A 71,906-nucleotide genomic window follows, 5' to 3' on the forward strand; every position below is an offset into this window, starting at 1 on the left:
CAAGTAAAAAGGCTGTACAAGTTTTACAAGTTATCAGCCCAAACTTCATTAACACGTGCATTAACTCATTTTGAATGGAGCGTAACTACACGCGCCCCACTCAAACGGTTCCTCTTCGTCTTCTTCTTCTTCTTCTTCTCCTCCTCTTCTTCTTCGTCTTCGTCTTCGTCTTCTTCTTCTTCCTCTTCCTCTTCCTCTTCGTTTTTTTTCTATTTTCATGGTTTCTGAAATTCTTCTTCTTCTTCTTGCTGCACGTTCTTCTTCCTCTTACTCTTCTTCTTCTCCTTTTCTTTCGTTTCTGCACGTTCTTCTTCCTCGTTTTCCTCTTCTTCTTCTTCTTCTTCATTTACGTCTTTTCTCTCTGTTTTCTCTTTTTTTCGATTTTTCATGGTAAAATCGTTTTTGAAGAAGAAGAAGCAGCAGAAGATGAGGAGGAGAAAGAGAAAGAGTTCTGAATTTTCTTAAATCCTTTGGGTGTATTCCTATAATCGTTTGGGTGAATTCTTGTAACCGTTTGAGTGTATTTTCTGTAATCCTTTGGGTGTATTTCTGTAATTATTTGGGTATATTTGAGTGATATCTGACTGATATCTATGGGTGTATCTGACTCATATCTATGGGTGTATCTTACTGATATCTATGGGTGTATTTTTTATTTCAGAAAAAATGACAAGTATTACAGAAATACACCCAAACGATTACATAAAATACACCCAAGAGATTACAGAAATACACCCAAACGGTTACAGGAATTCACCCAAACGATTATAGAAATACACCCAAAAGATTACAGAAAATACACTCAAAGGATTTAAGAAATACACCCAAAATCATGCATAATTCAGAACTCTTTCTCTTTCTCCTCCTCATCTTCTGCTACTTCTTCTTCTTCAAAAACGATTTCAGAGCTTGATGTCAAAAAACAATAGAAATCGAGAATAACGAAAAAAGAAGAAGAAGAAGAAGAAGAAGGTGCAGCAAGAAGAAGAAAAAGAAAGAAGAAGAACGTGCAGAAGAAGAAGAAGAAAAAGAAAAGAAGGTGCAATGAAGAAGAAGAAGAAGAAAAGAAGAAGAAGAAGAGGAAGAGGAAGAAGAAGAGGAAGAGGAAGAAGAACGTGCAGCAAGAAGAAGAATAAGGTGCAATGAAAACGTGCCGTAACAGTATGTGGAGGAACTAACGTCAACGACGAAGAACAAACCAGTGAGAAAGGGAGAGAAAAGAACGATCGAAAAAGAAGGAGAAGAAGAAGGGATGTAGCGCGTGTAAGGAATGTAGCACTTGCAGCAAATTTTGGGGATTAGAGTTTAATTGACTTGTAATACTTACAAGCCCTAATCGCTTGTACGCAGAGTTTTTCTCTAAAACTAATTGCAGAATTATTTATTTTTTATTTTTTATAAGTATCGATATAAGAACCTAATTAAATTGGAAGCTTACCATATCATTATTCACTTATCTTTTAACCGAATTATAACTTATTTTATTTTTTAAACTTAGCCTAATTCATATGATCGATATGCAAAGTTTTGGGATTGTGATCTGTTACTTTATAACTCGGTCTTTATTGTGCATTATGAGGCATAATTCGACTTTATTTAACGGAGAGCTTAATAACTATTATTCTGACTTATTGACCAACAGTCATAACATCAATTCTATTTATCAATTCTATATCTATAAAAGACATTTATTTTTATATCTCAAGACGAAAGGATTATAGAATAAGTTTTATAAGTTCTATTTTATGTCTAACCTTCTATATTTATAGAATTCTTATACCTCTTAAACACTTGCTGATTTGAACGTTAAGTATCTTTTATAAATATCCACCAATCATATTTTTAGTGTCCGAATTATACTCACTCCATAAAAAAAAATACATATTATAACAATACAAAACATACATAAACTATACCTTAAAAGTTCATCCACTTATATAATTACTGTAACTATCATATCATAATGGCATAATTATACTAAAATTCACTTAATATAAAACCTTTCGATTCTACTATAACAAATTTTATTATTCTTTTATGATAGATTTAATTATTTTAGTAACAATTTTTTTATTTAAAAGAGTGTATGAAATTATACCTATAAATATATAAATACATATTATTTAGTGATTAACTTTTTATATTTATAAAATATTTTTTAGTTTTTTTTATGACTAAATATTTTTTAGTTTAATAGAGGCAATATCTAAAAAATTTAATAACGAATAAACAATATTTGAAAGATTGTTTTGACTATTCAGTCGATGTCATATTCCGGGGTAGATCCTTAGATGCTAAGAAAATAATACTTTTCTTCCTTAGTTGTGTGAAAAACTCATCCCGTTAACCTGTATCGAATTTACAATGCTTAAGAATTAAGGAAAGGATATATTCGAATGAGAAATCAAATTCAAAACAATATGGAGAAATTGTTATCCACTACACACAGTCCACATTAATTTCAACAAAATAAAGGTCAACCCATACCCGAGAATCCAATTTACAATGGAAAATATAAAAAAATATTTTTTATTGTTAATATTAATTAATTATTAAAAATTATAAATTCGTATTAATTCTGCGACAAAAGTCAACAAACTATAATTCAAATGACATATTTTTTTTTACTTAAAAATTTGAATTTTTTTTATTTAAATTAAATAAATATAATATTTACCAAAATAAATAAACGTGAAAGAAATTATCAAAATACATCTTCAATTAGATCTTAGATATAAAAAATTAGTCTCTAAAATAACTATAACTCGAGTACACTGATCCTGTGTTGTAATAAGATGTTTGTAAACCATATCTTGAATGCAACCGTGATATGAACATAAGCATATCTCGGATACACTGTACTCGAAATACGCGCGTTTTCTGATTTGGGACCGTGTATTCGAAATAAAAAGAAAAAAAACGCTATTTCTAATTCTATACTATATCTCACACTGACCTTAAATCAGAAAATACGCGTATTTCGAGTGCAATGTATGCGAATGATACTTACGCGCAAATACCCTACACAACCTTAGGTAAGTGCACAAAAAATATAGTCATTTTGAAAATTGACCCTCTCTACTCGAAAATGTGACTAAAAATATATTCTGATAATTTCTTTCACATTTATTTATTTTAGTAAATATTATATTTATTTAATTTAAATAAAAAAAAATCCCTAAAAATTTTGAGGTCTAGGCTCACTAATAACTTAACAAAAAAAATGTGCAGCAGAACCGATGCTCAATGTTGTTGGGGCCCACAGCCAGATCCAAATAAAAAGAGAAGCCCAAGGCACTCTCTCAATTCACAAACAAAGCAGAGAGAAAGAAGCGTAATGGCAGCAGTGGGTGCACCTCGCGAAGTAGCCGGAAACGAGAACAGCCTCGAGATCGATAGTCTTGCTCGCTTTGCTGTCGATGAACACAACAAGAAACAGGTTTCTTTCTCTCTCTACCGATCATCGCTTTGGCTCTGGTTTTGGTTCGTTTTGTATGATTGATCATGATTAGTGTTCGATTTTGATTTAATTTTAAAATAATTTGGGTGGTTGTTTTGGATTTTTATCTAATGTGACGAATTAAATTGGGAATGATGATGCAGAATGGCCTTCTCGAGTTTAAGAGGGTTATAAGTGCTAAGCAGCAAGTTGTTGCTGGGACTTTGCACCACATCACTTTGGAGGCAGCAAGTGGTGATAGTAAGAATGTTTATGAAGCCAAGGTGTGGGAAAAGCCATGGATGAACTTCAAGGAGGTTCAGGAGTTCAAGCTTGCTGGTGATGGCTCCAATGCTTAACCAGGTATTTTATTGCACTACATGATTCCTCCTGCCTGCAATTTTCTTTTCAAAGTAACAATTAAAAGTGCTTATTATTATGTTTGCAATTAGTTTGGAAACAAAGTTTGGAATGAAATAAAGGGCGAGCACGGGTCGGTTTGGTTCGGGTTTACGGTAAAATTAGAATCGAACTGATCAAAATATAATTGGTTTGGTTTGATTTGGATTTGTATTTTTTTGTACATGTATCCGAACCAAATCAAACCGATTAAGAACGAATTAGTTCGGTTCGAGTAATTAGGTACCCGCTTTGAAATTCATAAAAAAAACCAAATTTTTATCTTAAAAATTCAATAAGTACAATAAACATGTAACATCAAACTCATTAAAATACAAACATATTAATAATGAATAATCATTGTCTAATGAAAAAGCCATATATATTTTTTTATTTTTTTTACTTAATTAATATATGATCGGGTTCGCGGGTTGGTTCGGATTCTGCACCCCTAAAACCGACACCCAAACCAATTACTAACAAAAGCTATCGGTTTGGTTCGAGTTGGACCTGATTACTCGTTGGTTTTAGAACTAATTTAATTGGTTTGGTTTGGATTCGGACAAGTAATCGGGTACCCGCTACCCGTGCTCACCCCTAATGAAATGGAAAGAATCAGAGAGACAACGATGTTAAGTTTACAATTAGTTTCTGGTCGAATACAGGGCTTTATCATGTCATTAATTGTAATGCTTCTGCTATTGATGGATTCCATCATATTGCTGCCTTAAAATCTGAACTAGTTAGAGTGTGAGTTTAATTACTTTCTAGTTGGAGGAAAATGGGGTTGTTGTGCTTTATGCCAAGTAAAGGTTCCTTTGATCCATAAGATTAAACTCTCATTGTCATTTTAATATGAGAAAGTATGAGGAGCAAATGAAATATTTGTACAATGTGTACAATGGAGGTTTAGGGAGTATTAGAGATATAATCATTAGTGTTACCTTTTCCCATCAGCTTTTTGGGATGAGTGGTATCATGACATGGTATAAGAACTCTAGATCCGAAAGGTTAAGAGTTTGATCCTTGGTGAACCCGAAAATCAGTTTAAGCTTTTGGGAAGACATTTATTATCCCTAGTACTCAGATAGTTATTCTAGATAGTATGAGGGATGTTCATTTTGTAACTCATATAGCCCATTGTACACGGGACTCTTTTAATATTCATTATGAATTTGCTGACATAGTCATGATGCATTAGTAGATCCATCTAATAGCAAGACTAAAATAGCTTACAAAGTGAACAACTTTTGAAATCTTCAGAGACCCACGTGATGGTGCTTATAAACTCAAGTATCAAAGTGAAACTTTACTCAACTTGAGCCTTTTGATGTAGAGCTCCTTAAGATAGGGCGATTCAGAGCCTCGACCCACGACTCTAAGGTCCAAAACATCTATAATAATGTGCTTTGAGAAAAGAGGTATTACCTTGTGAGAGTATGAGTTCATGTGCAAAGACATCACAGCCAAGCTTACTCCCTCTCAAAATATCTCACCAATTTTTTTTTTCTTTTATTTTCATTTTTCTTTAAGGGGGAAAAGAGAAAATGTTGCCTCACTATTGGGATTTTTTTAAATAAATAAGATTTTTTTTTATTTATAGATATGTTTATGGATCTTACTTAGTCCAGCAAGTTTTTGACTTTATCAGTGGTTAGCTTTAGCAGTCAGTTAAACTTGCATTGTGTTTTCAAATCTCCCTCAAATGAATGAGACAATTTCAAATCTAGTTTTATACTTAGGTTGTAGCTGGCTGGCTTACCTGGGGTTTTTAAATTTCTTCCTTGAATTTTCAGGTTATTGAAGATGGTGACTACCTTGGCTACAAGTTGAAAATATCAAGATATCAAAGCGTGTTATGTATAAAATAAATGATACACATTGACAACTATTTTACCTCGATGTAATATTTGAAGTCATAATTCATAACAGTGAGCGCGGTGTATGCATTTGGCAGCTTATGATTACCTGCTAGAACTTTTATGTAATATTTTGATATGAAACAAATAACCTTACGCAAAGTCCACGAAATTTGACTTTCTATGCGAAAATTGTAAGCGATACATTTACTGGCCAAAAGTTTATTCGAATATGTTACGTGTATACCAAAATTTAGTCACTAAAGTCAGTTATTAGTACATATAAATAAATTAAATCATACATATATTTATACACAAATATATTAGTGGTTGATTTTAACGTATGAATAACAATTTTGAAATGGCATTACCTCACCCAAAGGAAAGGCGAGAGAACAGAGGGGGAGATAGTATTATGAAATTGAATTCATCTAAGTCCCTTGCTATTCCGTTTAATGCTTAGTTTAAAAACGTGTAGCATTGGAAAGTATAACATCTCAAAATTTTAGAAACTTAATCCTAATTAATTTAGTGTTATTTTTTATTAAATTAAGGATAATTATATTATACCATTGATTGTTGACAATAATTAAGTTCAGTTTATTTTAAATTAAATTTAAATTTAATTAGTGGCGTATAATTTATGGTTAATTTTTATATGAAACGTGAAAATAATTAATTTAAAACAACGATTAGTATCTAAGTTTTCTAATTCTATTGTATTTCTTTATTGTTTACATAATTTAAGGGCCAAAACGAGCCATTTATGCTATTTATTGAAATAATAATTCAAGTATATAACTAATCTTTTCCATTCTGATTTAAATATTTAAAGGAAAAGTGTAGGAAACCAGCAATTTTATTAAATTTTGACCAGCATGTAACAAGTAAAAGAAAAGTGAGTAATCCCACATCATTAGATGAAATCTCACCCCATTAAAAATATCATTGATGATGGCTACAAATTACAAAAATTACTGGCTCCTAACGCTCCTCATATCTAAAATTATCAAACTACCTCCTGCCCCTTATGTATACATGATCACCTCACCCCTCATTCCCTTCTACCCAATCTCTCTTTCTCGCACACAATCACGCTTAAAAAAAACACACACACACAAACTCCTAAAACTGCATTTGAAAAGAAGATTGAAATTGAGACTAAATTAAGGAAGACTGAAACTGAGACTAAATTAAATCTCTGTAGTATGTTTGGTGTAAAATATATATTATTGAATTATATCTCACTAAAATATTTAATTTAAGATAAATATTGAGATTGAAAGGTAAATTTAGAATTTAAAAAATTAAATGAAAATATTTTATAAAAATATTATAACATAAACATGTGTTTCACGTATTTAAAAGACATACAAAAAGAAATCTATTGCAAACCATTAATAGCAAATACAAATTCATTCCTCAAGATGTATTCCTCTGAAAGTCTGAAGCGTTACTACTGTGTAAATATCAGACATACTTTTCAAATCTTCTTCTTAATTAACTCGTAATTCCTAAGCAAGGTAATCAAATGCATTTATTATCTTAATCTCCATAAAAATGTAATCAAAGTTTTCCATGTTCAGAACTTAGGAGAATGTTTAAAATGATAGTTTATGTTAGGTTTTAACTTACATCACCATTATAACGTCAATTATGGTGTAAATTTCTTCGAATACCTTGGAACATATAGCCAATGAATGACCCAATTTCTAAGTATAGTCATATCAAAGTACATGAGCAAGTGTTACAATCTCTCCTTGAAGGCTGGAACAACATACAATAGAACTGAATAAATATTCTATTTTAGAATAAAAAGAAGAAATATAAATATTCCAGAAATATTATTTCGAGCACCCTAGGATACGATTGATTAATTAATGTTTCAAAATTTAATGTCGGTTCATTAGAACTATATAAACCGATATCTAGAATTTTAATCCACGGAGGGTGGCCTAAGATCAGGCCGAAAGGCGTAGTCGATGGACAACAGGTAAATATTCCTATACTACCCCCTGTCTGTAAAAAATATTGTAACTTGAAATAATTAGCAAAAGTATAGAGATTGGTGACAACATAATGAATCAGGCAAAAGAGAAATAATAATTCTCTTATGTTCAGTTCAACCACAAAAGGCGCAAATCCCATATATAAACCAAAATAGTTAAGAAGAAGAAATATATAGAAATGGGAAAGGAAAGAGTTCATATCCAAGACATTGGTTGACAACCACAACATGACTGAGGGAATCAAAAATCAAATAAGATGTTAAATTGTCATCCTAAACTAGATGCTAAATTGATCAAATTCCTTCAACATATAATTTATTTTTTCACATCCTAAATATCAATCAATAATTAGTATAACACGGTGCAAATCCCAAGACCAAACCAAGAAATAAAATTGGAAGACAGGGGAGTGAGAAGTAAAAAAGAAATAGCAAATTCAACCTTGGGCACTGGAAGAACTAATACATTTTTAGTAATAACTAATCTCCTTCACTAACACGCCTATAGTAATATCTTAAACTAAGCCTTCAAACATATAGGTAAATTGAATATTTATAAATAACATGGAAAATAAAAAATCAGAATATATATTTTAATGTTTTACTTAGTTGTTGCCTAACATTTGGTGAAGGGTGAGGATTATCTCCTCCTCTTGTTTGCTGAACAGACCCCTATTCAATCCTGGCCTTAGATAGTTTATCCACCACAGACTGCAACTTTTTTCCGCTCCTTTGTAAACTTGTATGCACATGTATTTGTACTTGAAGGTTTCATAGTGACTTGAGAAGGAGGTTGAATCAAAGAAATACAAATTATAACAACTTTTTACTGATTATACATAATCCAGAAAACAGGAGATTATTTCATGATTATCTCATAACGAAAATGCATAGAAGAGAAGGGTAAAAAGAATGACACCACAATATATCATGCTTCAATTTTGAAGTACAATGAAACCTATGTCCAGTCTTCACCACAAACTACATGAAATTTCCACTATAATCAGTCTTGATTACAATCACCAATTACAAGAGTTTAACCCAACTCTTTCACACCTAAACTCTACCTAGCTTAGAACGCGTCTAAGTGCTCACCTAATTTAGAAAAAAGGGGAACCATATGAACTTTAATCCCAGCTCATACTTTATAACAAACAACACTCAATCAAAAGTAAATATTGCTTTTGTGAAATCTAACTCTTGTGTTTTGACAATCTCAATAAGAATAAAACTAGGCAATAGAGAATATAGAAATCACTCAAGAACAAGGAATAAAACTCGAGCTTCAATGGTTAACCACTTCAATCCGTTTTCTTGCTTTCTTCCTTGGACGAAATCTTCGTATGTAAGAATGTTGATATCTTCTTCATGGAGGAATAATTTCCCCTTAGGAAAAGTCTAGGGGACCAGCAACTTCATTGAATTCTGGCCAGCATATAACCAACAAAGAAAAGTGAGCCATTGGATGAAATCTCACACCAATCTCACACCATTAAAATCATCATTGATGGTTGTTTGATGGCTATAAATCACAAAAGTTGCTGGCCCCCTAACACTTCTCTTTCCCCTTATTAAAATAGTTGTTGCACATATCTTGGTTAAGACCGTTAGTATTGAATAAGAAATTTTTTTCTTCTTTTGCTTGATAATTAGTGCAGCAACTTTTTTGTGCTTGCTGGTTGATTGTCTTTTATTGATTTTCAAATAAGACCAACAATGCTTACAATAGGAAGTTAGTTATAATAGGCAAATTTAATATGTTTGTCATCACTAAGGTTAATATACAATTCTTAACATAACAGTACTCTATAACGATATATATGTTTCTTGATTACATAGAAAATTATGATGAGTTCCAATCGAAGAAAGAAAATATTCAGAACAATTTGATTTTCAATATCTATTAAGGTGATTTAATGTACTATTAAAGAGATAGTCCGTGTAAATTTGTTAATCGGATATATACAGAACATTGAACGATGTTCAAATAAGTGATGATCATTTACTAAAATGAAAACAAAATAACAAATATAAAAAGTAAAATCAGAGAAAGACATAATTTATCAGATTTGACATTGACATAGGAAAGGAGCAAATTTACCTAAGGATGATTTGCCAGCATGGCTTGGAAAACCTAACTTTTTCACTTTGGTTCTACCTCCCTCACCAAGCATTTGGAGCACATTGTTGGATTCAACAATAAAATTTAAAACATATTATATTGTTGGATTCAACAAAAGTATAAAATATATTTTAATAAATATTATATTTTTTAAAAATTGATTAAAATATATACAAATTACTATTAAATTAGATGTATTTAAGTCACCAAAAAAAAAATTAGATATATTTTTTATTTAAAAAAAATTATAATACAACATTTTTTATATTGAAATTGTACAAAACTACATCTTCATTTATTTTTTAATTTTTTTATTATTTTAATTGATGAATTTAGTCTTTTTATGTGGTGTTTGTTCTTTTTTTTTTTATTTTCGATTGTTGTTAGACTTATTTTTTTTATATGTTCTTGTGAAGATATGTTCTTTCTAAACGGTTAACTTGTATACATTTTCTATTGTCTTTTTCGTTCCATCTTTGTATGTGTATTCTTCATTTGAACATGTGCCTTGGATTCATTTATTTTTCTTTCTCCTTAATCTCTTGAAGTTTATTCCTATAATAAAAAAAATATAAATGAGTAATATAAATAATATTTTAAATAAATAAAATTTTTGTAGTATTACCTATTAGATTTGTTGTAATAAGGGTTGAGTTTAGTATTTTTTGTTGGGATAAATATCTTAGTAATAGTATATTGTTGAGAGCCTTTTTTTTCTTCTATTAGATAATGTCTTGAGTGATACAAACTCAAATAGTATTGAAAAATAATTAAATTGATTCTTTAATTTAAATAACATATTAAAATAAGTATAGTTAAAAGGATCTTAAAATATAATTATATGTAAAGTATTACAAAAACTTTTAAAACATTATAAATAGTAAAAGTAATAAGAGTTTTTTTTTTTTTTGTAAATTTGTTTTAAAAATATAATAAATATTTTTATTTTGTAAATATTTTTCATAGGTGAATTACGAATTGTAAAATGAAGTGATTGTGTTAAAAGTCTTATGTATGATATATAAGTAGGTCAAATAGGACGGAATTTAAATATTTTGTAACTTAAAATTTATTCTGATAATATTATTATCATTATGATACTTCTAATGTAGATATTTATTACATTTAATTAATGCTTTATATTTTTATTGAATAATAATGTAATAAATTAATTAATTAATTAATTAATTATGCATGGGAGTTATGGTTTTAATTTTTTTTAATATTTTATTAAAAGTTGATTGGTTAATTTCTAAAGTTTTGCCAAGTAATCAAAATTGATGATATGGCATCATTAAAAAAAGAAACATAGCTTAAATCTAATGTACAAAAAATTGGTATCAACTTTTATATAATAAGAATATATGTTCCAGAAAATGTACACATGAGCAATCATACATGGTAAAGACAAACCAATGAATTTATTCTTGTTAAATGGGTGTGGAAAAACTGATTACATACTAGAGGAGTGTTAGGAACCAGTAAATTTTGTGATTTATAGCTATCAATTAATCATATCATTGGTATTTTTAATGGTGTGAGATTTCATCTAGTGGTATGGATTATTCACTTTTCTTTAGCTTGTTGAGTGCTAACCAAATTTTAATAAAAGTGTTGGTCCCCTAAATTTTACATTAAAATCTAGTTAAAAGCCTATTTTTTAAATAACACGAAATACACTAATAAAAAATAGACGGAAAAATATGAGGCCGACACTTTTATATATATATATATATATATATATATATGTTGTGGCAAAGTCCTACATTGTATATGTTAAAGTATCACCCTGTTTATATATTATAGAGATTTTAACGTAAATTGCTAAGCTTTGGTGACGCTGGCTTGTGACTCGAGTGAGGACATTAAAGTAGTAGAACTTTGTATTTGCCTATCTCGACCAAAGTGTGCTTGTGATCTTTCACAAGTTGGCTCGCCAATGTAGTGTGTCTCCCTAATAATGGGCCCCTGCCTGGGCAAACAAGCAAAATTCAGCTCAAGTTATTGTTCACACGCACACGCTACTAACGCTAGTCAATGATAGTCTAACTGGACAATGGACCACCATTTTTTTTTTAATTTTAAACTAGTGCATTACCTCGTGCAAGGCACAACAAGGGTATGTGATTTTCAAAAATCAGTCAAGAATCAATTTTTTGAAAATTAATACAACTGAGGTAGTTGTTGCTTTACATGTGATAGTCTAGAACAATATGAATTTCGTCCGTTATTATGTAGATTGGATTATCACGAAGAAGACATGTTATGGTAGATATTGACTGTGATAATATAATCTTCTGACCAATATACTCTAACATGTATGTGAATAATCATTGTTATGACTGGTTAATTAATATTTTCAAACACTTTCCTATAGACAACATTAATGGTTGAAGTTGTCACCGTGCAACCATTGTTCTGAATTAACATTTTGAGTCCATTCTTTGACTTTACTCTTGATAGCACAATATATAGTTGATTGTGTCGCAAAACTGGCCTTGGCAAGTACAACCCAACTATGGCCTTGGTTGCTAGGAATCATGTTAATGCGCGATATTATGACAACTTGACCAACCTTGTTTCCCGTTAATGTCATGCATTCAATGACATGATTCCCTAGTTTTCGCACTTGTAATCTTGTCCCGTTACATAGACATTGGATTGGACAATGTTGCACAATAGCATGATTGGCACACCTACTTTTATAGTAAATTGATGCGGTGGCAAACCAGAGCAACTAATAGCATTAAGAACATCTGGTGTAATCATGTCTGAGTTTGACTCCATCCTTCCTCAACGCACAAACTATTAGAGCTTAAATATATTTTTCTCCCCTTCCAGACGATTCATTATTAGTGTATTCACATCATTAACCACTTCCAATGTAGGACCAAGGATGAATTAGTCTTTAAAGTACGATGGCTGCTTAGTATTATCCAACAAGTTAGGGTATACAAAATCAACCATATGGTCAAAGGGATCAACTGAATCATTTATCAAGATGTCTGGATGAATATGTATCTTTGACTCCCTGTCCATAGAATTCCCAGCCAAGCCATCCTCAGTCTCCAATAACCATTTTGAAAACTGAGCAATATCATCCATAGCTCCAGCAGTTGCTCCAATTGTTAAGCGCATATTCATTGTCATCGTTAACACAATACAATGTTGCCATAGATACCAAGCATTGATGGATGAATGTACAATATTCTGATGTGAGTTCATTGGAATCATTGGAAGAATCTACTAAAGTCACCTCCTAGTACCACCACCTTACCTCTAGAATGTCACGTAAGCATTTGTCGAGTGCTTTATATCAAAGTTTGTTGAGCATCGGTGCCTCATTCCATATAATAAGTTTGGATTTGCAAACCAACTTGGTCAAAGACGTGCCTTGCTTAATGCAACACACTAAGTCCTCATTCAAGTCCAGTGGTATCTTAAACTTTGAATGAGTTGTGCGTCCATTTGGAAGAAATAGAAGCAATCCCACTGGATGCAACATTTAGGACAATGTCCCTTTTGCTTTGAATTGCAGCTAATAAAGTATTGTATAGATACGTTTTACCGGTACCACCATAACCATACACAAAGAAGAATCCTCTAGGATTACCATTAACTGCAATTATAATGACGTCAAATGCTCTCCTTTTATATGTATTCATATTAGATAGGTTGTTGTTGATCTCCTCTGTTAGAACTTCAACATCAAAATTAAGCTCATCTACTAGAAGACGATCCTCTAAGCTGTCAACGATATCCAAACTTGGGTAAGGCATCTTGTCAAACTCTTTAAGGGATCTTCCATTGGATTGAAGTTTGTCCTCAATCTTTGCAAGAGTCATGTTCATAATTTGTTCCTGAGAAAGTTTTAATTCCACCAAAAAGAATGAACAACAATATCCATTAGTTACATTTAGAGATTTGAAAATACGTACAACGTTTTGGCCGTAGAAATCATGCTAATGATGACCACACCTACTCACTGCATGCTTCTTCTATGAGTGAATAAAATGACCTCAGACAATATATGGTAACACTGCTCCCAAACAATCTCTGGTCTTACAATGTTATTAGGCAGTAAGAAGATGACGAATAGGTCACGAATGTAGTTCCCAGAGGCCCATCCACTTTCTTCCATTATAGCATCAATGAATTCCTTATCATCTTGTATCAACCCTAAGGCTTAACATGCTTCCTTGAAGGTATTGTACACAACCCCGTTGACTATACGCAAATGTACAAAGCTAAGGCACCCCCTTTTATATGTTAAGCAGTAGTCGTGGGTAATAATCTTCAACATTCCCCCGAGAAACATGCGAAAGCCTACCAATGGAGAATCCTTGTTTCCTTGGCATCCACATTGAAATGTCATCCTTCCATACAAAGTTGTTAAGAAATTGGCTGTATGTAAGTGTACGACCATAGAGAAATAACCTATTTGCAAGCATCCACGTCAATAACTTTGTTAGCTTGCCATCAACCCTATCTATTACATCAACTATGTTTTCATAATCTACAAATACAATAGGGTGTTCATTGGGCAAATGGAAAGGTAGCCTAATGACCGAAGGTTCCTTTTGTTGGATGTCATAACCAAAAATACGCGAAGATGCGTCACACGCTAAGATATATCGACAATCATAATAGTTGTGTATTACATCAACTACTTGTTCAGACTCACTGTCTACATTGGTTTGGTAAAAAGAAGCAGTTACCCGGTCTTTCCCTTATGCACGTACTTAAACAAATACTTTATTGCAGAGGTTTGGCAGGTGTGCTCACCATTGATATGGCAGACATATTTTAGCAATAGTGTCGGGTTATAGGGTACAATGTATGAATTATCAAGCATCGTATTATTCTTTATTATTATCCAACCATTATCTATTCTCTTGTACTTGGGGAACCCGCCATCATTGATTATTGTCCTTGATATAAAGGGCTTTGGATAAAACTTTGAGCACCGACCATTTGTCATGTAGGGGATTTCATTATTATACTTGCCACAAGGACCATGGACCATATACTTTTCAACTTCTACATAGAATTTGGGCCTCTTGAGCTTGTCTGGAATCTCAGCTGAGATTAGATTGTCACTATCATCCGGTGACTTGGGCTTGTATAGAGGATGCATAAGTAGTAGTATGTGTGCATGTGGAAGTCCTCACTTTTGGAATTCTACAATGCAGACATTTATAAAGACTGAATGATTGTTAGGCATTAATACTTACACAATTGTAATTTAACAAATTTCAGTAAACTTACACGTTGTTATCTTACTAAAGAATCGATCATGCTTAAAGTCAGCTATCAACTCACTAAGCTTGATGTTAAAAATCCTTGAAACAATGTCAAGATGGTATTGTGCTTTTAACCCAGTGTCTTTGAACAAATGTTTTATCTCGTCCCATTTAGGATTGCATGTAATTGTTATAAAGCTAGGATAACCTACATATTTGCAAATTGTAAAACCATCATTGCAGTTGTTAAACATGTACCAAGAACCGTCTGTGAAGCTACTCGGCAGTATAATCCTCTAGCCAGTTGCAATAGCACTTGCTTCTCCTCTAACCAATGACTCATGGGGTGCACTGTACTTGTCCACCCTTAGTTTGGGTAAGTTATTTCTAATGAAACTAAGGCATTCAAACTCAACCATAGTGCAGTGCATCAACAAAAGATTGTTAGAATAGTCTCCTAGATTCTAACATGATTGGGGGCTCATTGTATCTCATCTGAATACAGTATGAAAGAACTCTCTTATACTTGTCATCTTATGTTTCTTTGTACCATTTAGACCATATCGAGTAGACGTCTCCATACCTATTCTAAATTCATCCTCGCCATATGGAAATACCAGGGGATACCAAAGATCCAAGTACAGTGGGTGGAGAACATCTATTCTTTACAACTTGTTTGATGTTGATTGAATAATGATATCTCTATCAAGGATTGAATCGTCAATGTCACCTACTATTAGGATGGCAACCTCAATTGCAATGGGTAAGTTATATACTCTTCCATCCTTTTCCAACTTCCTAATCAACCTCATTTTGACTTTTGAAGGTTCCTTATCATCGAACCTGTCTCGTGCAAAGAAAAAGCTTTTGGCAAGAGGGTTGCAGATGTCCAGCATCTTCGTGAGCTCGGACACGATTTCAATTTCAAGTTTGCTGATTATTTCACCAGATCTAGAATGGTTGGAAACATTCAGTGTGTTATACAGTTAAAACACTTAATAAGTATGTATAGTCATATGAATATTAAATGGATTGCAAGTCATAATCTATTGTGTATGTCAGTTTGAATGGTGTATCTCACGGCAAATGTCCTATTAGACACTTCATTCTCTGTGTCATAAATATATAATTGTGCAAGCCTTGGCCTTTTGTTGTTAGTAGAGATCAAGCTTCAGATTGAATGATAGTTCTAACCACTAATTGAGAAAGTTAGTGGAGTCGTGCCATTGTTAATTCTACGATTAAATTTTTCAGCCATTGACATAAACGCAAACATGGAATTAAACTTTTGGATATTCTTCTTGAAGTACCTTCCCATGTTGTGGTCTCCATGATAGAGGTCTTGTAGACTTATAGGGACCTGCGTAAGGAAGGGCAGTTGTACTTTTCCATCTAGGAAGCAAAAATCAAATCGAGGAATTCAACTCCTCTTTCTTTTAGCCAACTTTTCCCCTTCTCACATGCATGGATTGCATGAACTATATCACCAGCATCCTAAGTTTCTGAAATTCAACTGACGCTTGTCATGTTTTAAGCGAGAAAATTAAGTGCCAAATGATTTATTTTGAAAATCTAACATGCAAGGTTTTTAAGAGATGTATGTAACTTTCCTCATGAATCAATTCTTCCGATCCGACCAGAGAAAATTAGTGTGGATCTATTCAGAAAGGCCCACCAAAGTTTATATCAACAAATGAAGTTGTTTGTTGTTAGGATCAGATTAAGTAATTCATGAATTCCAAAATACTACCTTGGTGGTCATCTGTGTTGGAGTTATCTACGTAGTCAGAGTCTATTTCAATATCATTAAATGCATGTATGACTACATTAATTTGAAGTTACCATTAGTTTACTAATAAAGTGCATGTTTTGACATGGACAATATCTAAAACAATAACTGGGGTAGGTATTTTGAATCGATTAGGAATAGACATAATACATAATCCATGGTTCCAAATAAATGGTTGTTAAGTTCACTAAGCATCGTTAGTTAATAGTTGGGTTTAGGAGCAAACCTTCAAAACCTTTCAGAGATCGTGATTTATTCGATTAAAATGAGCTATGTCCAATGACGATGGTTCTCCAAAGGAAAGTTCTGAGTTCTGATTCCTCACCATGCCAGTTGCATAGTTTAGGTTTGTTTTATTGTGTCGATGGCTTTCTTTGTAATAGATTGTATTGTTAATTGAGCTTTTAGGCCTATGTGATTAAATTTGGATGACATGGGAGTCCCGAATTAGCTATATGCGAGGTATCTTTGAATATTTCATGATTGTATGTTAATATAAAGTTTTGATTTATCATCAAGACTTACCCACGTCGTCCCCTGGCTGGAGTGGGTAATTGCCTACCATTATTTCCTGAAAGGTTGTTAATGTATTGACCTGATAAGACTTTTTCCTTCATGTAATTACTCGTATTTTTTGAATTACTGTTGTCCATGGTTAGCACAGTACGATTGAGGCCAACCTTGTCCATTATGGTAGACTAAATAGGATAAAATACATATGAAAAATATAGCAAGTCAAGCTAAACAATGCAGTGGTATACTGTACTTTTATATACTTGTAATAAGAAGAGAATGTTACCATTGGTTATGTTTGAGAGTTGGCTCTTTTGTGATTTGTGAATAAGCTATGCTTGCAGGTCTTTTTCGAGCCACCAATTGATAGTTTTGACACGAGCAAAGTGTTTGGTGACGTCTGAGTTGGTGGGTCTATCCATAGCCTAGGATGATGATGGCAATTGTTCGACTGTGCTAGAACTACTCTTAAGAGGGAGTAGTGGTATCAAGTTTGGACCTAATTAATGTTTTGCATTGACTACAATGAGTATATGATATACACACAACTTCTGGACTTAACCAAACAAATATGCATGTTAATACGATGAGTTAAAGAAACTCACCGTGTGGGATTATCCTTTCAGATGATGGTCCTCGTTGTACCGCTCTTCTCTGATCTAAGATGAATCTCCTATGCAACCTAGCTATTTTTGGGCTGAGCATGAAATCACTATAGTCCATTATATCGCAATGGCCGATGCAATGGCATACATATGAAATATACCTATTAGTCTTCGAGCTGAATTATATAATGACCATTATTTTGGTTAATAGCGGGCTCTATCAATCATCATGTTATGATTCTTTAAGGATGTATAAATGCATGATTATCGGTGATAATGGAGTTGTTATAAACAAAATGAGTTGTTGCACGCTCGAGCCGATGTCTACAAGTAAATAGTCGAATTATTATAATTAAATTTGCTTTTAGAGACAGAGAATGAGAATCACCAACCAGCCAACCCCAACCATTACCAGCTACCACCAACAACAGAGGAGGACTACAGAGGTTGAGAAAAAGAGAGATTGAGGGAGAGAGGCAATTAAAACATATGCTTCAGAAAATGTACACAGGAGCAATCATACCTGGCAAAGACAAACCAGTGAATTTAATATTGTTAAATGGCTGTGGAAAAACCGATTACATACTATACAGAGATGCAGTTAATATTCTGGCACATTAATATGGTTGAGCACCAAAGGACATAAATGGTGGAGGATAATACATGTTACATTAAAAGCTAGTTAAAAGCCCATTTTTAAAATAACACGAAATACACCAATAAAAAATAGACGAAAAAATGAGGCTAACACTTAAAATTCTCATAACCAGATTGTATAATATTAGTATAGATATAAATATATAGATCCTATATCTGTTATGGCAAGGTCCCACATCGTATCTGTCAAGGATATCATCGATGTTTATATATTATAGAGATCTTAACTTAAATTGCTGAGCTTTGGTGACGCTGGCTTGTAACCCAAGTGGGAGCAATAAAGTGGTGGAACTTTGTATTTGCCTATCTCGACCAGAATGTGCTTGTGATCTTTGAGTTGGCTCGCCAATAGGTGTGCCCCATGCCCGATGTGCCTTATCAGAGCACTGCTCAAGTTATAGTTCACACGTACACGATGGTCAGCGATAGTCTAACTGGATAATGAACCACCATTTTTTAATTTTAAATTATTCTGACATCATTCTTGTGTCTCATAATCTTTAAACATTTTCAAGCTTTACTATCTTTGTTGCATGCTGTTTAACCATAACAAATTAAGTGAAAAATGCACCCCATGTTTTAATCTCAAACCAACACCATCTTTGTACTAATTATATTTAAGAGTAAAGTAATAAATTAATTCCTTACGTTTAGACATAATCCTATTTTGATCCTTAAGATTTAAAGTGTCTTATTTGAATCCAAAAAAGTTTCATTTACCTTCAATGTAGTTCTATCATGAGATCAAAGTTAAATAATTAACGAAATGTCCTACATGACAGCAGTACAAAAACAAAGTCGATAATTTGAATAACAAGTACAAGCTCTAAAGGCACAAAATCAACCGTGTATGTATCAATATATTTATTTATCAGTCTCTTTACAATTTAAATGAAATATTTTCTACAGAACTGAGAAGAATGATAAATAAATGTATTGATACATCTATTGTTGATTTTGTACCTCTGAAACTTGTACTTAATCTTTAGATTATCAACCTTATTCTTGCATTGCTGTCACGTAAGACATTTCGTTAATTACTTAACTTTGACCTCATAGTGAAACTACATTAAAGCTAAATGAAACTGTTTTGAATTCAAATAGCACACTTTAAACCTTAAAGATCAAAACATAATTACACCCAAACGTAGGAGATCAATTTAGTACTTTACCCTTATATTTATAGAAAACATTTCAAGTACACCGGGAGTACCGGTGCACCACTTGTTTTAACCGTTGATCTGAGTTATAAAAAATATATATAATATATATTAATTGATGGTTAAAACAACTGGTACACCGGTACTCCCTGGTGCACTTGAAATGTTTCCATATTTACATACTCACTAACTTTATTAGCTACTCGTCTTCTTAGTAGAGATCTATTTTAGTGAGCGCCTTAGCCTGACTGGGCTACAGAACAATTTCTGGTATGCACAGTATAATAGCTGACCTCAGTTTTCCTTTTTCGGTTATCATGTAATTAACCATCAGATTATACAGGGCATGGGTGCTTATTCGGCTAATTATTCAATACATTTATTCACGACCGGGGCTCCAACCTTTGCTTATGCTCTTCTGACGATGAGTTCACCTCAGCTCGTGAATGACAATTCTCCCTTTTGTTCTCAAATCTGAACACGTGAACATTTTCACTTCAATTTCCGCACAAACACACTAAGCCAAATTGGTCACTGCATCTCATCGAGTACAGAATAAGAGGGGAGACAGCAGCATTCCGTAACTTTAAAACAGAAGTTCGTAGGTTAATTTAACAACTTTTCACGGGAGGATTCAAAGATGACGCAAGCAAGGAAGTCGTCGTGCCTTGGTTCTGTTACCTTCAGTGCAATATTTCATTGGCAATGGGAAAGGTTGGAGCTACGTCAACAGGTACCTGGGTTACAAAGCAGAATAAACCTGTTAGTCGTATGCGAAAACATTTCCTTTGGGGATGACATCTATCCTCATGGATATGAGTTGTGCACATGTGAGGCAAAATAGCATGCGAAGAATGAGTATGTAAGCATGTGTCTACAATAAGTATTATCAGAAAAGTCATTTGCCATAGAAATCACAAACATTTATGTTCTTAGAGAGACACCTGTAGCATGCATGGAATACAGTGATTTCCGTTTTCTTTGGTGTTACAAGAATGACAGCGACTTAATTTGTAATGACAGCGTTGGAATAGAAAAAGTTGCTATAACACAGTAAGAAAACTGTGATCTGTGCCTTTAGCATCTTCTACTTAGAAATGTGCCACATAAAGAAGTCATCATCAGAAGCGCAGTGTGCCAGTGTATCAACAATACTTGAATCAAAATTTTGGATTCAACGTATAGACGCCATAATCTTAACCACTGATTTTGTATAGGGATTGAAAGTATGGGCCTTACAATGCAAGATCAATGGCTAAGATTGTGGTATCTATATCTTAAACCCTAAAGTTTGGGTTTAGTATCTTTGTTGAGATTATATCATATTGACAAATTCAACATTTGGTGTCCTACAATTCAAAATGATGTTCAACTGAAATACCAAAATGTACAAGGTACATACTTTATGACTTTTGGTAGCATAAGCAATGCTTGATGCCAAAATACTTTTCAGAGTTTCAAGGTGAATAATAATAATAATAATAAACCTATGCTCAACAGGTAGCTCATCATCTTACTGGTTCCCACAAACAAAATTCGCAGGATATTATGCTTAGAGTATACCTGAACATTTTCCAACGTTTTCAGCGCAATTTTTAGTGGTTCTGTCATCACACTGTATTTCTGGAGAAGTAAACCAGCAGCCTCTTTATCACCTTTGGCTTGTATGGTGAGTATCTCTCTGCTTAGGCTTTCAACCGCACCTTCAATCTTCACAACGAAAATTGTGATCAACATCATTCATCATAATCAAGATGGATAGATGGAGAGATTTTGAAGCAATACCTTGGAAAAATCAACAGACACTTTGTTGTCTGAATGCAAGATAAATGCTCCTTTCTCATATAACCAGTTGAACTGCAATGCTTGCCCTTTTCTAACAGTATTAAGTAGCATCAGTAGCTATATATAACCACAATAAAATACCAGACAAAAGAAAAACTGAATAGCTAGCAGCATACCCATGAGCTTCCTCTAAACCAAAACGTACTGAGCGGAAGCATCCAGCAAGAAAAGAAACATACATGGACTTCAATAAACTTTCAGAAAGCAAATCCTGGTAAAATTAGTGTTAGGGTACCATTAGTAGCAGTTGGTGATACTTAGCATGTTAGGGATTAGTATAATATATGGAATAAGATAGAGGGACTGAGAGGACTTTTGTCATTTTAGTGTCTTTTAAGTGTGACTAAGGACTCTGATTTCCTCAGTTAAAGAGAACACTCTTGAATCCAATTACAGTTGTTGTGACATTCAAGAAATCACAATTCAATAACAAGTCTCTTCAATTCATTCCTTGTTGATACCAATTCTAACAGTTTGTCCTCTGAAGTTCCAGCGTGGAAGTTTTCTTGTTCTCACTGCTTCAATTCTACTGGTTATGAATGCTTTAGGGAAAGGATAGGGTATACTATGAACTGTTATGCGCTTGTGTTCTTGATGCTGTTTTATGCAATCATCGACAGCCTAAGGGGATTTGTTAGGTAATTATGAACCAGGTCATATATTCATGGACTGGGGTTTCTCTCAGTTCATTTTACACAAAAAGGCAGTGTTTCATATTTTTATGTGTTGATAGGATCAAGGAACTAGCAAAATTAGGGGATTTTATTGATGAACTAGGGATTGTAAATCACAATCCCTTATTAGAGTACACTATTGAATCTAAACAACTCCAGAGAATTTCCCTCTCCTGAACTAACAAACTGAACAGAATTTTTCTAACAAACTAAACTAATTAACCCCTAGTATTTATAGCTAGGCTTAGCACTATTGCTCCTAAACCTTCTAAACTAGCTTAAAGGGACAGAAAATAATCTTAATGTTACAAAGATGAGGATGTTGCATTGGATGAGGGGTCAACTAACCAAGACTGGATTAGGAATGAATGAATATGTTATAAGAAAGTTGGGATAACACCTATTGTGAAAATGATGTAAGAATCTAGCCTTAGGTGGGTTCATGTATATGATATATAATGAAGAGACTCCAATAAGAAAAGGATATTAGAAGAAAAGTCTAATACATAGGTAGAGGGAGACCTAGAAAATCTACAGATGAAACAATTAAAAAGGATTTAAATCTTATTAGTTAGTATGCAAATAAGATACATAAATAAGTACAATGACTAACCTGGGAGATTAAGAACCTCAATGCCCAGAGACCAACTATATCAGCTTTTGCTTCTTCCAGAGCTGAGTGAAACTCTTTCAATTCCTGTATCAAAGAGTAAGCTGCTATTAATGTTAAATACAAAATAAAATGACAAAAAAATCTATATAATTTTTTTTTCCTTTAATTTCAAGTTGCTCTTGTATCATGATTAATAGCATCCAAAGGTATTATAAAATGCAAGATTTGACATCAAATACTAGTACAGTCGTGCCAATTGAGAACGTAATTGCTGTATGCTAGACAGTTCGGAAGTATGTTACTGATAAAGTAGCAAAGCTAAATTGAAAAGTTAATTGCATTCCTCATCTATGTCCTCAATCATACTTAACAGATTTCTCAAGGCTACACTACTTTCAAACGCTTGCTCTCCTTTTTAGTAGGTGATGGGTCTCATTTCAACTTTTGAAAAAACCATTGGATAGACGATACCGTTTTAAACCTATCCTTTCCTCATCACTACCATTTATATTCCTTGCATAATTCTCCTATTAGGTCCTTTTAGATTACACAAGGTTCCTCCTTCTATTGGGACTTCCATTTCTTTCATAACCTTAGTGATAGAGAATCCTTTGAACTTTTGGTCCTCTTAGGTCTCCTTGATGGCTTTTCTGACAAAAGGATATGGTACCTTGACTCCTCCATAATTTTAGTTGTAAATCCTTCTTCCAATTTCTTATTCATTCTTCCAACACAACTTTCGATTTAGACAAACCAATTTGGAAGTCCAAATTTACTTTTAGAGTCAAATCTCTTATATGAACAGTTATCCTTAACAGAATTTATACCAATGACTTGCAGGTTCAAAGGCCTCATAAGGCTATCTCCCCTGATGTGTGTGTGATGTCTGGGCAAATTCAGAGTCAAACTCACTCGTTTTTGCATTGTCTGATGGCTTTTTTTTAATAAAACAATTTGTTTGCATCTTGGATGTATGTTGAGTGTGCCCTGCAACCCTAGCCCAATTTCTATTGATGGGGTTTACTTGGTTTGGTACTGGAGAAGAGGCAAAAGTTGTGTGACTCTGCAGCTATAACCACTACCTGGACTACTTGGTTAAAGTGCAATACACACCTTCAATGACAGATTTTTCTGACAAGCAAATTTTATGGATAGGATTAGACGCCTAACATCTATTTGGTGTAAAGCTCATGATATTTATAGGGGAATTTCCCTATTGGACATGTTGAGAGATGGGAAATCTATGCTTTATAGATAAATCTTTTGTTTTGTTTAGGGGATCCCTTATCCCTGTTTTCTATTATCCTTCTCCTAATCTTAAGGATATTCTATTTTGTTTTGTGTTTTGAAAAAAGAAAAAATTCTTAACATAGATTGCTTTGTCGAAGTCCTTGTTTTTGGCCCTACTTATAGCATTTAGCAAGCATATAAATACTTCTTCCCCGATTTTCATACCTCAGTTATCAAATACTTTGATACTTGCTCTATCATTGCACTCTTAGTATTATTCTTTTGTACACTTAATCTCCCCCCAATCAAGTACCAAACTTTGTAACACCCTATTAATCTTGGCCATATTTTGCACGCTTAATCGCCCGCCACTAAGATTCTTTACAATCTAAGTCCAGAACCTCATTCTTCATCGAATAGTTCTATAGTTGATTCCTAATCTACTTAATTATCTTGTTGCACATACCACTAGAACTTTCCTTGTGTCCCTACTAACTTCATTCAAAATCCTCTTCTAAAAGCTCATTCATATTTCACCCTTTCCTTGTAACCACCCAATCATGGTCACCTTCACTTCAACAGATTTATCCCTAACCAAAAGCCAGTGCTAATTATCAAGCTCTCTCCAGATGTTACTTTGCATAGTACTATTTGATTTCCATGAGAGAGAGAGAGAGAGAGAGAGAGAGAGAGAGAGAGAGAGAGAGAGAGAGAGGATCAATGGTCTTCCTGCTTCCTAAAACTACCATTACAATAACATTGGAAACAGATCAAAGGGAATATAAATCCAAAACAATACCCTCTACATTTCATTCCTTCAAACCCTAATGCTAGTTCATTAAATGACAATAGGGAACTTCCACGTAATGTCACTAAGATAAACTGGTGAAGCTTGGCAGCACTTATGCAAGAAAGGATAAAAGTGGAAACAAAACAATAACCAACAACCTAACATTAACATTGTTGATGTTTTGGACCAAGTTAAGTGCATTAAGAACAAAAGTGATGGGATTTTGGTCATAGATGAGAGTATTGATGAAAGATGGAAGATCTACTTTCACCAGTTATTCAATGAGGGCCAGGAGACTCTTTTTGTACTCTGATTGGTTACACACAAGGGAAAGAGACCAAAATTTCAATTCTTGAAGAAATGTAAGATTTTGAAGTAAAGGAGACCCTAAAGCGGATGAAGAATGGCAGGGAAGTAGGCCCATACAGTCTTCCCATTAAGGTTTAGGAGGGAACGAATCGGTTGGTTAACCAAACTGTTCAATGAGATTTTATAGTATTTAAGATGCAACACAAGAAAAGTAAGAGCATTTCGGTCCCTATTTAGAAAAAACAAATATACAAAATTGTGGAAACTACTGAAAAATCAAGCTCAAGTAACACACCATGAAGTTCGGCAGTGTTTGCTTAGTAACTTTCAGACATAAATACAAATACATAAAAGACACGACACAAAGATACACAAATCTTTTATTATGTTTTGTTATCATGCACAAGATGCAATAGTCTATACCAAATGTTAGTTTTACCCTCCACACTATAACCACTACACCACAGTACCACACCACCACCATTGCTTTCCACCATAGATTTTTCAACCTCAACCCAAATTACTACCATCAGCAACTCTAATTCAATGATCAATGCAACAATTACTTTAAAAAAAAAAAAGAAATGAAGGTGAAAGGAAGGACGTGAGGACTAAGCAATCAGAGAGGTTGATGCGGCGAAGTGGAGGCAGCACAGATATGGAAGCGTGATGGCAGTCATAGTTCCTATCCCCGGCCAGTCACATCCAAAGAATTCACTCGAGAGTGCTTTTAAGAGAGGGGGACCCCAGATCAGTCACGGAGTACACAATTCTTTTGGAGAGAGGTCGGTTTAGGCTAAAGCTATTAATAAAATTCGTAAATGCACGAAGTAATCCTGCTCTATGATGACGATAGGATGAGGCACCTCTTTTTTTAGTATCTAGATGGACTTAACAGGTTATGGTGGAGTCAATGTGGAGGCGACACAGAACTGAACAAAGACACTGACTACGAAGTAGGAGGGCAACACTAAGAGGAAGAGAGGTAGGCGAAGACACAGGTGGAGGTGAGGCATACAACGATGATAACAATATTGAGAGGGAGGCACAATGAAAAGGAGGAAGAGAGGCATGACAAAGATAGGGAGGGAAGGAGGGAGGGATGAAGGAACAGAGAGAAGAAGAGGCGGAAGAGAGGAGGTGAGGTGGATAGAGGAGGGATGTTGTGGCGGTGGCGGCGATGGCGGAGGGAGAAGGCAGTGGCAGAGGGAGGAGGTAGGAGGGCAGAAGGAGGGACAAAGAAAGGGGTAAAGAGAGAAGGGGGTTATGAGGGATACAGGTTAGGGAAAGAGACAAAGCTGGAAGTTCAAAAATAATCAGACAGAAGTTGAAAAAATCATGTATCATAAGTTGTGACTTAGCGTCATAGCTTTAAACTGGAAAAATTTGTATCACATCATAATATAATTATTTGACAATATTATTCATTCACTCTTTATTATGTCTTTTCTTACTCCTCAACCTAAAACCATAAAATCCCATTAATGCAAAATTTTTAAAATAAAATAAAGTCTCAATGATACATATTATGCAACTGACCAATCTCACAGTAGACTTCTGACCATCTGGAAGAGTTATGGTATGAGGTCCAATTCCATGGCAGCATTCGTGGCAAATTGTATGAGTAAAAAATGATTCAAAATCTACAAATTCTTGTTGTTCCACAGCAACACAGGCAGCAGCTATAGGAAGAAGAATATGCTTGAACCTGTTAAGAATTGGCAGGTTTCCCTGATATTAACTATCCATTCAGAAAAATAACAGAGGAGGATCACTAACAAGATGCAACTTGAGCAAGCTAGACTTTTCAGGGTTTGAATTTTACTTAGCCTCTGAAACATTCTTAAGCATGACCATTGATGTTCCCCTGTCATTTACAATACGTTCATCATTGGGTAGATTGAAAGCAAGAGTCTGCGGCCCCTTGACATCCTGAAATAATTTATTATCGCAAAATTTCCAGTTAAATAGTTTTAAGCACAAGATACTGTATTACATACACGACTCCTTTTGAAGTTTGTAAGGACGCATGGAATTTAGTGATTGCACATAACAGCTTTTTCTTTATTAGAAAGCCTTAGCTCTTTTATCACAGTAACAATACCATTCTTTAGTCATAAAACTTTTCTTTTCTTCCCTATCTAATATGTTTTCCTGTGCAGCTAAGAGTCCAACCCATTTATAACATGTTTTATACCAGATTTTGAATAGAAGATTAGTTGGCAAATGAACAGCAGAGGAAACATTGTCATCATAATATTATATATACACCCAAATTTCAAAAGGTCTGAACACTCACCCCAGCATTATAGATAAGTTGTATAACTCGTATAGGAGCTGCATTCACATCTTTTGATTTGTATGCACTATCCATTGGGAGATTTTCTTCCAGAAGCTTCAGTAGAAAATTATTTCGCAAATCAGTGACAATATGTAGGAGATAAAAGAAATAAATACAGTTATTCACAATGAAATGCTCCAGGTATTGAACCTTCAGATTATCACCAAAGAGTTTCAATTGAGCTGTTGCTTCATCGTCCCTGATTCCAATATACGCTTCAAAGGTAGCCTGAGGGAATAGCAATGCAACACTAAGTTCAAAGATAATGATGATTCTTTTTCAAGCGAGTGCATATTGACAAGTTTTCAATGAATTTATATTTATTTAATCATGATATCACAAAGACTAAAGACTTATAGCAATTAGCTTGACAACATGGCACTCATACACAATGGATGATGCAACAGATATTAGTACATTGCTAAGAGACTCTACACACCTATTCTCAAGAACGGCTACACAATCTTTGCAAATGACACTTTGTCAAATATACAAGTGAAAGAAATATGAAACTGAGAAGTCCAAAAAACACATTGTGGGGTAGGTATCTTGGACTACCAAGGAGCACATGCGAATACAAAAACAGGGCAATTGTCGACAATAAATACTAACATTCTCGGCACTGCATGGACAATTGTTGACAATAGGCCAATAACATTATTTCCAGATCCAAGATTTACGATATTATATTAAAGAAACTTGGTTTTCTCATTCATCTATTGCCAATATTTTTGTAGATTAGCTGGCAAATGGCTGAAACTGATGCCACAATTTTGTTAAATGTAAATATTTTCTAATTGAGAAGATAATAATTTAAAATGACTTTGGTTTGGAGACTTTTATTGCTAATGTTGGAAAGTGGGTGTGCATGGATTGCAGCATCTGGTGCCATGTGTGTGCAATAGAACATGACTGTCCACATTTTAGGGAGGAGGATGGCAGGGAACAATAGGTGGAGAAGCGGAGGGACTCCAAACACCCTCCTGGAACCTTGCAAAAGCAAAATTGTTGAAAATCACCTTATATCCAAAAAGCTTGTCCTCATAAGTTTCATATGGCCCAATTGTAACATCTAACTTAGAGTCCTGCACCCAAAAAGAAAATAAATAAACAAAAGAAAAATTAAAGTAAGTAAAAACTACATGATCAGAAATTTCTCAGAAAACATGTTATAGTAAGAATGTGTTTGCAGGAAGTTGAAATAATGAATATTTAAATTAGGTATGTTTTAAATTCCGTAATCAAATGATTGATAAAAGAATATTTCTTAACAATTTGGTTTTTCTTTTTATATTTTACCGTCTAAAATGCTAAAAGTTTTTGTCATTTTTAAAACGCTAATTTTTTAAAACATCGTATAAATAAATAATAAAAATTATTTACAGGTAAATAGCCTTTCCTTTGTATTTGTTAATAGATATTTTATGCATAACAAAAAAAAATATATTTTTATTTTAACTTTTTCTTTTTATTGGAATCTCATGATTAAAAAAATGTATTCTTTAATATAAAAAAACATTTCATTCAATGCATACCTGATACTCCAAAGTATTTAAGCTGGAGTTAATACTATTTGGCATGCCAAAAGGAGCATAATATTTGCTAACTCAAATGATCAATTAGCATGTATCTTTACCAAGACTTTGAACATGAATAAGTTATCCTCCATATCTTGTATATATTGCACAATATCTATATCTATAACCTCTGCCATGTAGTTGAGAAACATGGAAGATACTTCCGCTCTCCTTTCTCACAACACTAACAATTTTAGTTTACAATCTGATGGTTAATCCCCCCCCCCCCTCCTCTCTCTCTCTCTGAGAAGAGAAGATATATTTTATGAGATGAAATAGAATCACAAGATAAAATTGATAAGGAAACTTGTGAACATAAACATGAGAGAGAGCGAGAGAGAGAGAGAAACATGGTAAAAGAGAAGGATCAACGTGACAAATCTCTCCAACTTCAAAACATATCACTTAGAGAACAATCACTTAGTGGCAAATACACTGTTAAATCTTATCCTGAATCCAGTAATATATCAAAAAAACCTCCATAAAGATATGGGACTACTGCTCTAGCATTTACACTATCTTGAAGTATAAAGTGTATATTGTTAGAATATGAGTGAATAAATTAGTTAGGATACTATAAGATCCATTATGAATTTATGATACGGTACTCAATTGTATATATCTTGTAATTATGTCTAGAATCCCTTATTCAGGTTATATAAACTAGTCTCCGATGTGTAACACGGAATTCTTATGTCTCTCTCCTTCTCACATTCAACATGATGTCTAGAGCCTAGAGAGAAACAATTATTCAGTGCGTACACAAAGAGGACCCACTGTCCTCTCGAGAAAAAAATTTCCCGCCTACACCGTGGGACTCATGCTCACGTGCGCTGTTCAGCCCCTTAAATGGAGCTGTTCAGCCCCTTAAATGGAACTGTCGTCTGCCTTCCGATGCACCTCCATGGGCTGTCTGATCTCACCGCTGCCCACCCACTGCTGCATCTTCCACCTGCACATCCGCCACCATACCCACCGCTGTGCTCGCCTCACTCCACCAATCCCCTCATTATCCATCCTCACTTTCCATGCTCAATAGCCTTTCCACCTAATATAGTTTGTCTTGTGAATCATGTCAATTTGGGAAACTGTTCCAGACTTGGCTATTATGGGGTGTCCAAAGTGCCACATAAGGTAGTATGGGATGTTTGGTGTTGTATTTAAGGAGTAGTTCTTTCCCCTTAACAGCTAGCTTTTAAGGTGTGGTTTTTCACTTTCCTTAGGTACTTAACAATGGTATCAGAGCCTGATTGCCAATGGACATGGAAAGGGCTACCGATAGACTGGATTAAGATGAATATCGAATACTGTTAGCCCGTAGCGAAGAGGCTATCGCTGGGTCAGTGTTGATAGAGTGAAGCCGCCGTGGACATCGGCTCTCCAAGGGTGGTATATTGTTAGGGGCTTAGGTATTATGGGGTGCCCAAAGTCGCACATTGGTTAGTATGGAATGCCTGATTTGTATTAAGGAGTGGTTCTTCCCCCTTTACAGCTAGCTTTTAAGTTATGGTTTTCCACTTTCCTTAGGTACTTAATAGAAACACACCCAGAGTTCTTTTAATAGTGTCAGTATTCGTGCTTGGTCTTTTCTTTTAGTTCTTTCTGATACTTGAGATCGTAGACATACTAAGTCTACTTTAAGAATTAAATATTTTGTTACTTTAATAGATGATTTTTTTCTCGTTGTACATGGCTTCTCATGTTGTCCATCAAACCTCTTGTGCTCACAACTGTTAACAAAATGGGATTGCAGAGTGGAGAAATCATCATTTGGTTGAAACTTCCAGGATCCTTCTACATTCTCATGTTCCTTCTCGTTTTTGGGGAGATGTTGTCCTTTCCACATGTTACCTCATTAATCGTATGCCTCCTATTTTGGGTCAAAAGTCAACCACTCAGTGTTGTTTCCTCACACAACGATTGACTCTTTAACCACTCATGTCTTTGGGTCTACCTATTTTGTCCACAACCTTACCCTAAATATTGACAAACTTTCTGCTTGTTCCCTTAATGTCGTTTTCTTGGGTATGCTAGGTCTGAGAAGGGTTATCGTTGTTTCTATATAGGACTTGACTGATGACTTACCCCTACCTCCTTTACCTATGGCTTCCGTCCCTACCTTAGCACCTCTGCCTCCGCATCACCCACCTTATGATCATTTTCATCACCAACAACCCAACCTTCCACTACCTCCTCATGTTGCCACAGAGCCTTAATCATCTCCAGTTGGGTGCACCCTCTAGAAATCGTTCTAGTTGCTATAGACTCATCTCCACCAAGGCCTCCTTTACCAATTTTGGGCCGACCACTCGAGTTTGACCTTCCTATTGCCCTTTGTAAAGGTATACGCTTTATCCATAACCCTTCTCCTCATTATGTTGCTTTATCCTACCATCGCTTGTCTCCAGGACATTATTCTTATGTGCCATCTCCAGCTTCTGTGTCTATTCCTAAAACACCAACTGAAGCTTTATATCATCCTGGGTGGAGACATGCTCTTCTTGATAGGATGTGTGCGCTTCAGAGAAGGGACACTTGGGTTGCCAAGGGTTTTACTCAGATTTTTTGCTTGATTTATGGCGACATTTTTCTCTCTCAGCCAAGATGACCTCTTTTGTCTCTTTCTTGCCATGGCCCCCATGCATTATGGGCTTCTACATCAACTGCACATAAAAAATGGTTTCCATCATGATAACTTGAAACAATATATATGGAGGAATCTACTTGGTTTTCGCCTTGTTTGTCGGCTCCACAAATCACCTCATGATCTTAAGGATTCTCCTCGAGTCCACTTTGATAGATTTTCCTCTATGGTTCAACAATTTGGCATGATCTGGAGAGAAAACGGCTACTCTGTGGATGATATTGTCATAACTTAGAACGATAATGATGGTATAACTTGCCTTCAACAACATCTATGTCACCACTTTCAGATTAAAGACCTGGTATTGAAGCTGCATCACCTAAAGATTATTGTTCTCTCTAAGAAAATATGCTATCTACATCATAAAAGAAGTTGGCTTGCTTGGTGCCAAACCCGTTGATTCTCCTATGGATCCCAATGTCAATCACCTGCCAAATCAAGGGAAACCCTTATCTAACTGACCCAGGAAAATACAGGTGGTTACTCGAGAAACTGAATTGAATCTCACTCATACCCGTCTTGACATCTCCTATGTAGTAAGTCTAGCCAATCAATTTTTGCATTCACCGTGTGAAGATCATTAGGATATTTTGATATGCATTTTAAAAGTATGTCTCCTGGGGTAAGGGTCTTCTCTATGAGGATAAGGGTCACTAAGAGATAGTTGGATATTGTGATGCTGATTGGGCAGGTTGTTCAATTGATAACGTACCCAATCTAGCTATTATGTACTCATTGGTGGCAATATTATTTCTTGGAAAAGTCAAATGCATGATGTGTTTACAAGGTCTAGTGATGGAGTAGAATATTGTGCCACAGCATAGCCTCATGAGCTTCTGGCTGAAACAACTTTCAGAACTACAATTTGGGATAATCAAACCTATGACATTTGTATGTGACAACCAGGCAGCTGTGCATATCATTTCTAATCCAATCTTTTATGAGAGGACCAAACACATTGAGATTGATTTTCAATACAATAAACACAAGATCCTCTCTGAAGACCACTACAAGCTATGTCAATTCAAATAAATAGTTGGAAGATCTCTTAACTAAAGCCTCAACAGGTCCTAGAATAAGATATCTATGTAACAAGCTTGGTGCATACAGTCTATATGCTCAAGCTTAGAGGAGAGTGTTAGAATATCTATGAATAAATGAGTTAAGAGTATTATAGGATCCGTTGTGATACACTAGTTAATTGTGACTGTGGATATCCTGTAATTATGTAAGAATCCCTTTTTCAAGCTATATAAACTAGTTTCCACTATGTAACTAAAACAACGGAATTCTTATCTCACATTCAACAATTGCCAGAAAACTAGACTCATCACTCTTCCAAATCCATTGAAGCAAACCCTCACAATGATTATATCAATGTTTTAGGTAGAATATATACCATATATAATGATTATATCAATGTTTTCTCTAAAATACCCTTATTGATATATATAGCCATGAAAATCATTTTGAACTCAGATTTGAACCTGAAAACATTTACTAAGAAAACAAAATACTTACTATCTTGATTAATCTTACATTTGTTATTGCACACATTTAATAAATAAAATGGTAAACTGACATTGTTAGTGCCTTTTAATCAACTACACTTTACAATATGCCAGATCCCAACCAATGGGACAGATCTTAGGTAGTGTTTGGTGGGGAGACAGAGACTAAGAGACAGAGACTGAAATAAATCTCAGTATTCTGTTTGGTGCAAAGTGGAAAATAGAAATTGAAACAAGAATAAAGCTCTAATTTAATTTGCACAAAAGAAAAAATTGAAATTAACTAATTGAAATGAGAGTATTTTAGATATAAAGTTATTAAAGTTTCAGTCTCCGTCTCTAAAAATTTCAGTCCCCTGTGTCCCTACTTATTGGAGGTACTGAAATGCTGAAATTTTGGGGACAGAGACAGAAATTTTAGTACCAATGTCTGAGCCAACAAACATGATACTGAGTCTCAGTCTCTCAGTCTCTGTCCCAATACTTCGAAACAAACGCTACCTTAGTGATTCTTGTTATTGTCGTCTTCCCATAATAGAATATTATATATTAAAGAAAATCAGATACTGTTCACATGACTTCTACCAGGCTTGAGATCAAATTTAAAATTATCGTGGCACAAAAGTAAATGAGAGAATTCAACAAACCAATTCCATCCATGCTATATCTGAGTCATAATAGTCGTTTGACAGAAAAGCATCAGCCTTGCTATGTAGCAGCCTCTTCAAACTACACTTCGAAAGAATGAGTCAACCAACAACTGTAAGTAAAACAATATTTAGCATGAAACTGAGCTACAATTACTTCTTAATGATGATAATATAGATAAGGGCAATACCTTGGTGAGTTAGTAGTGTTCCCAGCTTTATGCAATAAATCAGCAGCCTTTGTAAGGAGAGCCTTGTATTCTTCAGAGTAAGGAACTATATATAGATCATGAGTAGCACTAGTTTTGTTACCATGTGGATGAGAATTTAAAATAGATTCGCTGTGCCTTTTAATAACAGTGAAAAAGCCTGTTGCCTCCTTCTGTTGGTCCTTTTTTAGACTGTCCTTCCATATTTCAAACTCCTGCAAGATAGAAGCTTTTAACAGCTTTTCTTAATTGCAAGTTCTCAATTGTTCTGACAGTACATGCTTATCATGATGGTACCATTTTGTCCATGTCTGGAGGGTAGAAATTAGCACCGGGAGGTTTTGACATGGGAAATGCTGCCCTGTATTCCAGACCCCTCCAGTTGTTTACTTTCCCATTTTCTTCAGAAAGCAACCTAATTGCCGAATCTGCAGTTGTCAAAAATGCCTCATCTTCATCAAGGCAAGACCTGCCAACAGCAAATAGATTACAAAAAATATAATCAAGTTCACGAGTTAAGCAATTACAAACACCAGCCAAAAAAAAAAAAAATTTGACAGTTTGAAATAGTTACAAACTGAAATAATTTTATTGCACACCCCTGCTCCTCACCAAACTCCACTCAAAAATCTAGCTAATCCCTTCATTACTCATACCACTCACTCTAAAAGTAGGTGGTAATTATAAGAAATCAGAAAATAAATCTTAAAAATAGGTGGTGTCCTGCCTCAGTTCCTGACACAATTACAGGACCAATGAGCTGGTTTTGGATAGTAAAGGTCCCATTTGTTTAAGGACCAATGAGGCAAATTCCAGGGTTTACAGGACTCAAACATAAAACTATGAATGCTCAAGAAAAAAAGCAGAGCAATGGGATTTGTTCTAACTGCAAGTAGATTTTTCTCGCATACAAAATTCACCAACCTCTATTTAATGTAAGAGCAAATATATACCACTTAATGGCTACAGAACTGTCAAGGACTTACCAAGGGCTCTTGTTAATCAGATAATAAGACCATTTCAACTTATTTAACTCCGATGTACCAGCATGCTCCTTCAACCAATCTCTAAGAACTGGATTACTGTACCAGGACTGATAAGAAAATAAACAACCTTTAGTAATACACACTGCCATAAACTTCACTCTACCAACCAATGACAGACATAAGATGAGATAGGTATGATGGAGAAGGGAATAAATTTCCAATCAAATTTTACCATATGCTTAAATATATCTTTTGGTCCCTAAAATTATATTTTATTTTTGTCTCTCTGTAATATATATATACATATATATATTAAATGGTAATGTTTATAAGAAATTAAAAAAAAAAATTAAAATCTTTATAAGGACTGAAAGCAGTGTTAAATATCTATAAGGACTAAAGGTATAGTCCAAAATACTTATGGGACCAAACACTTTAAATGGCTAAAAGTTGAATAATAATAATAATAATAATAATAATAATAATAATAATAATAATTTTCTTTTTTGATAGCAAATAATAATAAGATTAATAATATACTAAAACCAAAAATATTTATAAAAAAATTATGAAAAAAACGCTTAAGCAAAACATTCCATATGACACATCTTTTTACTGGAGCCATATGACACATTTACATGCATAAAATGATAAAATGTTAGAAATAAAAATATTCTTTAAATTTATTGCACCGTGTATATATATAGACACACACCATTTAGTCCAAACACAGCTATGCTGTAAACACAACCTGAAGATAAAAAATTTCATCCATAACCATTGCAGCCTTCACAACATAAGCAAGAGTGTCCTTATCTGAATCTGTAAGCCCTGTCAACTGCCAGAATAAACCATGAAATATGTCCAAACAGGAGCCAAAAAGATTTGGGATAATTATGATCTTAATAAATTAACCCAAGCACTGCTACACTCAACAAACAATGATGTCATGACCTTCAAAATGGAAAACTTTTTTTAGTCAAATAAGCAGTATATAGAACAAATAACAACATATAAACAAACTCACAAAGTACATTTCCAATAAAAATTCATCAAAAACCTCCAAGTTAATCAAACTAATGTAACAAATATATAGGATAAATTCCAAATGCTATTATCTCTGCAATTACCATAACAACATCACATTCTGTCCTTCTTGGACAAAAAATCAATATATTATTTGACACCCATTTTGTACAAATGCGATCATACGGATTTTATGCACACAACCTCATACAGAAGATATTTTATAAATTGGGCTCAAGATTATACTGGGAAGCAAATAAAGAATCCAAATTCTGATTTCTTTATTTTTTGGTAGTTCAAGAACAACAAAATTCTGACAGTTATACACTCTCCAATCTCCACACAAGAAAAAAGAACCCGAACCAAATACAATTTCACCTCAAAAATGGCGTATCTGGCTCATGAATCAACTTGGTTTACTCTCAAATTTCAACATTCTAATTGATGAGAACAAAGTTAATGTTTATTCTAAATCTGTGGATTGCATCATATGCAGGAAAATCATAATCATAATAATAAATTATATAAAAAAACTAGGTATCGAAATCACTTTCGGGAAAATAAAATAAAGTGCATTTAAACAGCCTGTTAGAAGACAAATGTGCATACTTTAAACGTAAGCAATTCAAATTGACAAAATAGAGGGAGTGAGAGAAAAATTGTTTATCAAAACAGAAGGAGAGGTCAACATAATATAAAATAAATAAATAATTCACCTCTGCACTCAGGGAAATGGGAGCATAACGACTTAGTTGCTTTTGTAGACTCAAACTGCGTGCTACAGTGTTCTCTTTGTACCTTCCATAAACATGTTAAGGAACAAAAATAAGCACATAAAAATGAAGATTCAAATGAATCTTGAGTTGTACAGCAAAAGGACAGAAAAGGAAGTCGGAAGACACTGAGTATTCAGATTGACTCAAATGACTTTAGGGAATCTACAAACTGACGCTTGAGCTTGTAATGGATGAGATGGCCCATTTATTCAATTATTCCTACATTATTAATGCACATATCCGTAAAGGCCACTCTTTTCCTCCATACTATTCTCCATGTTTCTTTTGCCCCTCTTTTCTTATTTTCTAGTTTTGAACATAACCTATCCCTCCCTCAATATACATCACTCATCACTCAAGGGTAGTTCTAATCTAGTTCAATGAAAAGAGAGAAGGAAAAGTGATTAAATTTTGAGATGGGTGATCATGTAACAGAAGTCATTTTGCTGCAAATGTATAAAGAAATTTAGCATCATGCATAACTCAAATAATAACATACCTCTTTTCAATTATATCAAAAAGCTGACCATATTGTCCATCAACATCATAAGGGACATACTCTGAATCTCCTTTGGCCAGTAACAGTTTATACTCTCCATAAGAGATATATTTAACAGCAGAAACTTCTGCTTCCTAAAATAAAATAAAAAAAAGAATCCTCGTATAAATTAGGAAACTTAACAATATAAATCATGCATGTACTGAGAATTTAGAAAAGACAAGAAGGTAAGGCATGGAATTACATAAGAACATACAATAACCTAAGCGTAAAGCATGAACACTACCTTATAACACTAATAGCATAGAAAAGGGTACATCTAGAGTAAATCATTGACCGCAATAGGATACAAAGAAAAAAGATAGAAGTGACATGTAATCAAAATCAATTAAGCCACATGATTCCAAGTGTTTTATCACATAATTCTCGTCCTGTCGAAACAGACTGAGCTTCAACAAATGATATTAGATCCTCATGTCACTGATTTTAACAAATAAACTTTTTCTGGACTGGGGTCGGGGGGCTCGTCTATTGAGCCACAATTTCGTATAAGAAAATCAAACAACCCTAACTCTATTATTGGAATTGGAAAATATCATGACCCATTATGTTGCTTAAAACATCCAAAGTCAGGCCTAAACATGTACCACCTTTTCTTGGTGTTACGTGGACTATATGGAGGACTAGAAATAGAATTGTATTCGAATAGGAGATGATAAATGTTTTCAAGGAAAAAGAACATATGCTACAATGGGTGGATATGTGATACAGGCATAAGAGGTTATTACTGAATCTAATAGAAACCGATGTCATATCAAGTGCCTGGCAATGGTATTTCTTTTTCTTGCTGAGACTTCGAATTCTATTCATAAGGTGTGTGCAGATGTGTCTTTGCTTCGTTACCTTGATGTCTATGCCAAAGGGGTTTAGTGTTGTTTAGTATTATCATGATTTTCTTATATATTGTGCTCGGGGTTTTGTCAATTGATGAGTGCTGAGCATTTTATTCATGGTTATAGGAGAGGCATTTGAATAAGAGGAGATTAAAAGTGCACACAGAAAATCCAAAGAACAAAACTACAGTAACTGAAATTTGCAAACATCTTACGCATCCTCACCTGAAGTGTAAAAGCTTCCAGAGGAATTGGATCAATAGTTGTCACAAGATACACATCATTATATTCATTATTGATGTACTTTCCATCATTTATGACACTGCATTCCATATCTAAAGTTAGTTATCAAACTAGTCCACGGATAACAAAAGGAGGATATTGAGTGCAAATTGCAAATAAAATAAATCCTAGAGAAAGGAAAATCAACGAAGCAGTCTCTCTACATATCAGTGAAAAACAGACCTCTAAAGAAGCAGTAAGCTTAGCTTTAATCAGAAGATAAAGAGAATTCTTAGGTTTTTTCCTGTTTTCATATTCAGTTGATATGCTTTCACTACAATAACACAAAGGACCCCTCATTTTAATTTTATATCATGCTTGCAGTTTTACCTAAAAAAAATGGCAAAAACAGGCAAACAAAAGGAGGCAAAGTTTCATTATCTTAATCATCCTGATCATGCTTATAAACATATCAACTTAAAAAAATAAGAAATAAAAACAGAAACAATACACGGACAAAAATAAAGTGGTGCAGCAGAGAGCAGACACCACTTACCACTCTTGGAGGAAAACAAAAATCAGTTCGAACGCATCCTTTGGAAGTGTCACACCTAACTCTTCCTCGAGCTCCCTTCTGAAAAAGAACTCAACACACTACATCAGGATAGCAATACTCTTTTCTCTATCATTCACAACAATTCTCCATCAATCTATATTAAGTATCATAAAACACAATTATCACTCTTAGAAGTTAGTGCTTGTCAACTATCACCACCAAGCATCACGAAAGATAAGTAGAATTAACATGAAAAGAAATACAAGAAATAAATAAGAGCATAGCTGTTGTGTTTGTGATTACCGAGCGGTTTCGAGGGAGGAATCGCCGGCGGAGATGTGGCCGGCGCTGGAGATGTCCCACAAATCAGGCCAAGAATCTTTGCATAGGGCACGGCGTTGGAGGAGAAGCTGCTGTGTGCTCTCAGCGAAAATCCAAACGTGAACAGCTCGATGGTAATCCCCATCGCGATGAACGTGGCCTCTGTGAAAGAGTTGTTTCAAAATGGAAAAGCATGGACATGAGATCGAAGTAATAACGGTTCGAGGGAGTTGTGGTTGGTTTACCTGGGCTTCGAGACGCCGGTTTTTTGGCCGGACTTGGTTAGAACGTCGAGGTGCTCTTCTTCTTGCTTCTGTAACTGCGCCTCTTCAATATCAGCCATTTCGCTGCCAATGGAGTGCCACTCACACCGCCACCACAACACTCAACTATAGCTTGGGAATAATAGTCGAACTCGCAATTTTGAAGTGAGTACGAAAAGATTATGTCATTTAAATTAGAGAAAAAGACAAATAGATCATTGACCTTTTGTACCAGGGACATTTTTGTCTCAGACCATTAAAAAATACTTTTAAATCCCTGACATTCACAAAATTTGGATAAATCAGTCCTTGACGGAGGCATTTGGACGGATCAGTTCTTGACAGAGGTATTTGGACGAAAAGACTAATCTATCCAAATTTTATGAAGATCATGAACTTAAGAATATTTTTTAATGGTTAAAGACAAAAATATCCACAAAACAAGAGATCAGAGACCTATTTATCCTTTTTGTCTTTAAGTTATAACTCATAAGAGTTATATTTTAAAATTTTATTTATAGAATAATCTATCATTTGCATCTAAAATATTCAAAATACCTATCAATCTAAACAAATAAGAGAGTAAAAAGTCACAATTTTGCTCAAAATTTTTACATTAAATAAATTATTTTTTAAATATTTAAAAATACTAAATTAATATCAAAGAATACAAAAATCATAACATAAATTAGTCTTTAAATAATTAAAATATCAAAAAATATAAGTCATAACAGTCACTCGAAGTCATAGACTTTTATATATATAAAATTTATTTTGCATGTATTTCTAATGTTCATTTGGGGCATCTTCCATTTCAAATAGTTAGCTTTTGTTCATGACTATTCTTAATTCTAAAATGGACTCGTAATTAACATTTTAACATCAAAACTCTCATATCTCAAATTTATGTAATTTGTATTTATATATTAGAAAATTTAATAATCTAGAATATTTAAAAAACTTTTAAACAAATATTAATAATTTTTTTAAATTATATTTATTCTTTCAAAAACTCAATATAAAATATACAAAGGTAACATCAAATTCATCATCAATACCCAATGTCTTATAGGTATTCATCGAGTTAGAATTCCATTAACTAATTTTCACTTGAGTATTGAATGGTCAAAGAACTTGGGATTAATAAAAAAATGTTTGGGATTAATTTGTTCACAAAAGTTGAAGGTTAATAAAAACATGTTTTAGACTAATTTGTTAGTAAGTGTCATGATAACGATGAAAACGTGGGTTTACTCTTGAATAAATATGAGAAATGCGCGCCACACTACAAGAAACACCTTTAAAATTGACGGCTAAATCGACAGCTAGGCCGTCGATAATATCAAATATCGACGGCAAAATCAACGGTGAATGTGGTCGCTATTAAACTTGTCGATTTTTTAAAATTCTAATAAAATCGACGGCTTACCGGCCGTCGATAATTAATTCATTAAAATCGACAATCTTTCCGTCTATAATATGAGTGTGAGAATTTTACCTTCTTAATAAAATCGACAATCTTCCCGTCTATAATATGACCGTCGATTTTTTGCATCGATAATTACACTGTTTTTTGTAGTGCCACCGAACTATAACTCAAATGACATAGTTTTCTCATACTCACTTAGAGGTCACGGATTTGAGTGAGAAAAAAAATATATAAGAAATGCGCAAATACAATCCAAATAACATATAATAAACTTGAGAACAAAAGTGAAGAAGATTAGAACATAGGAAGTTTTCTTATATAAAAAATAAAATAGGTACTTTTCAACAAAGTTGGCACTTCTTTCTTTGCTACAAATATATTTATTTTATTTTCTCATTGTAGGTAAAATGAATAGCCTACCCAAAGAAAAAAAAATCATGAACAAGAAAGAAAGAAAATGTTCCTATAGATGTGGCTCCAGTTTCACATAATCACATTTTCATTTTGTCCTCACAATTTTTTTTGGAAAGAATATTTTATGAAATATTATTACAAAACTAACCCCTTAAATGAGTTGATTACTAAAAATAAAGAATTCTTGACATACTTTATATTCCTTAGCCCCTTGAAGATAAAAGTGCCTGGCTCCACCATAAAACAAGCACCATTCATTACATTCATGTAGCTTGGTGCTTAAGCTTTCTTTCTTTTCTATTTTCATAATTTTCTTTTCTTCCCTCGTCTTCGTTTTACGGTTGCTTCCGTTGCAAGTTATGTTGTCCTCTCTTTCTTCAACAACCTCATTGATTAGACCTTCCTCTGGTGGCAATTCCTTCTTGGCTTTTGAGCTTGTTGCATCTGAAGCATTACATAAGAAAAAGCATGACTTCTCTGATAAAGAGGACTCTTTAGCTACACAGCTTTCGCTAGTAACAACAGCATCATGTTGCAGCAGTGAGACAACCTGCAATGTACAAGGTTGATTATGTATTTGTCATGTGATAGCTTGTCAACAAGATAATATTATATGGCTCTTTGTTGTATATCAGATTGTGATTAAAAGATGCAATGCCTAAAAAGATACCTGTAAGAATGTAACCATATTAAGTTGGGACAGATAGGGTCGGTTTGGATTGGCTTCTGAAAAAGTACTTATTTTTTTGGACAAAGTATAATTTTTGTCCCTGGAAATTGACAAAAGTTACAAAAATACCTCTAAATTTTATTTTGTTTCAATTTTGTCTTAAAAGTTTTCGATTTGCATCAAATATACTCCTGATGGCTAATTTTTCAAACAATTTGAGACCGATTCAAAAACAATTTCATAAGAACAATCTCTCAACACAAGCAAATCAAGCATAATTTTCATGCATTATTGTTAGATTGATTTTAAATTTTTTGAAAATTTAGCCGTCGATGGTATATTTGATGCAAATCGAAAACTTTTGGGACAAAATTGAAACAAAATAAAACTTAGGGATATTTTTGAAACTTTTATCAAACTTCAAGGATAAAAAATATACTTTAACCTATTTTTTTTTATTTTTTTACAGACAAAAATTATTTTACATTTGGATAGACATTTTAAAAAGAGTTTTTAAATATTAAAAACGCCTTTAGATTCTGCTTTTTTTAATAAAAGTTCTTTTTTTTAAAGGATGTATCTAAATAAGTTTTAAATTAAATAAAAGTATTTTATTTAAAAAAAAAAGGGTACTTTTTTTACTCAAAAAAGTCAATCCAAACTAGCACATAATCATTTTAGTAGTAGTAAATGGAACCTGATACCTTACTTGCATGTCCATAAAATACCAATTGAACTTCAATAGATCATGCTAAATTAAACTTTCATAAAATGAAGTGATAGTTAAGAGAAACTTATATTTTGTAGTCACTGTTTATATCATGGTTCTTAAAACTGGACCAAACCGGTCACCTGATCGATTTGGTTTAGACAAAAAAGTTCGGTTGCAAAATTCTATAAAAAATTAGTGAACTAGTTTAGAACTTTCTGCTTATATGGTCAAAAAAATTAATATACTTTATGTAAAAACATATTGTTTTCTTGTATCCAATTCAATTTTGGTTGAACTTTGATTGAACCTTTAAACCTTTTAATAGAGTAAGTTGAGATATAGTTCTAGAAAGATCTAGAAATGTGTAATAATATCATTAATGCCCCATCCCACAATTATATCAGTCTTTTCTACTGGATATGTTTTGTAATAATCTTACCATATTCATAGTAAACCTTTCTTCCGGATTCTTTCGGAGGCACTTTTCGATTACCTGGACCAACAAATCCAGTTCTTGTTCATCAAATTGGCTGCTTATATTGGAATCCAACAACAGTACATACTTCCTCCCTCTAAGAAGTGGGATTGCCTGAAGAGATTTGTGCAATGCACATGAGCAATGAGTAAATTATAAAACAGTCAAGTTTTGAAAAATCTAATACTACATATTTCAACTAAATTTAACAAAATGCATACTTTTTTCTCTTTAGAACTTCTAGTTTCAATTTGACAGTAATATCTCAAGTTATAACTGTACATCAGAGGAGTAAAAAATTCTTATTAAGAGTAGAATTTACTATAAATAGAGTAGCAGTGATGGAATAAAAAAGGGATAGATGAAATAAGTTAATTGACATATTTTCTTCTTTGGAATTCCCTTCTATGAAATTATTCTCTTCCTTTTCTCTCTAACCTACTTAATTATTTCCCTAATTAATGTTCTCATATCACCATTAATCCTTTCCTATTTCAATATCCTTCCTCTAACAATGGTGTTTTCATTGGCCAAAAGAAGCCTCTCCTTCCCCCTCTACCGGTCAAGGACTAATCCGTCGTGGATTTGAGTTCCATTTAAGGGTTTGCCGCTGGCCAATGGGTTACTACACGCACAAGACGAGATTCGAACCCCCAACATTTGCTTAAGCGGACGAGTGAGCTGACCACTCAACCAACCCAAGTTGGTTTCTAATTTGATAACTGAAATGTATTACATTATATTTTCTCATTGCAATTGAAATTAAAATCTATTATATATTATTAATTTGACAATCAAAATGTACCACTACCACACGGCACTCTATGTTATTGCAATTAAAATATATTTTTCTCTCATTTCTTCACTCACTCTATTTTTTCTTGGAATTTTAACCTTATGCTATCATTTCTAAAACTTACTACTAAAATATTATTCTTTTAAAATTATTTATTCGCAGGCTACCGTTTGTCACAGTGGCACCTATTTTTTTTGTTTAGTTGATAAAATCTTTAATATTTATTACAACAACATTCGATATTATTAATTTTTAAAATTTTAAAATATTTAGATACAATTTATTTTGAAAAACTTACCTCTTAGTAATATTATTATGGGCAAAAATACTAGTTCATTCATATATTGGATCTTGAAGATTCTAAAATGACATGAATCAAATGATAATCAAACGGCATAAAATTAGTAGCTGTAACTTGTAATTGCAACAAGCTATAATTTATGGTGAAAACTCAGGTGAAGTCGACATCACGTGAAGTTGATATCTGAGAGCCGTTAGATGAAAATTTAGTCAAATCAATCAAATCATCTAACGACTCTCAGGTATCAACTTCACGTGAAGTCGATTGCACCTGAGTTTCCACCATAATTTATAGGAGTAAAATGATATGCATCATACCCATTCAACAAGACATTTCTGTTCTGATGCTGCTTCTGTAATCATACAGCCTGTTATCAGCTCTAAAAGAATTACACCAAAAGAATACACATCTGTCTTATCTGTTAAGTTTCCTGTTTCTTGATACTCTGGAGCTATGTATCCACAATTCCCCCTTTTTTCATCCTTGCAGTTGTACTTCAATTCACATCTTCCTTTTCCGAACACAGATTCGGCAAGCTAAAAATATTCATCGTTTTCAAGATTCAACTAAGAGTTGGTTTGATCAGATGACAAATAGCTTGTTTATAATATATTGAAGGGTAAAGCATATTTTTTTGTCGAGTAATACTACATATCCAAGTCTTTTTATGAACTAAGTCTAACAAAGTTAAATAATAAGATTTAGAATAATGCTATCCGTAACTGATTTTTGTTATGTTAGACCAACTTGGTTAGACTTAGTTAATAAAAAGACTTTTGATGTGTAGCATTATTCTTTTGTCCTTGAAATTTGTCAAAAATTTTAAAAATATTCTTAAATTTTATTTTATTTCAATTTTATTCATTTAAGACTAATTCAACAATAAAGCACAATAACTGTGTCTAATTTACTTGTGTTGAACGTTGTTTTTATAAACTATTGCTAAATTGGTCATAATTTTCTTGAAAAAATAGCCGTTATGGATAAATTTTGATGCAAATGAAAAATTTCCAAGACAAAATTGAAACAAAATAAAACTTAGGAATATATTTAAAACTTTTAATAAGCTTCAAGGACAAAAATACACTTTATCCTATATTGAAATGCAGCTTAATTAAAAAAAGCTCTCTATAATTAAGGTCCATGTCAGTACCAGAGGGTTAAACTCATGATCTAGAAGAATGTTACTTGGCTTTATCCTTCCATGAATTATGTTATTGTCGTGTAGATACTTAAGACCTTTAGCAACACCTTTTGCGACTTTCATTCTTTCTGTCCATGTTAATGATCTGCCACTTGTTCCTGCATGATTCGGAAATTTCATTTGGTATTAACTTACTTTTTAGATAAAAGTCCATGTTGTTGATGTCAAACCTCGTTTACATTATGTTCTAGATTTGTTAAGAAATATGGTAAAGCAATTGCAAAGAGACTTATTGTTTTGTCTGGTCACAAACTCACAATTTGCAACTCAAACAATATCTTGTTATATGCAAAACTCTTAGAAGAACTGATAAATTCATATTTTACTATGGTTTTTGGATTGAAAATAGTGGAATTTATCAACTTAACTTGCACTTAGTCCTTCTAGTTGCATACTTTTGTGAAAATTTTCCTAATTGAACTTAATTGATTAAACAAGCTTTTTATGTTTTAAAAATTATCAAATTAGTTCCACTTTTATTCCATTCGATAGCTTGATATGTTTTGTTTTCAAGTTGTTTAAGGTTTACGAGGCAAGGATGGTTTGGGATGATGGATGAAAAGCATGCAGAAGTGGAGATTTCGCGAAGAAACGAAGGAGGAAGAAATTCTGACGGGTGCGCAAGAACCAAAGAATGTTAACTTAATGGACATGTAAGCACAGTGAGTTATGTGAGTGAAGAGATACCTAATTGGCTAAGTTGATGGAATTGAAGACACATATCATGAATATAAAAGTTGTGAATATATATGATCATGGTAAAAGTTCCTAAGAAATGCAACATTCACATACTTATACTTACTTGATAAGTGCTGGTCAAGTGAACCATTGCATGCATGTTCATATACAATCAGCAATTGACTTTCTTGTATGCATGAACCGAATATCCTTATCAAATTTTCATGCCTAGCATTTCTAAGCAGCTCAACTTCTGACAAGACATTCTCTGTCATGTAGTATTGCTTAACAACTATTTTCAGCTCATCTAGCTGACCTCTGAAAGCAGGTCTACATCCACCTTCACATAGAGAATTCTTGGTTGAAAATCCATCTGTAGCAGCTTCAAGTTCTTCATAAATGAAGTCCTTTTTCCATGTATTATTTATGCATCTATTTTTGCAGATTGAGCATAAAGAGGTTTCTGAACTCTCTAAAATGGTTTCACCTTGATTCTCAAGTGATATATCCTGCATTTGTTTTTTATCCCCACTCACCTTTAGTTGTCTGTCTACTTCTATTTTACACATCTCCCCAACATCGAAGCTTCCGATAATATCCTCTTCTTCCTGGGTCTTGTCATTAGGATATACTACCATTCTGGGAATCTCCTCCCCATGGGGGTTGCTCTGCATCTTTTGTCCATCTTTTCTTGGGTGCTCAACTTTACTCTGACCTATTACCTCATGAGTTTTAATCTCCAACTTTAGGTCTCTTTCCTCCATCCATGGTTTGATCTGAATTTGTTCTTGTGTTTGAATCATCGAATCAGCCTTTATTTGACCTACATTTTGTTATTGTTAAGTCCCTCCTGTCTCTTTCCCAGAAAAAATACAACCATACTAAGTAAACACTAAAAATCAGCCACCCGTATAAAATACGCGTTGAAATATAAAATACACATAAAAAATGAGTTTATACACAAAGACATGGTGGCTGATTTTTAGTGTACACATATCATTTTTGAAAAAAATAAAAGCAAAAAAGGGGAATAAATCCACTCAATTTTTTTTGTATTTATAAAAAATGAGTTTAATCTCTCATTGTACATTCCTCAGCTGTGATCTTTTACTATTCAAAATCTTCTTAGTCTCACTTAAGGAGTGTATGATGAGAGTTCAAACTTGACAAAACAATTGAAAGGAAAATTGAGAATATCCATTCCCCAAATAAAGATAGTATAAATCTGCTCTCAAGTTAACAGCATGAACTAGTCAATGAAGGCTCACCATATGCTAAATATGGCATGTCTGAGGAAGAATATTCAGTAAAACAGCACTCATCTGTGTCTGTAACTGCACCTGCTAAGTCTTGTAATGCAGAGACAACCTAGAACAAGACAGAATAACCATCATGTGTCAAATGATATCCTATTGATAATGCATGTTAAAGCATTGTGTTCTTATGGACAAGTGGGATAAGTTAGCCTATATTTCCTTAAAGCATTTTATTACCAAACATGCCTTTAATCTTTCAGTCAGTCTTCATATTGGTATTCAAGAATTTGACTTATGCTATTTCGGTATTACCAATTTCCTAGTTATATTATACATTCAGAACATGGTTTGTGAGCTTGTATTCCAAAGGGCCTCTGCATCAAAGTACATGTTAAATATGTAAAACTCTTTGCATCTCATTGAACAGGTTAAGATTAGGTCCCATTTTAAGATTTTTCTTACGGTTTAAGATTAGTTCATGCTTGTCTTTATCTTGTTTAAATTGGTCTACAGTATCTCTGGTAACAAATCAGGAGCTTCATTGAGTTATGCTATCCTATGTAAACTAGTCTGTTTCCTTATTTATTGTTTTATGAACCTTTTGGTTAACAATATTCTACATCTCACTTGGACTTACCATATTCATTGAAGATCTATCCTTAGGATTCTTTCTGAGACATTGTTCTGTTACTTGGACCAGCCATTTTAATTCTTCTTCTTCATAGAAGTTGCTGATATTTGGATCCACCAACTGCGGGTGCTTCTTTCCTCCCAATAGGGGTCTTGCCTGTAAGGAAAATATTTACAAATAATAAGTTACATATGCAATTATTTATGCCGTCCAACGACATTTTGTCCTTGGACAAATGGTTTACATGATTTTATCAAGTATATAATGGGAAATGAGGCACAAACTTTTAAAAATAGTCACAATTTGTTCTGTTTAAAAATATAAAATTATTAACTTCTCTTACCCATCCAACGAGGCTTTTGCCTCCGGGTAGTTTGTCTGCAGCGCTTCGGCCACTGATCAGCTCTAAAAGAACCACTCCAAAGGAGTATACATCTGCCTTGGTTGATACTTTCCCACTATCTGTGCACTCTGGTGCCGCATATCCAGAATTGCTTGCTTCCTTACCCTTGTATGATTTCTTTGTTTCTAGCCTCACTTTCGCAAAGCCAAAGTCTCCAATCTAAACATTTTAAACAATTATGTATAGAAGTTTGTTTATTAAGACAACATATTTATAATGTCTTGAAACTTCAAAGCTTTTGCATGCAATAAGGTTCAAGTAAGTACCAGTGGTTCAAAGTCATGTGTTAGTAGAATGTTACTTGACTTTATACTTCCATGAACTATATTATTCGCATGTAGATGCTTTAAGCCTCTGGCTGTACCTACTACTACTTTTATCCTTTCTCTCCAAGTCAATGATTGGAAGTTTCCTCCTGCACAATATATGAAGTTCTTTCAACATACCTTCTAATCAATTTCAGTTTCCAAGCATAAACTGCTTAAACTTCATTTATATATTATAAGTAAAAAGGTTATGTGCTAGAGTCCTTACTTGACAGGTACTTGTCAAGTGAACCATTGCATGCTTGCTCATACACAATCATTAATTGGTTTTTAGCTGCACATATTCCCAAGAGCATGACCACATTTTTGTGTCGAGCCTTGGACAGCAGGTCGGCCTCTGACTTGAAAATCTTCTCTTCCTGGGGCTTAGTGATTTGATATTTCTTAACCACTATTTTTATCTTGCTCTCTAGCAATCCATTGAAAGTTGGTCCATCTTTACTCTCAGATAGGGAGTTCTTAATTGAAAATCCTTCGGTAGCTTCGAGGAGTTCATCATAAGTAAAGTCTCTTTGCCATGAAATATTTGGCCGTTTACTTTTGCAAATAGAGCATTTAGAGGATTTCAAATTCTCCAAAATGGCTTCACTTTGATATCCAGCAAACAAATTCTCACTTGAGCAGCTTTGTGATTGTATTTTATTCTGGTTCGCCCGATCTACTTTTGTTTGATAACTTTGATTTATAGCTGTACCGTGTGAATTCGAGCCTATTTGAATTTCAGATGAGCACCACTGCTGTTCTTGATCATTTCTTGGCTGGTCAGCTATGGTCTGCCCATAGAGGTTGCTATTCACTTGTTTGTCATACTGATTCAGCTGATCAACAACTGTCTGATCCATCATGTGTTCATAGTTTATCATCTTTTGATGACTCCTTTCCTCTGCTACAGACTTGCTTTGCATCTGTTCTTCAACCTGGTTCAGGTGATCAGAGTTTTCCTGGCTTGTTTTGTAGAAATTGTTATTTTCAACTATTAGTTTTAACCTCCCTTTTTCAATGTAGGACCTGCTCTCTGTCTGTTCTGGTTTTTTGCTTGGCTGATTATTTTCTGTTGGACCTACATTTGCAATAGTTAATACCATTTTTCACTTCAATGAAAGGATTTAAAGAAGCAACAAAGAGGAATTTAATTATGTCAATTCTGGACAGTGTCTTCCACATGTATTGGGATTTTAGTTTGGACGGGTAAAGTATGCTTTTTGTCTCTAACTTTTAATTTCATTCAATTTTGTCCTCTTTTCAATTCATTCAATTTTGTCCTTAATGTTTTCGACTTATTTTAAAACCACCCCTAGACGTTTTCAATTTTGTCCCTAATGTTTTCGATAGAGTTAATATCCGAGGATGATTTTGATGCAAATCGAAAACATTAGGGACAAAATTGAATGCAATTAAACATTAGGGGTATTTTTGCAGAAAATCACAATCGTTAGGGACAAGAAACATACTTTATCCCATTCATATATTAGAAATGTTTGTCCACGTACTAGTGATTACAGAGTTTACAAACATTTCCACTAATATTTTGTTAGTTCCTCTTTTGGAAAACTTTATATGATGAAATATAATCATAACTTTCTAGCATAACTGTCTTTTCTGTTAAATTGTCCATTTGGCATTTGCAGAGATCTTGACAATTCTGATTGCATGAATTACCTGGAGTAAGTTCGTCTATGATGCAGTGTTGTTCGCTATCTTCTAAGTCTTGCAATGCAGAAACAACCTGAAATTTTCCACATGAACATATTGATGTAAATGATATTTATTGACAATCTACAAATGAAAAAATTGCCAGAATGTGAGGCAACAATGAATATCTTGTAATGAATCAAAATAAACTATCCAACTCATTTGGTTTTCTTATAGTTCATGTTATGGTCCATTCTACAATCAAATAAGAATCATGGTCATTTGTGTCCACAGAAAAGAAGGTACGTATATTCTCAGAACCAAAAGCAGCCTAAAGGTCAATGTGTATATTGATTTTTGAATATGCATATAAGTCATACTTGACTGCTATCCTATGAACTCTTATGCATCTTCAATACATAAAAGAATTTTTCTTCACAATATTTGTCTAGGATTCAAGAGTTCCATTTGACTGAAGACACATGAGTTGACTTAAATAAAAGAAAAACAAGAAAATAACTTAAAAAAAAGTGTGATATGGTGTTTGCATTAGAGGAATGTTCATCAAATGATCCATTGTGGATTGAAGTTCGGTAATTTCTATCGTTAGCTTGTAGTTTAACTGATTTACTTTGTTTACAATGTTACATGGCTAACACCTTACAAGCGGCATTTTGTTAGAGATGAGGAACCATTTTATGATTTTCTTAATAGTCTAAGCATTAAGGTAGCAGAAAGATGATAATTACTAGTAGGATATAGGACAACATGCTTTCTGTGTTCAACAATTTGCTCTGTGTGAATGAATATTGCAGATTATTGATACTTACCATATTCATGGACATTCTATCCTTTGGACTCTTTTTAAGACATTGATCTATTACTTGGACCAGCCATTGAAGCTTTTCCTCCTCATATGACTTGCTGAGAGTGGGATCTACAAGTTGTGTGTACTGCTTTCCCTTAAGAAGAGGCTTGGCCTGAAAAGGGAAAAAGAAATGAACATCAATTTTGTATAATGAACTTAAACAACAAAATCACTGAGAATGTAAACATTGAAGCTTCTGAACCAATTTATCACTCAATCATTGAATACTATCTAATAGGATGTGAAAGTAATAATAATATTATGTTCCTACCCATCCAACAAGGCTTTTATCTGCAGAGTGACCTTTAACCCTACGTCCGGTGATCAGCTCTAGCAGAACCACTCCGAACGAGTACACGTCAGCCTTAGTTGATAGTTTTCCCCTCTCCTGATGCTCTGGTGCTATGTAGTCAGAATTTACACTTTTATCTTTGTTGAACTTCCTGAAGTCAATCTTTTTACCGAATCCGAAATCTCCAATCTAATTACATACTTACATTTCGGAGTAATGATTAGATATATAGCATGAAAATGTGGATAGTTATACTTAGTTTGAAACTCAGCTTTTAGAATTCAAGTTAAGTACCAGTGGGTTGAATTCATGTGTCAGAAGAATGTTACTTGGTTTAACATTGCCATGAATTATGCTATTTTCATGTAGGTACTTTAGACCTCTTGCAAGACCTATTGCCACTTTCTTCCTTTCTCTCCAAGTCAAAGATCTGCTGCTTTCCTCTGCATAATGAAACAAGTTCAAACGGTAAAATTCTCTACTCCTTTGTTTATATACTACACATGCACACAAACATATGGTAGATATCTTACTTGATAGATACATCTCGAGTGAACCGTTGCAGGCATACTCAGACACGGTCAATAGGAAGCTTGCTTCTGTGGTTAAACCCAACAGCATGACCACATTCTTATGTCTAACTTTGAGAGTAGACCGAACTTCGGATTGGATTTTCTCCCTTTCCTGAGAACTTCTTATCTCATGCTGCTTAATTACTATTTTCAACTCGCCCTCTAGCTGGCCTTTGAAAGTAGACAAATAGCCACCTTCAGAGAGACAGTTCTTCAATGAGAATCCATCTGTGGCATTTTGGAGTTCTTCATATGTGAATTCCTTTTTCCATTCGATATTAGGCCGTCTGATTTTGCAGATAGAGCATAACAGCTCTTCTGAAGCGCTTTCCTTGTCACTTGGTTGATCAATCTCATTCATTTCATAGATGTTTGATGGATGCCTTAAGCTCCAAGCCTCAACATGGAACAAGTTCTGTGTCTGCTCTTTGTCCCGGCTTGGCTGTTGGACTATGTCATGAGCTGTTATTTCATCATTGTTAGTTACAACTGTTGTGTCCATCTCCTCCTCATGGAGCATGCTTTGTATCTGTTCATCATCCTCTCTTTGCTTCTCTCTTTCTATTTCACCTGTTTCTTCATCATTGTTTATTTCTTCCCTGTTAGTCACAAGAAGTGTGTTGGTGGCCTTTCGGCGTTGGCACCTGCCTTGTATTCGACTCCGGCTCGACTCATCAACATATATTTCTGCAGTCATTGGAATGTTTATATATTCAGGAATGCCTAGAAGTGAAACCCCTAAGAATAAATAGGCTGAAACATAGTGAAGTCAGTGTTGCACACCAGCATTACTCTTATTGAAATCATCAACAGTGAGGAAGAGATCTTCAAATGTTGGTTCTGGTAAACTTTGATCAAATGTTTCATGGCTGCTACATTGAATCTCTGTGGGGATATCAGTAGGGGCTCGTAGGTGTACGATCCGATTGTTACGCTTTAATCTTGATATACCACAAGAAAGCTTCTGCTGGAAAAACTCTGCATCTTTCTTCAGTTGCCTATGAATGAGGTGCATCTTAGATTAATATCATATGGATAATCATAAAACCATAGACCTCTTGATTTATTTTACAATATGATAAAAAATAATACAGCTACAACATTTGTGTGCTTTTATTTTGCCTGACCTGTCAAGTATAAGCCAAGTTGCCTTTAGGTTAATGGCTGCTTTTAAAGCAAGCTCCTTTAATGGAGATCCTGTAACCAACTGAATTTTAAATGCAACCTGAAAATATTATGCATTTCACAAAAATTGCAACCTGTAAAGTTTCCTCTGAAAATCTTCTTGCTAGAAATCAAATAATTAGGCTTGTTCTTTCAAACTTTCAAACTTACATACCTCATTTGATTCATAAAGTTTAGCAATCTGAGCAAGCTCATCATTCTGAAGATACTCTTCCATCTTCCTCGCGGCTTCTTCGGCCACAATCCTCCTATTTAGTCCATGTACACTGCAATAATATCCCACTACAAGGGATATTATTCATTAACAAAATGCATACACTCTATTTAGTCATTTCAAGAGTTTTTTACACTGTTTATCTTCCACTTATTATTATTACTAATACTTCAGCTGAGGATTAAATAAGATGAATTGTTTCAGAAAGATTACATACTAGGAGTGTGTATCTGATGCATGATTGAAACTAGAGTGACCTTATCTGCTGCCTTCAGTGCTAAGCCGCTATCGATAGCCCACGAAAACACTCTCGTATGAAGCTCTTTCGACGCATCTTGGATCACCACCACATTGTTCTCTTCCATGGCCATCACTAATCACTTTCAACTCCTTGATATATGGACATGAAAAATGGAGTCCCGGGAGAGAACTTGATCAAGTGTGTCTCTTTGGTTATAAGGTCATCTGATTTGTCATTGTATGTGAACATCTGTCATATGGTAACATTCCTTGCCAATATCGGGTATCCTAAGTAAATGTTCCTCTTAAGAATGCTAAGGACTAATCTGTCGCGGATTGAGCTCTATTTAAGGATCTGCCATTGACTAATGAGTTGCTGCATACACAAGGCGGGATTCAAATCCCCGATACTTGCTTAGCATACGAGTGAGCTGACCACTCGACCAACTCAAGTTGGTTTGAACATTATTATTAATTTATTATTATTATTATTATTATTTGACAAAATCTATGCTCATTTCCTAAATACTACCACTGCCCCTTTTTGCATTTGTCAGTTTGTTCCAGACATTGGGGGAATATATTTTTGACAAAGCTGTTCGATAAAATTAAAGCATAGTATTTCTTGGTTGAGCAACGAAATTACCAAGATAAAGAAGATTATTTTTTATTTCATATTTGAGTTATAGTATATGTACTCACTTTTCTTTTTATATACACTCCACTAGTTTCTGTTCGTGATGGGATGGGATGTGGAATTCAGTTGATATGGATTTCATATACCTCATAAAGAGTAAATTACCATTTTAACCTCTGAAGAAATTATTTTGACTTAATAATCCTTAAAGGAAAGAAATAGCATCCGAAATTTTCAAATTAAAATGAATGGATGGTTTGTTATGCTTATATCTATTATATATATATATGAATGTTTTTACTTATGTGATCATGATTAATTTATGGAAACTTTCATATGCTTATGGTTCTGATTACTAGATGATGTTGAATATTGTTTTAGATGGTATGGAATTATGATTATGCATGTGTATGAAAGTACAAATAGTAAGTAGTATTTCTTTGTATTCTTTTTCTTTTTAAATAAAGCATGCTCCTGTATGCTATGTACCTTTGCAAATATCTGATGTCAAGAGTAAGTTAACTGAGTGTATCTCACAACTATCAGAACATTTTCTCTAACAAAGGCAAAGATTTACAATCACAAGTTCTTGCAACACCAAATCAAAATACAAGAATAAACTAAACCATTAAATAAGCCAAACCTGAGAATTTTCACACACTTCTTGCTAATTTATTACATACACACAAACTGAAATTTCTTAAGTACAAATATCACCTTACCCAATCACATGTTTCCAGAAACATATCAAACATAATGCAGTTACTAGTTCTGACACAGGGCAAAGAAGAAAATGTCATCAAGCCTATCATTGCTGGGAGAGTTCCCGCCATATACCAGTAAGCCCTCTTGACTGTTTCGCTGAGCACTGGCAAATGCACACCATCCGCGAGGCCCGGGATGGGAACCAGAGTCCACCCTTTCTTCCAACTTCTTCCACTCTAGTGTCTCTGTGTCCAACACAAAAACATCACCAGAGAATTTGCCAGCACCCATATGACCTTGGTCACTAGGATCTATTTCCCCACCATACAAGATTATGTGTTTTCCATAACTGGCTGTTGAAAACACACTACGCGCTGATGGTTTCTGTCCACTTGTTTCAACTTGGGACCATGTTTTGCTGATCAAATCAAAGCAATGCACATCATCCACTTCCATTCCAGCAAAACCATACACTACCCATATTTTTCCTTGGACAGCTGCGAGGCCGGGGCCACCTCTGCCTTTGCAGTTTGTGCCCGGAGATGGAAACTCGGTCCACTTTTTATCGACAACATCAAAGGCCCATAAATCGTTGAGCCTCCCGGAAACCCCACAACCACCAAATATATAGACGTTCCGGTCATCGGCGGTGATGGAATGGTAGCTGCGGTGAGGAGGCCCGTGGTCTCCTCTTGAAATTAAGGCCCAATTGTTGATCTTAGTATCAAAAGAATAGAGCTCATTGAGCTCCTTGTGTTCAGCATCTCTTCCACCAAATACATAGATGGTATCTCCAATTGCAGTCATTGTCACACCCACACGTGGTGGTGGGGTATCCCCGGATGCATCAGCCACAGACCATGTGAGAGTCTTGAGGTCGAAGACGTGTACGTTGTTATCAACGGGGACACGTGGCGCGAATTCACCCCCAAATGCATAGAGCTTTTGTCCTACTATGGCAACAGCATGTGAACTTCTTGCTCCAGGACTAGCTCCTTTTTGATCAAGCTGAAACAAGTGATCATCAAAGATAAGATTGTACCACTAATCCTATCGCTATCACTAACTTCTACCTAAGTACCCTCCATATACTACTCACTAGTCATCACAACCTCTCGTAGTAATGGATGATTTAATTTTTTCTGAGTAAAACCCCTTTTCGGTCCCTATCCTTTTCTAATTTAGACAACCCACACGATTGAAAAATAACAATCTGTCCCTTGTCCTTCATTTTCACTAGATGGATAAGCCCTTCTGTGATAATTTTTGACAAAGGATGATGGAAAATGAGTGATATAACTTGTATGACCTAACCTTCATCAGTCCTACGTGGATGATAACTATTTGATTATAACTATTTGATTGGAATTGTTTAGCTCCTACATAATCATCAAAACCATGTCCCATCAAAGGGTTATCATCCCTCTGCAATGTCTCTTTGATGACTGAATAGACCATAAATAATTTCAATCAAATAATTATCATCAATATAGGATAGGTGAAAGTTAGATCATACAAGCTAATATCACATAAGCATTTTCCACCACTTTTCGCCGAAAATTCTCATAGAAGAGCTCATGCATCTAACAAAAAGAAAGGATAGGGAGCAGATTATCATTTTCCAATCGTTAAGGTGGGGATAGTCTAAATTGAAAAAGACAAGGGACCGGAAAGGAATTTTACTCTTTTTCTATACTCACTGGACATTTAACTCATATCAATAAAATGAAGTGTTACTCAGACTTTATGTGATCTATCTGATAAGAGACCTAATTTTCACGTGAAATCTTTATCGAAAAAGTTCAGATTCCCACATTTGGTTGAAATATTTCATCTTTAAAGAAAAAACTACTATAGAATATTATGTAGGAAATCACTATAATCAAGATATAATATTCAATTTTTGACAAGAACATGCAGCAAACCCTCATTGGAAACAATAACAACCAAGAAATTGCAGCGCCACAGGAAGAGCACTGGTGTACAACATCGAAGACCTATTATCTTTGAAAATAATTCTTATCTCAGTAGAAAAGAAACAAAATATATATATATAAGAACATGCACAAGTTAAAATTGCTAAGCAGAGGGAAGGAACAGAAAGCAGACCTGGAACCAAGTGCCATGACTGACCACCATTGACGCTTGACACCAAATTAGCTGCAATGTGATTTGGTCTCACTAGTTACTTACCTAATGCTTCGTGTGTACCATATATATATATAAATAGACCTCTAGGTGAGAATAAAGAAAAGAGTCCCGCTAGGGACACAATGGACTATTTGTACAATGTGTACAATGGGCTATTAAGTTACAAAATGAACGATTTTTTGGATTTAGAGCTCTAATTCCATATCATGATACCACTCATCACAAAAGCTTCAGCTGATGGAAAAAAGTAACACTAATGGTTATATCTCTAATACTCCATAAACTTCCATTGTATACATTATATAAAGAAAAGTGCTAGAGGGCCAGTAGAATTTGTGATATTTAGTCATCAATTAGCCATCATCAATATTTTTAATAGTGTGAGATGACATCTAATGGTGTAGGATTAATCATTTTCCTTTTGATGGTTAAGTGCTGGTCAGATTTCAACAAAAATACTGCTCCTAACCTTTCTCTCTTATAAATATTCCATTGGCTCCTCATACTTTCTCGTTATTTGAGTTATAATTTGTTGGTATTTTTTATTTTTTTATTAAAAATAAAAAAATTAAAAATTTTTAAATGAAAAAAAAATTATGTTATTTAAACTATAACTTATTATTATTTTTATCTTGATAAACTTCGTATTTGTTAAAATATTTAATGTGATATATTTAATAGTTTTAATTTTAAGACAAGTAATATTATAAAATATACATATATGATATATTAAAAAGTTTTGATCATTTACAAAAAAAATTATAAAAATATTCATTTAGTGCAAAATTATTAATGTTTTTAAAAAATATTCTTTTTAACTATATTTACAGTAATTTGAATCAAAATCCGATTTTAAAAATCTTTTTTAAAAGTATATATTAATTGTTTGGTACTTTTTGTTATATTTTAACAAATTTAAAAGATATTTATTTGATAATTCGAAGTTTGGTACTTTGGTTTACTGAAGAAATAAAATAAAACAAAACATAGATGATTGAACTTTTTATAGGTGGCTAGTGGTTCAGGTACCTTTTAATTTAAGGTGGATTCTATGGTACTTTTTATTGTGGTGTCTAAATTGCCTAACTTACTTTTATAAGTAAAAAAAATATATAAAATAAATATAAAATATTTAAAGTTTATTAAATATTACTTTTTTGTCTTTTTTAATAAATTAGGCACCATATTTTAGACACCATAACATTCACCTTAATTTAATTTCATGTATATCATTGTCTAAGCCTAGTATCCTACGTCATGAAAACTTTATTTATTCAAGTGAATCGGTCTGGGTAATGCCATCCTGATGTGGCTCACACAAAGTTGACATGTAAAGTTGTAGCAATAAGGACACAAAGATTAATTTAATCTAATTTAAAATATCATTGGCAGTTAAAATCTTTTATTTAACTTTTATGGAAAAAAATTACTTTTTAGAATATTTAACAAAGCAAATTAATACTTAATATTTTTATAAAAATGACAAATTAATGCCTAATTTTTCAAAAAATAATATAATTGATGCATTCAGGTATCTAAAATTTTAAAAGATAAAATATTAATTTATTTTTTATTTCGTTAAAAATTAATTTATCTAATATTCAATAAAAATTAATTTGTCTTTTTATTTTAATTTTATTCTTAACATGTATTTTTGTAATAAATTTAAAAATAATATATATTATTAATTATTAAAATAAAAAAAATATTTTAAATAATTCATATAGTTAAAAAAAGACATTGAAAATAACTAAAAATTAATTTATATGTTAATATCACTAAAATATCAAAATATTATTATAATTTATCTAAAAAATACTTTATATTTTATATATATAATGTGTCCATATATCTTTTAAGAATTTTAAATTTGTATATCTGTATATCTCATATTGTGTCAGTATCCTTACATCATAGCTAACTGCAAAAACTTTATTCTTGACAAGTTCTTGATTTTATATGCTAACATCTCACCACTCACCCCACAAACTCATATTGGGTGTAAAGTCAACTTGAGTTTGCCTTTCAATTTCTCACCAGTAGTTTAAGACACTAGCTGCAAATTACTTGCATAGTTGTCAGAACGGAACGATTAAGCTATTGATTTACTAATTTATTGATTTAATCGATGAATTATTGATTAAACCGGCAGAACCAGTATTACGTAAATTAAAAATATAAAATAATTAAAAATCTAAAATTAAATTTTGAAATATATATCTTAATTAATATTTTAAAAACAATCAAGTTTCAATAAATTATAATCAACAAATTATAATTCGATTATTATTAAATAAATATATACAATTCTAGTTTTTTTCATAATGAAGATTTTTTAATTTTATTTTTATTAAAGTAACTATTTTTTATTGTAATAGCTAACTAATTAGTTTATATTTATTATATTGTTATATACTATATGTATTTATTGAAAAATAATATTAATAAATATCATATAATCCTAAAAAATATAATTATATTGTAATTAATAAAAATATTTGATATTTTATTTATACATGTTTAATAACATTTGTATTAATAATTATGAATAATAAAAAATATACTTAATTTAAATATAAGTGAGCATAAAATTAAAATTATTGTACGTTTTTACTATATAAGTAATAATTAACATATAAAGTAATAAGAAATAACATAGTTTAGTGATAAAAGGAGCATGTAGTCACAAAGAGGACTTATGTTCAAATCACAGATTTTTCGATTGGACCGGACCGGTTGGGAATCTAGTTCATCAATTTTTCAATCGAACTGATCAGTCCGATCTGATTTTTACAGGTAGTAAGTCTTAAATCATACTTTCATAACATTCAAGTTTGAGATGTGTTGTACTAGCTAAATATCTCAACACACTCTTAGCAGCTAAATGATCTTTGTGGCTCAGTTTATCTTGTCAAAATGAGTTGATTGGGATGTAAGTTGAAGTGTCCTCATAAGTAACTCATTTAGTTTTATTTAGGGATATCAAGTTATCTAGAGTGATGGAGAGCTTCAATTCCTTAAAAGAAATTCAAGTCTCCAAGCTCTCCAAGTAAGAAGGATAGATTTGATCTTTCTTCATTGTTTCCAGTCACAATCATATCATCAACATATATGAGTATATAAATGATAAAATTTGCATTTTGTAGTGAAACAAGTGAATAAAGAAGAGTCAGATTTTGTGCTTTTATATTTCAATTTGTTTATTTGCTTTGAATTGGGTATTTCAATCTATTGTTGTTATTGTGCTTTGTGGTCACGGTGTGGTGCGGTGTGATGGTTCTAATGTTTTTGTGGTTGGTGGCAATGTAGGGTGGTGATGGTGTTGTTGATGGAGGGGACAGCATTCAGCATAATACAATAGTTCCAAATGCAAGCTTTCACCTAATAGCGAGTTATGAGCTATAATACTATAGTTCCAATATCAGCATTCAGCATCAAATGTCCAATGTGACAACTTTGACGTTGAAAGGGGGCAAAAAAAACCTAGCATTCCCAATCAAATCAATCATGGCTAGGGTGGCACTGAATGGAGAACATAAGGGACCTACTATAGACTTCAAAATATTAAACAAAGCAATCTCATTAGCAACCACTACTACGCTACACAATAATAATGCTCAAAGCAATGTTGGCTATACATATAAATGCTAGGGCTAACCATCCGGATCTTGACCAAGAAATGGGCTGAAAGCATCTTTAAAAAGAAACCGATCGCCATCATAATCGTCGCAATCGATGCCACTCCCATACCAACCCAAGTCGAGTAAAGCATCGGGCCGTGTGAAGTCTATTTGATTCCAGTTTTCTTTCTTCCCAGAAACATAAGCTGGGTACTGTGTGCCTAGTTCTTGCTTAATATTATGATCTGCCAAAACAATAAAAAAATGTTATCCATGAAATTAAAAGACCCATCTTCAAATAAGCCATGTACAGAAAATCCATGTATTCAAACACAGTTAAATGAGTTGGAATAATAATAATAACAATAATATGTGCTAACCCTGAATAGTTTCAACTGATTGGGGTGCATCCACCAAGCACATGCTAATGGAAGTATAATTGGTTGCAACTGAAGCAGCAGACTGATCTAAGGGGAAATACGGCCCGCCTTGTTCATCGCATTCTGGCTTAGACTTCATGGTTGAAATCTTAACTTCTTTGCGAACACAATCATTGGGTGTTGCTTGAAGTGAATTGTTATTCGCCACTTGTAACTGCTTCGGCTGGTAGATTATTGCTTCCAGCAAACCGCTCCTCTCTGGAGAAACAGGATCCGAAGGAGACGGCTTGGCCGGCGGAGACTGGATCATCGTGTCAACGGACTCAAGTGAGGGAAGTGGGGAAGCAGGTGTGCCCCAGATACCGTGTTGAGTTTCAAAATATTGGAGTGAAGGGAGCTCCAACTTCATGGCCCCGGGTAGGGGCACAGAAGAAGAAGTATTGCCATTTAAGGTTGCATGGCTACCATATGTGTCATCACCATGAAACTGATCGCTGGTGTTTAGAATAGGATCACATGGAGAAGACAATTGAGTATGGTCGGAAATTTTATCACACGTGTAATCACCATACTGTTCAAATATTGGGACAGTATCACTGATACAACTGTCCAAATATCCATATTGCATGTCTGATTCTCGAAGGCGTTTCGAAGGAGGCATCACAGGAAACATGTGATTGTAACCATGGGACGAGTCCGAACTCATTTCAACCATGCTACTTTCAGGTATGTCACAAATTGATGGTCCATAAGATAAACCCGGACAGACTTTGACTAGTTTGAAATCTAACTCCGGTATATCCAGAGTATCCGTCTGTGAGAGATCATCATGCTGGTTGGCTTCATCTCTCAAGGTACCAACATTTACACTTTCTTGATTGCCATGCATCACCCGCAGGCATACATCAGGAGGGTAGATTGGCAGACCAGCTCGCTGCATTCTTTTAATTCTCGTGTTCCAATAGTTCTTTATCTCATTGTCTGTACGCCCAGGCAACTGAAACCAAATAAGTAATTAACACAACAGTAAATACCCACAATTGAAAAATGCAAAAACACAATTGGGTTATCAATACACAGCACACAACTACACAAGTGAAGAAATATTGACTACGAAGGAATGCTACAGAAACCAATGTAGTCAGTACCACTTTTAAGTTCAGTAAACCAATGTAGTCAGTACCACTTTTAAGTTCAGTTTTCAATTCTGTGCCTGGATGTTAAAAGCTATAGATCTTATGCTATAAAGGTAAAAAGTAAAGAGATGTAATGTTTAAGGGATATCACAGACGTCATATTCATCTTAGGTTAGATATTACAGTTAACAATTAATTTGTTTATGTTTTATCCGGTTTTTACATATTTCACTTATGGTATCCCTATTGAGTGATAACTCATCAGAATAAATTCAAGTGCTTATAGTTTAACTACTAAGTTAACAAACATACTCGAAAATTTTATTTCACTCTTGGTGTCTTCATGAAGTAAAGTTTCATTCTTAGAGCCCCGTTTGGGAAGTAGCAGAAGCTTTTTTTTTTTTTTTACACTTTTCAATTATGAAATTGAAAAGTCACAATAAGCGTGTTTGGCACCATTTTAAAGAAAAGCTTTTAACGTCCCAAAGAGTTAATTGACAGCCTTTTGAAGAAGTAGAAATATATGACTTATGACTTCTCCTTCTCCACACACCACCATTTTCAGGGAAGGTTCCATCTGCTAACTGTCCTTCCACCACCATTTTCAACCCTCCACCACTATTTTCAGACAATATTCCAACTGAACCACCTACTGCATATATTCTTTCGAGGTTTTTTTTATCATTTTACCACTCTATTTTTATTATTAAATTTGTATTTAACATTGTGTGTGGTATGAAATCTCAATTTTAATTTTATTTTTTCACATGTGATTTTATTTTTATATAGCTTGCTATTATTTTTATAGTTAGTTATAGCAAGTTCTTGACCCCAACAAAGGAGGAGAGAGTTCTAATAGGAGTAAAAAAAATATAAAACAACAACAAAATATACACACACATTTCACATTTGTTTTTTATTTTCAACTACCATATCATACACAATAAAACAACAAACACTAACTACACAATAATTTCTTTGGCATTGCCATCAAGATTATTGTGAATTAGAATTTTATTACTATTCACCACGTACAAAGAACACCGTTATGGGTGAAGTGAAGTAGAAGAACCAGTTTCTAATGATATTATGTGAGAAGAACCGAATGCTGAAAGCTAGAAAAATGGAACTAATAAAAGAACAAATAAAGAATTAATTGCCTAATCGATTGTAATCTTAGTGATTAGGTTATGTAAAATCAACATTCAATGTTGAAAAGTATTTGTTATCATCATTATTTTAATATCCATTTTCTTGAGTTAAAAAATTGTATTTTTTGAATTATTTATCCAAATGCTACAACTTTAAAATAAGTACTTCTATAACTAAAAATCTAAACACAAAATTTATAAGCTGCTATTAATAAAAGTCCTTGTACTTTTAAGCTGTTCTTCCAAAAGAACTTATTCAAGTTATTTATCCAAATTGGCCTTAGTGTATCTACCCTAAGAAACATTCAAGGAATCTCAAAATAACTATTATATTTTATTAATGCAACATTGAAATTTATCTTTAGCACCCTTGTTGTTTTCATGTAACAAAGCAAATGCAACAAATGCAACAAATGCAAACAATATGTGCATAAATAATATAACAAAACACACAAAGGGATGTTACTACAAACCTCTGCAGCCATCCGTGCCCATTTGTTTCCCATCTTAGCATGAAGCTCAATGATCCGGCGCTCTTCTTCTTCGGTGAATGCGCCCTTTCTTAAATCTGGTCTCAAATGATTTGCCCACCGTAAACGACAACTTTTTCCGCATCTGGCAAGTCCTGAATGCCTTTGAACTGCATTCCAATTCCCTTCTCCATTCTTCTTGACATAATCTACTAAAATTGCATCCTCTGCTGAGGTCCAAGGACCTTTCTTTAAATGACCTTCTCCTCCAATGTTACTTTCACCACTATCCTCTTCAACCGATGAGGATGAGCGGCGAACCTTGGAGACTTTCCGACCATCACACTTATTCGTCATGGTACTCATGGCTCTCAATATACCTACAAAAATATCTGACAAGTTAAAAACCAAAGAAAAAAAAATATTTATTTTTGTCAGAATAGCCAGCACAATAGGAATACAAAAGTAAAAGATATCTGCTTATTGCTTAAAGCAAACAAAGATGATGAGTAAGATTAGGTTACCCTTTTACATCCTATAATCACCCCAAAAAGTGAAACAATTATTTTTCCAACGATTTTAGAAAATCCAAGTAAAATAGCATGGAAAATGTAAGATTTGAAGCAGAGAAATCACTGTTTATTGACAATTATATATCTCATTATGCATGAATATGTTGGTGTAGAAGCAAAGAAAGACAACCTTTATTTCAGGCAGAGAAGAAAAGCGAACGCTCTGTTGTACTTAACTGGAAAGAATGACTGAGAATGAAAGTCAACAAGGGATCACTAGCTTAGCTTTATATGAGATATTGCGACTGCTTCAAAAGATAAGTAGGAAAATTTTAAAATAAAATAAATTAAGAGTTTTGAAATTAGAGAAGTTGTCTTTTAATTTTGAATTATTTTTTAAAGATAAGTTATTTGAAATTTCAAAGATTTTGAAGATGGTTCATAATTACAACTTTATCTGTGATATCATTAGTTATTTATTTTCAAACAAACAAAAAATGTGGTTTTCACAACAGGGAATACAATAAGGCTTGATTGGTAAAGTTTTTTAAGAGCAGAAACACCTTGAGTGCTTTTAAATGCACCTAAAGAAGAGTTTTTCAAAGTTTGCTTGTGTTTATTAAAATTAAAAAATCTAATATAACTTCTTACATTAATTAATATCCAAATTTAATTCTTATATTAATATCTATTATAATATTTTTAAATTTCAAAAGCTATTTTACCAAACACAATTATTGTTGCTTGTGCTTATTAAAAACCATTTTTAATTTAATTTACCAAATATAGATACTACAATTTTTAAAAAAGTTATCTTAAAAGTTATCTTTTAAAAGATAACTTTTGAAAAATAAAAACTTTACCAAATCAAATCTAAATATCATGCATCCATCTTTTTTTTATATAACATTATGACTTTCTCATCCTTCTAAAGTTGCATCTCATCTTTTTTTTTTATTTACTGTTCACACTGTTCTTTGATTTCTCAAATAGTCACTATCCTAAATGAACTGGTATTTGATTACAATTCTCATGGGTACGACAATACAGGTCTACATAGACATAGTTAAGCTTTTTTGCAAATCCAAATCCGATTTAAGGTAACCAAAAGTTGGGTTTAGATTATTAATCCAAATTGGTTTAAAGATAACCTGTTTGATAATAAGTAAAAAAAATTTTAAAATATATTTTTTTTCACTTTTTAAAACAAGTTTTACCCTTTTAATCCATTCTAAAACTAGTGTTATCCACACTAAACTGATTTTATACTCAAAAAAAGCAAGTTTTCTTTACAAATTACAACTATAAAGCTAACTAACAAACTCCAAAAAACAGTACAACAATTTTGCCCAGGTACATGGCAAAAGCTGCAACAAAGTCCATTATTATTTATTTTTCACTTAGAATGAAAAAACAAACCAAACAGAAAAAGTTGAAACACTACAAAAGCGCAAGTTGGTGAATTTATCTCTATTATAAGGTTATCGCCCCAATTCGATAAGTATGACAAAAGCTCTCAAATGTTGACATAAAATTGCACTAAATTGTATGCAAAATAACAAATTACTGCAGTTGTAAAATAACTAATACTAGAACATCACTAGCTTTTCATGTCAGATGTCTATGAATTGCCTGAAGGACAATGAATCATTACCATTTTGCAGAAACCACAAATACAATGCTGTATGGAACTATGGATACTGTAGCAAGAAATGCATAGGTTAACCGGATTCAGGAATATCAATGCAAAACAGAATGCTGTACAGCTATCAGATGAAGCAGAACAAGTTAGATGCTACCTCAGATGAAGTTTGTTTATAATTTATATGACAAGAACAATCACCACAGAACTTTAAAACTACACAAGTTTGGGTTTATTTATAGACATAAATCACCATTTTTGTCAAAATCAATTGCTTTCCTACATTCTGCATTGGCTTGGAGGTAACTGTAAGAACCAATTCTAATATTCTGTTTTATAACATAGTTCTTTTGGTTTCTATTGCTGCTGCTATTTATAAACAGAAATGCCAGGAGACATTCAGAATTTATTGTTTTTTATCACCACTTTTAGCCATGAATTCAATTCCTTTAGTCTAATTATCTAACAACATACCTTAGCCCACACTTTTAAATATTGATGACTAATTAATGACAAAAAAAAAAAAAACAATAAATTCTGATGGTCTACCAGTATTTCTCATCTATAAATTGAATATTCTTAGGAGCCACCCCCTACTACCACTACTACTGTTAGAACCTGGTCCTTCTGAAAACATCCTAATAAATAATCTAAAAAAGATGACAAATTTCTGTACTAATTTACAGTTCACATTTCCAAAAAATCAAATTCAGAAAGAAAAAAAAAACTAAAAACACATTAAAAAAAGGAACATACAAACCCTAAGAGTAGCAAGAAGAAAAATAGAACAGCAAGCAAGAGTGATTGAAGAAATGAAGAAAGAGAAATTAAGAAAGGGAAAAACGGGAAGAAAGCTAACCTTGGCCAACAGAGGGGTGTAGAGAGTTACGGCGGTTGTTGACGTTATTACATCTAGGTCGTCGGCTGTAGGGTGATCTGGTTCAACGGCGGGAGGCCGCAGAGCAGAGGTTTGGAGAGCCGTTTTAGACTCTGTTCAAAGCAAGGGTTTGTTTGTGACTTGTGGGGTTGCTTCATTAAAAGCGGATAAACGGGGAAACAAATAATAATTAATAAGCCCAAACGACGTCGTTTTAAAGAAAGCTTCAAAAAAACAAAGCTCTTTTTTAAAACGGCAATGAAGATATCCAAGACGGCATCAGAGGGAGTGAGAGATGAAGATCCAGCTGAATGAAGATCGCTGCTACAGCTGGCACAGTCAAGGATTGTACCTGAGATTCATGAAACGAGATCATTCAATCGAAAATGATGTTGGCGTTACTTTCGAAGATTGAATTAGTGATGGTGAACGAATTAATTTGGACAAGTCAGAAATCTCATTCAGCTAAAATGTGTCAACTAACCATCATTCCAAATACTTGGGACTCCCAACCTAAATAAAAAGGTCCAAGAAAAGAGGTGTTTGATTTCAGACACTTTTGAAAGATGCGGCACTCAACAATGTGACAAGGCTTCAAGCCTTTAAGTTTCCCATATAAGGTGTGCATGGTTGAAGTATTACTTTATTACAAAGATTCTATTCCCATGGGAATCAAAGATACCTAAGGAAAAGGTGGGAATTGAAATGATGATATTTTGATTTCCTGGAATCAAACTTACTCAAGAATAGCTTTTCAAACTTTGAACCAAATATGAGAATATAATATTTCCATCTTAAAATTTCTAGGAATTATTTATAATTCCTCCAACCACACACACAATTAGAGAAGTTACAAGATCAAATTCTCTTCATGTTATGTCATATAGAAATGTTATTTCGATAGAGAGGTAAATCTTATGTGCGACTTTTGAGCTAGTTATATAAACCATATGTTGTTGGAAGCAAGCAAATACTAATGCAGGATTTTCCAGTTTTTAAGAAAAGTTTGCTAAAAGTAAATACTGAAATTTAATTATTAAGTTAACTACTTTTATGTTTTTTGTCATGACACTAGCTTGGCTGGGGTGTTGTCTCCAGCATTGTCTGGTTTGAAGAGGTTGAGGACATTGACATTGTTTGGGAACCGTTTCAAGGGTAACATCCCAGATGATTATGCTGATCTTCACACATTGTGGAAGTTCATTGGTGATTTGCCTAACATTCGGTTTCTAGATGGGCACAAGAATGGCTTCAATGGAGAGATACCTTCATCCTTGTTTGTAACAATTTACAAAAATAAAGATGATTATGAGTAACAGAGGCCTTAACGGAGTGTGTATAACAGAAAAGTCCAATCAAAGGAGATGGCAACCATCTCTCCTTTTCGCATACACGTTTCTTTTACGTATAATCTACTTTATAAATGTAAAATGCCTTACTCTTCTACCCGATGTAAGACTAAAAGACAGTAAAAGAGTTACTTGAAGTTTCCACTCTTTACCTATTTAATTGCTTAGACACTTCCACTCTAACTTTTCCAATTTGCAAAAAGGGGACCAGTTATGCATGGTGTTCAACATTTTAATTTTGAATTTGGATGTTTTTTTTGTTTTATTTTTTTAGTGTGCCATGAAAGTACAAAATAACTATGCTAAGAAAATGTCAACAATCTTTCTTTTTGTTTATTATTTTTCTTGGTTATGTGTAACTTCATCCGCTTCTAAAATTTATTAGTAAAAACTGTTACCAAAATTTTTGCCTTTGAAGATTAATATGTTTATTAAGTCAGAGAAACTACTACAATTATGAAAAATCTAATAATCTTACATTATTTAACAAATGCATTTACCATTAAGAAAACAAATACAACTATAAATTAGTTATACATAATGATACAGGATGCACCAAATGTTATTGGTTCAATACACAGTAAACTTTTCATTCTTTCTTAACCAATGGGAGTCCAGAACCATCACAAGTAAAGGACCTTTGCTTTGGTTTCGATTCAGAATTTTATGATCATTTTGGCGATGGATCTAGTTCCTCATACATTGAGATCCATGACCATTGCTAGAAAGAAACATGAGTTGTATGTAATTGTTGATATTCATTTCATTGATATTTTCTGAATTAATATTTATTACTATATTAACTGTTGGGGCCACCGTGGGGAGCTCTTGACCATTTGGGAGAATTCGGAGAGGAATCAAGTGAGAGAACTTAAGATGAGAAGACACCATATCAAACTCAAAACCTTAAGATAGTAAGTTAATGGGTCTCTTATCTTATAAACTCCTCACTCTTCCGTGCTTTCTTTGATGTTGGACTAACTTTCAACACTCCTCACACTTGCAATACTAACAATAACTCCGTGCTGATAAATCATTGGAAACTGCAAACAGATGAACTTTCAGTAGAGTTGAGATGTATCTAGGTAGCCACAAGAAGGATAGATCTTTTGTAAATGATAAGGCTAGAGAGAAAAATGTAAGCACTTTCATAAATTCTTTTTCTATTTGTTAACAATGATTGGAGTTATTCTAATGATAATGTCTTTCTCAATTTTCAACATAGGAACAATTAGCTTTGCTCCAAGCTGATAAGGTTCTTCTAATGATGATGCCATTGTCAAATTATTTGGAAAAGGAATGCCCAAATCGTCATTTAGAGATATGACATTTAGGCTATGTTTGTTTTGTTTCTGACAATATGATAAGATAAGACACTAAAAACAAGACATAAAGAGGATAGAGACACAGAATTTAGTATTTTTGTATTTTGTTTGGTGATAAAATAGAACAAATGATGAAAATCTAATTTAATCTCATTTTTTTCATTCAAAAAATTTGAGAAAAAAATATAATTATAAAAAATTAACAAAAATAATAAAAGAAAAAATAAATTGTGTCCCTTGTTAGTATCTTTGTGTCCTTTCTGAATGGATACAAAATACGTCTTTAGACACAATGTCTCTATTCATGTGTCAAACACGATTCTGTGTGTTTCTGTGTCCCTAATTCAATGTCCCATCTTCTATAAACAAATGCAGCCCAATGTTTGTCCATCCTAAATAACGAAATCGACTTCTAGTAGTTTTTGAGGAACTTAGAAATGGTTAAGGTTCACTCATGGAAGTAGAATTACAAAAATGTAAAGCAAAAATTTTGTTATTAAAAGTCCAAGTGACTTACTTCATTAATTATTGTATGAATGAAAAAGTGTCAAATGACTTTTCTATAACTATAAATAATGGAGTAAATATTATATATTCTATTTTTTTAATCAATTTTTCATTGATTTTCTTTTGGAATCTTACAATATAGGTCTACGAACTTTGTTAAAATGATTTTTTGTAATTATTAAATACTTACAAGAAAGCTTGTATGGTTGCCAATACTTGTTTTAGGGCTTCTTTGTTATTCAAGGATTATGTTATTGTTGACACTCATGAATAAAGATCTTTAACAAAATATTTTGTCATCTTTTATATTATAATATATTTTTCTTTATTTTCAGTCTTAGGTTGCAAAATTTTGAATTACTATTGAAGACAAGATAATCTTCTCCTAGCCATAAAGATTAATAAAATGGACCATCCACTACAAGAAAAAATGTTGAATTATCATCAGATTTGACAATAAATTTGTCCGGTAAAAGTTATATAGATTTTAGATTTTTTTATGATTTAATTCATTGTTTAGATCGAAAAAATTTGAAAAAAGAATATCTAAGATTTTTAGATATATCTTAATTGATTAATTTAAAAATACTTGTGAAAATAATATCTTACAACACATTTTTTATTAGGTGAATTCTACCTAACACTTCCTAAAATAACATATAAATTACCTCCTATTTTAAAAGGGATAAATGTATAATTTATTAAAAGATTAGAAACTGGTTTTTTTTATTTTACAAATCAAGTTAACGGTGACCCTAATCCTAAATTCTTCTTCCTCATTCTCTCTCAATGTCACTCAGCAACTCTTCCTCACCATCTAACGGCCGAACTCCAGAGTCCAAAAGTCACGATCGCCGGCTCCTCTGATTCGTCTCGCTAGCTTCGATGCGTCTCCAACACTGCGTCGTGGCGTCTGTGGCTCCCCTGCTCTGCGTCGTCGTGTCTCCTTACTCCGGCGCGTCTCTCGTCGTCCCGTCCTCGTCCTCGTCATCACCGGTGCTTGGACAGAGGATTAGGATACATCTTCTGAAAATGATTTGGGAAAAAGTCATGTTTCAATTTTTAATACTTTAAAAAATTGCATAATTACCCATTTTAAAAACTAATTTAATTATAAAATAGTCTAACCATGGCCTAATAACCAATTAAAAAGTGACACATTACACACGATAAATTACATATTACTTTATAAAGGGACGATAGAATTCACCTTTTTTATTATAGTATAAATTTCACCAAATATTAAAAACTAGATATAAACAAATTTTAACCGAATTAGTAGACATCGTTATGTATTATCTTCTGAATTCATCTCTTTCGTATACAATATTTTAAAGTTTGTTTTGCCACTTCAAAAAGTAAGTGTTTATAAAACGAGAACTAATTATTATAATCTTCGGTTGTTCTCAAGAGTCTAATT

At 33.4% G+C, this 71,906-nt stretch overlaps 6 protein-coding genes across 7 annotated transcripts; 1 reads left to right on the forward strand and 5 right to left on the reverse strand.

Moving 5' to 3' along the window:
- The first annotated feature begins 3,021 nt into the window (after nt 1–3,021).
- LOC112740830 (cysteine proteinase inhibitor) lies at nt 3,022–5,859 on the forward strand. Its single transcript, XM_025789477.3, has 3 exons — nt 3,022–3,439; nt 3,604–3,802; nt 5,635–5,859. The coding sequence occupies exons 1-2, from the start codon at nt 3,224–3,226 to the stop codon at nt 3,796–3,798; spliced, it is 411 nt and encodes a 136-aa protein (XP_025645262.2). The 5' UTR covers nt 3,022–3,223; the 3' UTR covers nt 3,799–3,802; nt 5,635–5,859.
- Nucleotides 5,860–13,267: 7,408 nt separating this feature from the next.
- LOC140178396 (uncharacterized) lies at nt 13,268–13,968 on the reverse strand. The gene is made up of 2 exons (XM_072215312.1): nt 13,846–13,968; nt 13,268–13,687 (listed from the first exon to the last, which is right to left on the reverse strand). Exons 1-2 carry the CDS (start codon nt 13,966–13,968, stop codon nt 13,268–13,270), a joined length of 543 nt encoding a protein of 180 aa, XP_072071413.1.
- A 6,099-nt stretch (nt 13,969–20,067) lies between these two features.
- LOC112740832 (nudix hydrolase 3) lies at nt 20,068–39,883 on the reverse strand. Of its 2 annotated transcripts, none has more exons than XM_025789479.3 (22): nt 39,709–39,883; nt 39,446–39,625; nt 39,143–39,220; nt 38,590–38,686; nt 37,472–37,605; nt 36,913–36,994; nt 35,922–36,008; nt 35,171–35,277; nt 34,482–34,653; nt 34,167–34,399; nt 33,976–34,057; nt 28,616–28,681; nt 27,747–27,824; nt 27,555–27,650; nt 27,081–27,187; nt 26,795–26,963; nt 22,927–23,010; nt 21,756–21,850; nt 21,580–21,670; nt 21,358–21,504; nt 20,476–20,531; nt 20,068–20,268 (listed from the first exon to the last, which is right to left on the reverse strand). In XM_025789479.3, the coding sequence occupies exons 1-21, from the start codon at nt 39,804–39,806 to the stop codon at nt 20,478–20,480; spliced, it is 2,337 nt and encodes a 778-aa protein (XP_025645264.1). In that variant the 5' UTR covers nt 39,807–39,883; the 3' UTR covers nt 20,068–20,268; nt 20,476–20,477. The 2 variants fall into 2 exon arrangements, with proteins under 2 accessions (XP_025645264.1, XP_025645263.1); XM_025789478.3 differs by having other exon boundaries at nt 20,068–20,378.
- A 4,672-nt stretch (nt 39,884–44,555) lies between these two features.
- Nucleotides 44,556–54,155, reverse strand: LOC112740834 (uncharacterized). The gene is made up of 18 exons (XM_072215313.1): nt 54,002–54,155; nt 53,725–53,852; nt 53,513–53,610; nt 53,169–53,383; nt 52,347–53,072; nt 52,108–52,256; nt 51,793–52,002; nt 51,484–51,633; nt 50,681–50,747; nt 49,230–50,081; nt 48,962–49,110; nt 48,636–48,854; nt 48,299–48,448; nt 47,674–47,773; nt 46,530–47,228; nt 45,677–45,825; nt 44,841–45,059; nt 44,556–44,582 (listed from the first exon to the last, which is right to left on the reverse strand). Exons 1-18 carry the CDS (start codon nt 54,153–54,155, stop codon nt 44,556–44,558), a joined length of 4,461 nt encoding a protein of 1,486 aa, XP_072071414.1.
- A 1,035-nt stretch (nt 54,156–55,190) lies between these two features.
- Nucleotides 55,191–57,718, reverse strand: LOC112740835 (thiohydroximate-O-sulfate sulfur/sulfate-lyase (nitrile-forming) NSP5). The gene is made up of 2 exons (XM_025789482.3): nt 57,476–57,718; nt 55,191–56,374 (listed from the first exon to the last, which is right to left on the reverse strand). The coding sequence occupies exons 1-2, from the start codon at nt 57,503–57,505 to the stop codon at nt 55,427–55,429; spliced, it is 978 nt and encodes a 325-aa protein (XP_025645267.1). The 5' UTR covers nt 57,506–57,718; the 3' UTR covers nt 55,191–55,426.
- Nucleotides 57,719–60,865: 3,147 nt separating this feature from the next.
- On the reverse strand, nt 60,866–67,798 carry LOC112740836 (transcription factor MYB33). The gene is made up of 4 exons (XM_025789483.3): nt 67,288–67,798; nt 64,278–64,654; nt 61,518–62,514; nt 60,866–61,382 (listed from the first exon to the last, which is right to left on the reverse strand). The coding sequence occupies exons 2-4, from the start codon at nt 64,638–64,640 to the stop codon at nt 61,171–61,173; spliced, it is 1,572 nt and encodes a 523-aa protein (XP_025645268.1). The 5' UTR covers nt 64,641–64,654; nt 67,288–67,798; the 3' UTR covers nt 60,866–61,170.
- Between the last annotated feature and the right edge of the window lie 4,108 nt (nt 67,799–71,906).

This window comes from Arachis hypogaea, chromosome 14 (genome assembly GCF_003086295.3).
Source record: "Arachis hypogaea cultivar Tifrunner chromosome 14, arahy.Tifrunner.gnm2.J5K5, whole genome shotgun sequence".
In the NCBI taxonomy this organism is placed as follows: domain Eukaryota; kingdom Viridiplantae; phylum Streptophyta; class Magnoliopsida; order Fabales; family Fabaceae; genus Arachis; species Arachis hypogaea.

Excerpts from the sequence above, each read along its gene's own strand:
- LOC112740832 (XM_025789479.3), bottom strand. The coding sequence starts at position 39,806 with ATGGCTGATATTGAAGAGGCGCAGTTACAGAAGCAAGAAGAAGAGCAC. Across the intron at positions 35,278-35,921 it reads ATGAAATTTTTTATCTTCAG|TCCTGGTACAGTAATCCAGT; the intron begins GTTGTGTTTACA and ends TTTTCTTATCAG. Across the intron at positions 21,851-22,926 it reads TGAGGTTCTTAATCTCCCAG|GATTTGCTTTCTGAAAGTTT; the intron begins GTTAGTCATTGT and ends TAATTTTACCAG.
- LOC112740835 (XM_025789482.3), bottom strand. The coding sequence starts at position 57,505 with ATGGTGGTCAGTCATGGCACTTGGTTCCAG. Across the intron at positions 56,375-57,475 it reads GTCATGGCACTTGGTTCCAG|CTTGATCAAAAAGGAGCTAG; the intron begins GTCTGCTTTCTG and ends CACTTGTTTCAG.
- LOC112740830 (XM_025789477.3), top strand. The coding sequence starts at position 3,224 with ATGTGCAGCAGAACCGATGCTCAATGTTGTTGGGGCCCACAGCCAGAT. Across the intron at positions 3,440-3,603 it reads ATGAACACAACAAGAAACAG|AATGGCCTTCTCGAGTTTAA; the intron begins GTTTCTTTCTCT and ends ATGATGATGCAG.
- LOC112740836 (XM_025789483.3), bottom strand. The coding sequence starts at position 64,640 with ATGAGTACCATGACGAATAAGTGTGATGGTCGGAAAGTCTCCAAGGTT. Across the intron at positions 62,515-64,277 it reads GGGCACGGATGGCTGCAGAG|TTGCCTGGGCGTACAGACAA; the intron begins GTTTGTAGTAAC and ends ATTTGGTTTCAG. Across the intron at positions 61,383-61,517 it reads ATCAGTTGAAACTATTCAGG|ATCATAATATTAAGCAAGAA; the intron begins GTTAGCACATAT and ends TTGTTTTGGCAG.
- LOC112740834 (XM_072215313.1), bottom strand. The coding sequence starts at position 54,155 with ATGGCCATGGAAGAGAACAATGTGGTGGTGATCCAAGATGCGTCGAAA. Across the intron at positions 53,853-54,001 it reads GCATCAGATACACACTCCTA|TGGGATATTATTGCAGTGTA; the intron begins GTATGTAATCTT and ends TATCCCTTGTAG. Across the intron at positions 52,003-52,107 it reads CACATGAATTCAACCCACTG|ATTGGAGATTTCGGATTCGG; the intron begins GTACTTAACTTG and ends GTATGTAATTAG.
- LOC140178396 (XM_072215312.1), bottom strand. The coding sequence starts at position 13,968 with ATGGAAGAAAGTGGATGGGCCTCTGGGAACTACATTCGTGACCTATTC. Across the intron at positions 13,688-13,845 it reads GTTACCATATATTGTCTGAG|GAACAAATTATGAACATGAC; the intron begins GTCATTTTATTC and ends AAACTTTCTCAG.